At 37.9% G+C, this 72,089-nt stretch overlaps 1 pseudogene; it reads left to right on the forward strand.

Annotated features, from left to right (window-relative positions):
* The first annotated feature begins 983 nt into the window (after positions 1-983).
* LOC132369501 (flavin-containing monooxygenase 5-like) lies at positions 984-36,538 on the forward strand (annotated as a pseudogene).
* The last annotated feature ends 35,551 nt before the right edge of the window (positions 36,539-72,089 follow it).

The raw sequence follows: 72,089 nt of genomic DNA on the forward strand, positions 1-72,089 counted from the left end.
CCATATGATATAACTTATCTAAATATGGAATTTAGATAAGTGGAATCTAAAATATGACACAAATGAACTTATCTACAAGACAGAAACAGACTCACAGACACAGAGAACAGACTTCTAGTTGCCAAAAGCAGGGAGGGGATGGTTGGGTGGGGAGTTTGGGACTAGCAGACGCAAACTATTACATATAGAATGGATAAACAACAAGGTCCTACTGTATAGCACAGGGAACTATATTCAATATCATGCAATAAACCATAATGGAAAAAAAAAAGTCAGTTGGGCAAAATCTGCGTATAAAGAGGTTTTTCATGGTGTGTGTGTGTGCGTGCGCACGCACGTGTACGTAAACGTATTAGGTAGAAGGAAACTATCAAAAAAAGAAATGTAAAAATGTGAAGTCATATGACCAGGAAAATTTTAGGAGTCAACCCTTTTTCAAAAACAATCTCCTTCGTACTTAAAAATAAGAAAGCCGGGCTTCCCTGGTGGCACAGTGGTTGAGAATCTGCCTGCTAATGCAAGGCACACGGGTTCGCGCCCTGGTCTGGGAAGATCCCACATGCCGTGGAGCAGCTGGGCCCGTGAGCCACAATTACTGAGCCTGCGCGTCTGGAACCTGTGCTCCGCAACTAGAGAGGCCGCGATAATGAGAGGCCCGCGCACCGCGATGAAGAGTGGCCCCCGCTTGCCACAACTAGAGAAAGCCCTCGCACAGAAACGAAGACCCAGTACAGCCATAAATAAATAAAAATAAATTAATTAAAAAAAATAAATTAATTAAAAAAAATAAGAAAGCCCACGTGAGCTAGGATTTTCTGTCATTCGACATGCCTTTGAAAGGCATAACAGCTTTGAGTAGGATATTCCTTAAATGCATTAACTAGCAATTTTAGAAAAAAAAAACTAATCTTGCGTGATAGAAAAAAATTACATGGCAATAAAAATCTGATTTTATACTAATATGTTTCCAGATACAAGACACAATGTCAAGAGAAAGAATTGCGGTGATTGGTGCTGGGTCAGTGGATTAAGCGCCATTAAGGTCTGCCTGGAGGAAGGACTGGAGCCCATCTGTTTTGAAGGAAGCAGTGACATTGGAGGGATGTGGAGATATAAGTTTGAATAGACTTATGCTTCTATATGTGTAATGACATTTTTTCTTATCTGGGAAATAAGAATGCAAGGATTACAGCACTGATTTATCCTTCAGCTACCAGCATAATAGTTGCTATCTTTATCAGTACCTACACATGTGCTTTGAATCCCAATCCTTCCTTCCTCCCAAGGATGATATTCAATTAATCTTTCTTCCTTTCAGGGTCTAGCTCCTTGAAGGAGAACTGTGTGCTTCCTCTTCCTTCATCTCCACCATCACTACATGATGGTCATCCCAGCACTTCCCCAAAACTGCTGTCACTGCCATTACCAATAAAAGTTGACAAATTGAATGGACTTTCTGCCAAGAATTTTATTGCCTTCTCAAGGGGATCCAATGATGTTAAAAACCGGCTCCTTTTTGAAACACTTGTCACTAGCTTCTGTGATTTCACTCTGTTTTCTTTCTGATTTTCCTTCTCAATATTTTTCTACTTGGCCTCTAAATGTTGCTGATTATAGTTCTATTCTCACTCTTCCAGTCTTTTAACGTTTTGCAGGTTCCTTAGGACACTTCCTTATCCCTCCTTGGCTTCAGGTATCAAGGTGTCCTTTATTTTCTTGGTAGGAGAAGACTGAAGGTGGCAGGCCCAGTGTCTATAAATCTGCCACCAGCAACACTTTGAAGTGATTATCCTTTCTCTGATCATTTTCCCAACTACTTGCACAATTCCAAAATCATGGAGTATCTCCAGATGTATGTCAAACCCTTTCACCTCTTGAAGCACATCCGGTTTCTGGTAAGTGGGGCAGAGACCACTCAACATGCATGGAACCCTCTTGTTAGAGCCAAGAGCCAGGCCAGAGCAAATTGCAGTAAAGCATCCGTTCAGTCTTGGAGGTGAGCTTTACATAAATCTCCAGAGAAGTCGGCGAGAGCTTCTCTCCTCACTTTCCTCAGGAAAAAAAGTATGGTGGATTGGCTGAAATGCCAGACTGTACACCCGGTGTTGGCTCACCCCTAACTACACTCAGGACTGCAGTTGGAACAAACTGAGATACATCTCTACTTAAAAATGCCTTGGTAGGGAGACCAGTTATAAATGAACTCTTTAATGAAAGCCCAGAGGAGAGTAGCTGTAACCAACCTTATTCATTGAGGCAAAGAGTTCTTGGGCAGGAGGGCAGCTGGGAAGAGTGGTCACAAGTCTGAGTTCGTCTCATTCCCAGTCGAAGCTGTGCAACGTGAGGAAGTGCTCTGACTTCTCTTGCACAGGACAGTGAGATGTTGTCGTCCAGACCGAAGGGAAGCAGGAATCCTATGTCTTTGATGGGATTATGGTGTGTAGTGGCCTTGAAACCGATCCCTTCATGCCACTCCATAACTTTCCAGGTATGTCCTACCGAATGCTAAGGCACTGGTGTTATGGGGTTTTATCATAGTGGCTATTGTTATTTTGGGAGAAAGTTTATAATTCTGAAAGGCATCTTAGTTTCAAAATAAATATGATATTTTCTGATTATAAAGAAATGCATGTTCTTTCAAGTTCCATTCAAATAATACATATTATAAAATTGAAAATAAAAATTACTAATACAACCACCAGTTCTGGGCTATTTTAAGAGGAAAGTGCTACATTTTACCACAGTTGGAAGGCAAAATGTGGGAATTGTTTTGTGTTGGTAATAGTTTGGAGTAAATAGTAAGATCAAAGATACAGAAATATATATTAATAATTAGCTTTATTCCTGAATGCGTATCTATATGCATAGCATGATGAATATAAATAGCTCTGTCCTAGTGTCACTATACATCTTAGAAAAGACTGCAGTGCTATTGTTTACTATTTGGAAGCTTAAGCACCCTGAATATAAGGAATGGTACAGGAATGATCTACCTGCACAAGATCTCCTTCTTTATCTCTAGAAGCAGGATATATACTTGGTCTTTTCAAAGAGGGCTGGACCTGAGACTCCTTTGGGGTCTAAGGAGATGCCAGACTCCCTCCACTTCCATTGCTCTGAATGTCTGTTTCCCAGTGCATGAGATGATAAAGTTAAAATTGGTCAAAAGAGGTCTATTAGTTAGTTAGTTATCAGCTTATTAGATGTTTAAATATTCCTGTATTCATTCATTCAGCATTCATTCAAGATATATCTACTGAGCACCAACTGTATACCAGAGACTTAGCAGAGAATAAAACGGAAAAAATCTCTGTCCCCAAGGAGTGTACATAGCAGTCGATGGAGAGAGACACAGAAAGAAATAAATACGTGGAAGGTGATGACTGTGAAGAGAAACAATTGCCAGGGGATGGCAAAGGGGTGGGTGGTTGGGGAGAAGGGCTTGTGATGCAAGATTAGATAAGATGGCCAGGCAAGACTTCAGTGAGAAAGGGGCATTTGAACAAACACCCCAAGGAGTTGAGGAAGTGATGCAGATATATGAGGAAAGCAGATCGTACAGAAGGAAGAAAAAAGTGCAAAGGACTTGAGGTGGGTGTGTACCTGACAGGTCCAGTGTGGCGGAAGTAGAAGAAAGAGCAGAAGGAGATGACGTCAGAGAGTGAATGTTACGCCAGATCAAGAAGGACCTTAAAGGCCATTGTTTGGACTGTGGCTTATGTTTGTTTGATTTGATTTGTTTGATTGATTTCAAGGTCTCCTCCCATATTGAGCCACAGGGCAAAGGGTTCATTTTGGAATAGAAGAGAAACATTTTATCTTGGGGAGAGGAGACAGAGGAAGAATAGATGAAAACATAGTAACTTTTAGGTGTTGAGGGACGCACCTCAGATTTTTATTGTTTCATAACAAAGGAGAAGAAAAGGTTATCTTCAGAGAGTGAGAGGAATTTCAGTAGGGCCAAGGGGAGGAGAAATAATTGAAAGAGCTGCAGTCAGAAATTGAATGGAAAATTGAACTTGACAATGATTGAGTTCAGAAACATTTAGATCTGTGCCAGGAGTTCACTAGGTGATCAAAGAACTGCTTCCAGGGGAAAGCTGAAGTTTGGGAGCATATTCTCTAGGGAAAAAGGAAAAGGGCAAGGAATGAACTACAATTAGGATGGAGTAGGGCTGTTCAATGTCACAGGAGGAGCAATGAAGGCCACATGTGCATGCCCCAATATTGTTTAAAAGATGAAAGGCTAAAAAATCAACCAGCTATTATGGCTTTGCCATATGAGGTTTTTGTTTAAGTCAGAGCATATTTTTAAACAAAAATAATAAGCTCTTATGTCCTCTCAGCTTCAGGGTCTGTGAGCACTTGTCCCTAGTAGGAGAGCAGAGTGAACACTGCTAGTGTTAGAAGGAAGGGTGTACTGGGCCTAGAAAGAGATGGAAACAAGCTAGACAGGGATGAAGCATGGTTTGGGAAAGCAAGACAGGGAATTGGGTCAGAGCAGTATTTGTAAATAACAAAGATGATGGATAAAGAAGATATATTACTTAATGAGGAGCCAAGCTCTTCTTTGAAGTCTTGGCAGGGTACAGGTAAGTAAAAAGGAGGCAGAAATAAAATATCTGAGTTTCTAGTAAACCTGAGATCATAAAATTTTTGGTCCAGAACAAAACTGTAGGAGAATTAATTCTGTCTGATAATGTTCGGCAAGCACAGTTCACAGACCAGGAACAGTAGACCAGAAAATGAGAGGTTTAAAGAGCATAGCATTTGAGTTTAGCAATAAGCTTTAGAATAGGCCAGCAGTTAAAAAATAAAATAAAATAATGGTCAATACTTGAGCAATTCAGGAATCACAAGTTTCAAAGGTCAGTGTGTCCACAGTTGGGAATACAAGAGTCCAGAGAAATTTCATGGCAAGAAAATCATTGTGATCGGCATTGGAAATTCTGGAGGTGATTTGGCGATTGAGCTCAGTCATGTAGCTGCACCGGTTTGGTGCCTAAATTCTCCTTCTTGAGATGCAACCTGCCTACTACCTTCTGAGACGTGATCATTGCATGAAATATGTGTAGTCATACACTGCTTCAATACTGATTAATTACCTTCTCACACCAGTTTCCTCAATAGACATCTTGTTAATCCATTCCAAAAAAAATAGAGAATGGAATACAAATAAATATTTCAAACTTTAGTGACTTCCATAATGTTTATTTTTAACAGAGTGTGGAGGCTTTACCAGCTCAGCTAAGAGTTACAAAAATGAACTTACCAGAAAACCATTTTTAAAATCCCTTAATATTTTTCATTGACATGACACTTGACACCGTCTTCCAACTCCAATTCCTTCAATAGGGATACAGATTAACTAAGTGTTCTAGATACTACAATGCAGTAATTAACAGATGGATGGGATCTTTTGTGTCAATTTGTTGATCTCTAGTCTTTTTGCATCATTGTGTTTTTCCAGAATTTGGAATTTAAGAGATTGCAGGCATCAAAGACTGCCTTGGAGAAGGTTCAAAAGGGATAGTGGGTGAGGTCCAGAGGAAAGCTTGATGAGATCTCTGGAGCTATAAGCAACAAGTTAGGTGTTTCCATATGTGGGAATGTGTGTGACTATCTATTGGTCTTCCTGTCTTGAGAAAGAAGAACTCTTCAAGCTAAAATGACAAGAGAGTTCTTATCCATTTCTTCTCATGAGCCAATGAGACATATCTGAAGAAGTGAGAAAATGATCCTATGAAAGTAAACTGTTATATTGGGAAGCATCTATTGTGCATTTATTTGCATTCTCTCCTAGGTATTTCTCAGCACAAGGCGTGGTGCATGGATTTGGAACTGGGTCTGGGATTATGGGATGCCCATGGACACTGTTCTCTTCACTCATTTTAACTCTGTTGTCAACCAAGTTTACCCTACATTCTTAATCAACAGATGGGCAGAGAATAAATTAAATGCTCGCTTTAACCATGACATTTATGGTTTGCTGCCTCAACACAGGTATGTTCTAGGATTTTTTTAAGAATAGTTTTGCTCCTGCCTTTTGGAGTCAGCAGGTCAAACTTGGAACATAAGGAAGATTTAGAGTTCAGTTTTACCACCTTGAAAATAAACTTCAACTATCTTAGGAGAATGTTAATCATTTCTTTTCTCATGTTTCTTTGGACCTTTCTATTTACTAACCTTAGAAGAAAAAAATTGAATTTCAGGACATGGTAGCAGCTTCATCTGTCCCCACCCTTCATGTTTTCAGGCTAATATGCACGTCTTTAGGCTCTGAGACCTTAGATGGTGGACAAGCAAATGGTATATTATGTCATAAAAATTAACTCCATTTTTCCAAGCCAAAAGAAAGAATCAGGAATCTGGTAAGATTCCAGCAATAAGATGGGAGACTTTGGGGAGAGTCCTTTGAAATTCAACACATTCTTTCTTTGTCTTGAATAGAACTCTGAATCCAGACAGCTGTGGTTTGGATCCTGGCTTCACCACTTTCTAGCTGTGTGATATTGATCAGATTTAGTTAACTATTTGTGCCTCACCTTCCTTATATACAAAATGGCAATAACATTAGCACCAATTCAGAGGGTTGTTCTGCACATTAAAGAGCAAAATACATGTATAATTTATACTAGTCCCCAGCACATAGTAAATGTTCAACAATTTTCTGTTGTTTTATTATATTATTAATTTTCTAACTATATTAAAATTATACTCATGGGATTTTCGGTTTTGGAGGTGATTGAGTGACAACACGGAGAGGTCAATGTCATTGAATGAAGAATGTATTACTTACATTTCCTAAGAGAAAGAGACATGCCAGACCACGCAGGGCCACATGGGAGCACTGGGTTTGTTCAGACAGAAACAGGAACAAGAGAAAAGCTGAGGCCAGAGCCTTTATTGGGGTTTCTGTGGGACAAGCAAAGCAGGGCATGGTAAACAGTTTAGGATTGGCTAGTTTGAATAATTCCCATGGGCTTTAATCTATAGAGATCTGCCTGGTTCCTAGCCCTGGGATGATTTAGGGCAGGAGAAATATTGGGTTGGGGTATGAGAGTTAGATAAGTAGTTGGTTGGGGCTACAGACTTGGGAGAATTGTTTGGGCCTATAGACTTGGGCTTGGCTGGTTCGCATATGAAAGACATGCTCCTGGCAGAGCTCTTTGCTATCTTTAAAACAGGCTAGCCCTCTCCCTGGCCAACAAGCTTTTAAAGATGTCAAAACATCATAAAATACAGAAAATAAAAGCACTATTATACGCTGACATCCAGTTTCTAGCTTGAATGATTGAGTAGAGAGTGTACCATCCTACAAAGGTAAGTAATTCAGGAGGAAAGCAACTTTGGAAGATCTTAGGAGGCTTGCTGATGACTTAAGGTTTAGAAAACTGTTTGGGATACTTGTGAGGTATCCCAACAGAGATACATGGCAAGCATTAGGATAGATGATTCTGAAAATCAAAGTAGAGATTAGGCTTGGAGTCATCAGCCCTGAAGATGTATATCAGAGTCTCAGTGATGGAGTATGTGATTGTCAGGATTAGGAAGAAGGAGACTGGCAAAGTTTGAACAGGTACTTCTGTTATTCTCCTTTGCGTGCACGTGCACACATGCCCTTCTTCTCATGCTGCCTTAAGAAACAATAATCTGGATTGAGTGTGGTTCTGGGGGAGAGGTTCTAGGCCAGAAGCTAAGGAATCCCAAATATTAAAGAGGAATCTGAAGAAAAGTAGCCATTAAAAGCACTGAGAAAGAAATTACAAGTGAAGAAGTAGGAGAATCAGTAGTAAGGACAGGAAATAAGAAGGGGAAAATTTCAAGAAGAGAATGGTCAACAGTGTCAAGAGTAATGAGTCAACAAATATTTTCTGAGCCCCTTCTGTGTGTTCATTATTATATAGGTATGTGAATTAAAAGAGTGGAACTATCAACTCCCAGGAATAAGTCATGCTCATTCCTGCCTTTGGACTTGGTATTTCTTCTGCCTGGAATGTTATTCTCTCAAGTTCAAAATATAAAAAAGACAAGCAGAGTCACAGAATTATGAACTGTGAATTATGAAAATTGTGGCAGAGTCATAAAGTAACTGGAATAGCACTACAGCACAATTAAAAGAGCAAGAGCTTTGTAATCAAATGAACTCGGGATTAAAACCCAGTTCCTCCATGTACTGACTGCATGGCCTTGACATATTACTTGACCCCACAATTCCCTCACTTATAAAAATGGGAATACTTATATGCACTTTGCAGAGTGATAAGAACTAACAATTAAGCACCTGACTTTTGTAGGCATTCAATAAATATTGATTGAATGAATGAAGATTAGCCATTGTGGTTGAAATTCTTTATTATTATTCTTTATTATATCATTAATTCTAAGGCTGAGAATAAAGTGATGAAGACAGATTCAAACCTACCTTAATGAAATGATGTCAATCACGTTATAATAATTCTGCTCATTTGTTTGCTTCTCCTTTAAAACGTTTCACATATTTTCCTAGAATATTCTGTTTCTCAAAATGTAGGATGTCATCCATCAAAGAAATGAAGATATAGGAAAGTGTCTTCCATGAGTTATGATGGAAAATTAAGAAGAAATCTCTATCCAATGAAAACAATCAGGAGATACTGAGTCACCATTAGTAGCTATAATACAATATGTATTAGAAAACTAAGGGATAACATAACTGAACAAGTGTAACTCACTATTTAAAGGAGAGCTAGAGTGAATACTCTGGTAATGGGACTACACACACATTATCTTGTGTCTTGTCATGGGATGCAACTCCCTTCAGTCCATCCTTCTTCGTGAGCTTTGAGGTCTGCTAGTGAACTCATTAAACACACGTCTTTGCATCTGTAAGGCACGTGCACCTGATAAAACAATGGATGGAGGACATTGCAAAGCAACTCCTGAATCCATCTCCCCCACTCCTGTGTTACCTCACTCATGATGTTCTCTACCAAATTGACTCTCATAGTACCCATTTCTTCCTGAAACCACGTCTTTTCAAGAAGAAAACCATGTTCACATTTGAAATTTCTTTCCTAGGATTGAACAAATTATCCTCAGGGAGTGGCATGATGGCTGACATAAGAAAGAAGAGAAAAAAAATTTGAAAAAGAGTAAGAAGCTGGCTTCTTGATGAAAGTCAATTGGAAGTGTTTAGGTGGAGCTGTTTGTCTTTCAAGTATTCGTTATATTTTTCTCATGATAGAATCTGAGTCTATTTGCCTGGATGAGATCTCAAATTATCAACTTTTTAATTTCCTCTTAACCAAGCATAAATATCATATATGGAATATTTATGGAATGGAATGGATAGAGAATGGTCTAACCTGGAAAATTCAGAATTTTGTTTAAAGTTCATGGAACACTAAATACATACAATTATAAATTTATGCCTTACCATAGCCTTAGAGATGTAAAGCATGTGAATATATGTGTGATGAAATGGAAGGATTGTTTCACCCTTTTAAGGTGTTGAGAAGATAAACCAATGTGAGAAATGAGAGAGCAAATCATTACAGAATCCAATTAAAATTCTGATGTGAGGTCAGAAGCTTGTGGGTTGCACCAAATCTTCTTAATGGAAAATTCTTCTCAACCACTGAGGCTGGGAATGTAATTTATTTCTAGCATATATCTATTGAGAATCTACAATGTGAAGGTCACAGCGTGTTCTCTATGAGCCAAAGCCTTTATCTTAAGAACAGTCAATTATCCAGTAACTTTGGTGTCAGAAGCTGGGCCAAGAATTGCATTTCATTAATATTTAAAATCAAATTAATGTCATACATATCTAAATAACTTGCCTGTACAATTCACATAGCATATTCCTCACCACTGATTTACCAAAATGAGACTAGATCCTAATTGAGAATTAATTTCATGGCCAAAGTACAGGATTTAGGAAAAGACAAAAATCTTCCAAAACCCACCTATTACTATCCAAGATCCTTGGAAGGATTTAATGGGGAAAAATACACTGCATGAATATTTTGTTAGAAACCACTGAGACCATAGTCAATGAAAACAAGAAAACTCATTTTATCTCTCAGTTTTTGGAGAAATCATCAACCAATGCTTAGAGGAAATTGTGCTTGGAGAGATGGAAGTTCTGATACTTTCCCCTTCTGATTTCAGATTCCTGAATAATCCCTGTGATACACGCAGAGTGCAGTGTAAGGATTACGTGGATGAAATTGCCTCTGAAATAGGAGTGAAACCCAACCTGTTCTCACTTTTCCTGTGGGATCCAAAGCTGGCTCTGGAAATTTTCTTTGGGCCATGCACACCTTACCAGTACCACCTACAAGGGCCAGGGAAGCGGGCTGGGGCCCGGGGAGCCATCCTGACTCAGAGAGAGTGGATCATCAAGCCCCTGAGGACTCGCATCCTCACCGGGGACCAGGCTCCGTACTCTGTGCCATTTTGGCTTAAAAGTGTCTGTGTAGCCCTTCGCCTCTTTGTTCTCACTTTAGTCATTATTAAAGGATAATCCTCCTACAATCATTACGATATTAGAGATTAACAGTGACACACACTAATTAAGAAACTGGGCATGTGCAAGTGTTTATCCCTCAGTTCAGATTAGATCAGTGCAGTGAATTGTCTAATAATTCCAAAATTACTCATGTATGAGTATTTGGCAAAATTGGAAATTTCAGAAGTCCAAAGGGACAGAGTAACAACTTGAGCTAAAGCCGACCTGAAAATTGGCGATTTCTAATGAAATGGTTTATATGAAATCTTGCCCTGGAAAAGTATATTTAATTTCCATAATATGACAAATGTTCTAAGTTACCAAGTTCTCCTAGCCTCCTTTTATATGAATTGGCAAATTCTTTGTTTTATATGTAAAACACAGGCTAGGAAAAAGTATCTCTTCAATGATTTAGAAAAGTTAACAATGAACAAACGTCTTCACCAGAAACTCTTTCCACTAGGGTCACATTCATAGAATCATGGATATTGAGGTAGCAGGTTATTTCAGGTATTATCGAGGGTATTTTCAGGATATGGGGTGTGCCAAGAGAGAAAAAGAGGGACTAATGGAAGTCAGGGAAAGAAGAAACAGGGAGAAAGAGCAACTATTTACAACATTTACAGAAACTTTTACAATTAATCAAAGAGATGAAATATTTTAGTCTCTGGGTCAGTCACTTATATTACAGGCTATGTCTGAGCTTAGTCCTGATATTCTGTAAAACAGATTTCTCCCCCAAATTTCTTAAGATATGATTGATAATAAAAAATTCTATATTTTTAAAGTGTACAATGTGGTGTTTTGATATACATACACAAAGAGAAATTATTACCACAATGAAGCTAATTAACATATTAATTACCTCATAGTTACCTTTGTGTGTGTGTGTGGTGAGAATACTTAAGATCTGTCCTCCTGGCAAATATCGAGTATACAATACAGTACTATTAATTATAGTCACCACACTGTACATTAGGTCCCCAGAAATTATTCATCTTATAACTGAATGTCTGTTCCTTTTGACCAACATCTCTCTATTTCCCCACCAGACCCTGGTAACAACTCTTCTGCTCTCAGTTAATAAGAGTTAAACTTTGCAAAATTCCACATATAAGTTAAACCATGCAGTATTTGCCTTTTCATGTTTGGCTTATTTCACTTAGCATAATGTCCTCCAGTTTCATCCATTATACTCAAATGGCAGAATATCCTTCTAAGACTGAATAAAATTCCATTGTGTATATGTATCACATTTTCTTTATCTCTTCATCCTCTGATGGACACTTAGGTTGCTTCCATAACTTGTGATTAACACTGCATTGAACATGAGAGTGTAGATATCTCTTCCAGATCCTGTTCTCATTTTCTTTGAATATATACCCAGAAGTGGGATTGCTGGACTATATGGTAGCTCTATTTTTCATTTTTTGAGGAACCACCATACTATTTACCTGAGTGGCTGTACCAGTTTACATTTCCACCAACAGTGTACAAGTACTCCATTTTCTCCACATCTTCACCAATACTTATCTGTTAACTTTTTTATAATAGGCATCTTAACATGTGTGAGGGGATACCTCATTTTACATTTGCATTTCCCTAATGATTAGTGTTGTTGAACATCTTTTCATGTACCTGTTGGCCATTTATGTCTTCTTTGGATAAATGTCTAATCAAGCCCTTTGCCCAATTTTAAATTGTTTTCTTTTCCATTGAGTATGACTTCCTGATATATTTTGGACATTAATCACTAACTGAATATATGGTTTGCATATATTTTCTCCCATTCCATAGATTGCCTCTTAATTTTGTTGATTGTGTCATTTGCTGCATAGAAAATTTTTAGTTTGATATAGTCCCACCTGTTTATTTTTGCTTTTATTGCCTGTGTTTTTTGTGTCATATGCAAAAAACAATTGCCAATACCGATGTCAAGGAGCTTTATCCCTATGTTTTCTTCTAGGACTATTATGGTTTCAGATCTCACATTTAAGTCTTTAACTCACTCGAGTTGATTTTTGCATATAGCATAGGATAACAGTCCAATTTCATCCTTTTGCATTGGGACATCCAGTTTTCTCAGTATCATTTATTGAAAAGGTTATCTTTTCCCTGTTATGTATCCTTGGTATCTTTGTCAAAGATTAGTTGACTGTATATGGTTGAGTTTATTTCTACGCTATATATTCTGTTCCATTGGTATATGTGTTTGTTTTTATGCCAGTACCATACCATTTTGATTATGATAGCTTTGCAGTATATTTTGAAATCAAGGAGTACAATGTCTCCAGTTTTGTTCTTCTAGCTTGAGATTGCTTTATCTACTCAAGGTCTTTTGTGGTTCCATACAAATTTTAGGGTTGTTTTTCTATTTCTCTAAAAAATACCATTGGAATTTTGATAAGAATTGCATTGAATATGTAGATTGCTTTAGGTATCATGGATATTTTAGCAATATTAATTATTCCAATCCATGAACACAGGATATCTTTCCATTTATGTGTGTCTTCTTCAATTTCTTTCATCAAAGATTTGTGAGTTTTAGTGTACAGATATTTTACTTCCTTGGCTAAATTTATTCCTCACTCTTTTATTCTTTTTGATGTTATTGTAATGAGATTTTGTTTTCTTAATTTCTTTTCAGATGGTTTGTTGATAGTATATAGAAATGAAACTGATTTTGTGTGTTGATTTTGAATCTACAACTTTACTGAATTCATTTATTAGCTCTAACAGTTTTTGGTGTAGTCTTTAGGGTTTTCTGTATATAATATCAAATCATCTGCAAACAGAGACTTTTACTTTTTCCTTTCTGATTTGGATGACTTTTATTTCTATTTCTTATCTAATTGCTCTAGCTAGGACTTTTAGTACTATGTTGAATAGAAGTGGTAAGAGTGGGTATCCTTATATTGTTCCTGAACATATGTGAACTTAATTATGTTGAGATATTGTCCCTCTACACCCAGTTTGTTGGGAATTTTTATCATGAAAGGCTATTGAATTATGTCAGATGCTTTTTCTGTGTGTATTGAGATGATCATATGATTTTTATCTGTCATTCTGTTAATACGGTGTATCACTTTGGTTCATTTGTGTATATTGAACCATTCTTGCACCCAAAGGATAAATATAACTTTATCATGGTGTATGATCCTTTTAATGTGCTGTTTAATTCAGTTTGCTGGACTTTTGTTGAAGAATTTTACATCTGTGTTCATCAAGGTTATAGGCCTGTAATTTTCTTTTCTTAGAGTGTCCTTGTCTGGCCTTGGTATCAGGTTAATGCTGGTCTTGTAAAATGAGTTTGAAAGTATCCCATCCTCTTCAATTTTTGGAAGAGTTTGAGAAAGATTCGTATTAATTCTTCTTTAAATGTTTCGTTGAATTCACCAGTGAAGTCATCTGGTCTGGATTTTCTTTGTTGGCATGTAATTGTTAGTAGTCTCTTGTGATCCTTTGCATTTCTGTGGTATCAGTTGTAATGTCTCCTCTTTCATTTCTGATTTATTTTTTGAGTATTCTCCCTTTTTTCTTAGTCTAGAGAGGTTTGTCAATTTTTTTGATCTTTTTAAATAACTCAGTTTTGATGATCTTTTCTATTGTCTTTATCGTTTCTATTTCATTTATTTTTGCTCAGATCTTTGTTAATTCCTTCCTTCTGCTAACTTTGGGCTTTGCTTGTTCTTCTCTTTGCTTTCTCTTCCCTTTATACCTTGAGGTATAAAGTTAGGTTGTTTATTTGAGATTTTTTCCCCCTTAATGCAGGCATTTATCATTTTATTTTTTTAACATCTTTATTGGAGTATAATTGCTTTACAATGTTGTATTAGTTTCTGCTGTATAACAAAGTGAATCAGCTATATGTATACATATATCCCCATATCCCCTCCCCTCTTGCATTTCCCTCCCACCCTCCTTATCCCACCCCTCTAGGTGGTCACAAGGCACTGAGCTGATTTCCCTGTGCTATGCAGCTGCTTCCCACTAGCTATCTATTTTACATTTGGTAGTGTATATATGTCAATGCTACTCTCTCACTTAGTCACAACTTACCCTTCCCCCTCCCCGTGTCCTCAAGTTCATTCTCTATGTCTGTATCTTTATTCCTGTCCTGCCCCTAGGTTCATCAGAACCATTTTTTTCTTTTCTTTTTTTTTTAGATTTTAAACTTCCCTCTTTGTACTGTTTGGGCCCATCAATGGCAACAGATCCCCCAACTCTATCAGCGTCTATACACAAAACACCTCCCACAGAGCTCTCATCAGTGGAACTCACAATAAATACTTATACCGGAATTATCAAGTTCCATTGAACCCAAATATGCTGGCAGGATTCAGGGCAAGTGGAAAGTAGTTTTGAAATTTGTTTCTTGCTATATACTTATCCTGGACCTTCGATGGTGTCTTTTTCAAAGAAACAATAATTGCATGTATATTATAATTTTTTTTTTTTTTAAATCTAAGTTCTTCTGGATCTCAATGTAGGAAACACTCTGGGAGTTTATTTTATTTTTTTAATTAATTAACTAATTTATTTATGGCTGTGTTGGGTCTTCGTTTCTGTGCGAGGGCTTTTCTCTAGTTGCGGCAAGCGGGGGCCACTCTTCATCGCGGTGCGCGGGCTTCCCACCATCGCGGCCTCTCCCGTTGCGGAGCACAGGCTCCAGACGCACAGGCTCAGTAGTTGTGGCACACGGGCATAGTTGCTCTGTGGCATGTGGGATCCTCCCAGACCAGGGCTCGAACCCGTGTCCCCTGCATTGGCAGGCAGATTCTCAACCACTGCGCCACCAGGGAAGCCCTATTATAATTTTTGACATCAGATAATACTTTGTACAAAATCCTTCAGAGCTCAGAAAGTGTTAATATCCTTTCCTCCTCCAGAAATGAAGCATATATGTTAAGCTGTGTGGCCTAAGGCTGCACACTGAGTCACTGCAGGGTGTGGAGATTAAATACCCAGGAAATCTTAAGCGCTACATGTTGTGCCTGAAGCAATACAGCTGCCCAGTCACAGTTCCTTCACTTTTCTTGAAGAAATTACTAAATTACTAAATGAATTGAAGAAAATTAAGAGCTCAAAAATAGAGAAATCAGGGGCTAGAGAAATCACCGCAACTAGAGAAAGCCCTCACACAGAAACGAAGACCCAACACAGCCAAAAATAAAATAAATAAATAAATAAGTTGCCATTAAAAAAAAAATAGAGAAATCATAAGACTGGAATTTTTCTCTGAAGCCAACTAAACATAGAAATATCTAATAATTATTTCAATTCTGAGTACAATACTGAACACAAATGCCAATGTTATTTTCTGGGGAAAAAAAGTTACATAATGACCCTGGTTTTTAAAAATAACAAGGAAACCTGGTCTAAAAATCTCAAATTATGTCAAGACAAGTTGGGATGGAGATGAAAGGAGACTAAACTTGTGGTAAACTCCCAGTCTTAATAAGGGGTATTGCAAATATGCCATTTACTTGTGACCGCACTGTGGTAATTCTGAGATACCACTGGGCATGGGTAATGTTTCTGATTTGGTTCTGATTCCACTTTCTGGAAGTTTGGTGTTCTGTGCCCCTAGCTCCACCCCCTGGCAGTTCTGTTTGTTCAGTTATCCTCCGTGGCCACACCTGAAATGTGCTTTAGGGACTCTGCCCTCCCTCCTGACTAAGCGGTTTTTCCTGTGTATTGTCTACATCCATTGATGTTTGGGAGCCCAAGGATCACTTTCAGTCTAAACTTTTACAGTCTATTTTAGTCTAGACAGATGGTTCTTCTGGCAGTACGACTCTATCAAAAATTTAGCTTCCTGTCTGTTCAGTTCCAGTCAGCTCCAAGTATCAATAGCCATGACCACAGCCTTCTCTGTATGTACTTTCTATACTGCTGTATTTCCTTGCCTTCTCCCAGCTATACTTCTTCCCCTGCCCCACCCACACCCATACATACTCCCACCTCTTCTGTTCCTCTCCTTCTCTTTCTTCCCCACCCCTGTCTTGAGTGAATTACAAATTCCTTGGCCCTGCAGATATCAATGGGAGAGCAACACCCTGAGCTTTTTTGCTCAACTGAATGGATTTCCTGGGCACTAGTGCCCTGGCTGGACTTTGATACCTTAATCCACTCAGAGGCTATAACAGTGGGTGGGATGGCTGCACCTTTAATTTGATGCTGATTCCGAGGCTGAGTTTTAATCAATGTTTGTCATTCAAAGATCTTCCCAGTTTTATATATTTTTTAATTGGATTAAGAATCAGTTGCCTCTTCCAATTCTGTAAGCCCCCAAATTTTGGATTCTCTTTATTCCTTTTTCTAGATTTTTGGCAGCATCCCACTTCAAGGTATCAGTTTCTCCGTCACTCAGGATAAGGTAGATTTTGCTGTGGTTCAAACAGCCCTCAGGCCTCATCACTCAGAATCACAAATGTTTATTTCTACTTGTGGCAGGTCAGCAGGAGGTCTCCACACGTCATAGTCAATCAGGGACCTGGGCAGAAGCTGCATCTCTACTCATGTTTCCAAAATTGTTGAGACATGAAAAAGCAAACATGGTAAATTGTGTACTCACTCTTCAGTCACCTCCTGAAAGTGACACATGTCACCACCATTCACATATTATTGGCCAAAGTACATCATGTAACTTCATTCACATATTATTGGCCAAAGTAAGCCACACCTAACTTCAAAGAAGAAGAGAAGTACAATCCTACCACCATTAGATAAAATGTTTTCGCAGGAAAACCAAGAACTGGAACATTTTTGAACAGCCCTGATGTCTAGGACACAGAGTGAGAGTGAGTGAGATATAGAGACAGAGAGAGGGAGAAAGGGAAAGAAAGAGAGAAATCTGTTGTAAGGCATTGCCTCTGTGATTGTGAAGGCTAGCAATTCTGAAATCTGCAGGACAAGCCAGCAGACTGGAGACCAAGGGAAGAGTTAATGTTGCAGCCTTGAGTCTGGAGGCAGAATTCCTTCCTTCTCAGGGGATCTTAGTCTTTTCTCATAACGCTTATCAACTGATTGGATGAGGCCCATTCACACAATGAAGAGTAATCTGATTTATTCAAAGTCTACTGATTTAAATGTTAATCACATCTAAAAAATACCTTCATAGCAACATCTAGACTGGTGTTTGACCATGGACACCATAGCCTAACTAAACTGATGCATAAAATTAAGCATCACACCGACTGTGTGCCAGACACTGAAAATATAGAGGTGGATAAGGCTAAAAAACCCGTGATTTCAAGTAGCATGCAAACACAGGATTATAGAGCTAAACTGAATTAACACAAAACATATAGAGAAAAGAAGTATATCCAGATGTTTCATGTGGAAAGAGCAGAAAGACCTGGCAAGTGTAGTAAGGCAAACTTGGCCTCATGGTCACTGATGTGGAACAGATATGCTGTCCTGAGATTCATCTATGACACATTCTCCAGGAAGCCCATCACCGTAGGTCCCTGAAACATTCTTCTAGGGCCATCTTTATTGCATGCACTGCTCCCTCGGGTTACTGAGAGTTGTACTGTACATGCATATGGGGAAAAGGCTCAGCAGAGTGGCGGCTGTGTTTTTTCTGTCTCTACCGACTATGTCTCCACCTTCTTTCCAGTTTCATCTTTTTGCACGACTCCATGAGAAAACAGGACAAAATGCACACCTTTGTGGAAGTTTCATTCAACTTAGCCACCAAAACTTGGCCAACATTCCCTCTGGTGACAGGCGCAGTGAATTCCAATCATTGCCCTGAGTTGCATGTTGTCTATTTTGCTCCACTGGAGTCAGACGTGACATTTTTTTGCATGACTGCCATTCCATTTTGAAACAGGAGGGATGGAGGCAGGGCACAACCTTTGAAAGAATGATATAGCCTGAGGACATGACACAAACTGATATAGAACCAAATGGGTCCAAGATGGTGGATGAGTCAACTTCCACTAGACCTTCAGCCTCAGTATACACTCACATCAGCAAGCTAAATGACACACCCACAGGCACCATGACAGTTCTAAGACTGACCATAAGGATCAAAAAGTGGGCAGTGACCCAATTTCTGGAAATCCCCGCCCCTTCCTAAAATAGCTGGAATACTCCTCCCACTCATTAGCCTATGAAATTACACACTCCTATAAAAACTGACAACCCCATACCCTGGTGCCTTTCTCACCTTCTGAGATGGCCCACACTCCGTCTGTGGAATGTATTTCTCTCTAAATAAATCCATTTCTTACCGATCACTTTGTCTCTCACTGAATTCTTTGTGATACATATCAAGAACCCGAGCTTCATTAAGTCCTGAAACGAGGTGGGTGATCTCAGTTGGAAGACTGTGGGTTTTGGCCGGAGTCCCAGCCATGTGGGTTCAAGTCCCAGTCTGGGTTTTGGCTGGGTTCGAGTCCTGGCACATGGGTTTAAGTCCCAATCTGAGGTGCACAGTTGCACTTTTACCAAGCATATTAGTCTCATATGACCTGAAAGTGATCTTTGTAATTACATAATCTCCTCAACCCTTTCCCAGATATGTCATAATATGTTTATCATCTGGAAGGAGAGAGAAGTATTATGTTAACCAACAGTTGAGTGACAGATAACGAATTACTCAAGGGTCAAGAGGAACTTGCTACTGTGAGTTTTGAGAGAGAAAATGTAACCAAAAGTGGGGTCTGCGGCTTCCCTGGTGGCGCAGTGGTTGAGAATCTGCCTGCCAATGCAGGGGACACGGGTTCGAGCCCTGGTCTGGGAGGATCCCACGTGCCGCGGAGCAACTGGGCCCGTGAGCCACAATTGCTGAGCCTGCACGTCTGGAGCCTGTGCTCCGCAACGGGAGAGGCCGCGATGGTGAGAAGCCCGCGCACCGCGATGAAGAGTGGCCCCCGCTTGCCACAACTAGAGAAAGGCCTCGCACAGAAACGAAGACCCAACACAGCCATAAATAAATAAATAAATAAAATTTTAAAAATGAGGCAATAACACCTTCTGGGGTGGATCACTGTGAGGGTCAATGGATACATGTGTATAAAAGCAAAAAAAAGAAAAAAAAGTGGGGTCTGGCTGCTCACCACTCAAAGACCAATAAAGGGCTTCCCTGGTGGCGCAGTGGTTGAGACTCTGCCTGCCAATGCAGGGGACACAGGTTCGAGCCCTGGTCTGGGAAGATCCCACATGCCGCGGAGCGGCTGGGCCCGTGAGCCACAATTACTGAGCCTGCGCATCTGGAACCTGTGCTCCGCAACAAGAGAGACCGCGACAGTGAGAGGCACACGCACCGCGATGAAGAGTGGCCCCTGCTTGCCACAACTAGAGAAAGCCCTCGCACAGAAACGAAGACCCAACACAACCATAAATAAATAAATAAAAATTAAAAAAAAAAAAAGACCAATAAAGAAGGCAGGTTGATGGAAAGGAAAGTTTGCTTTATTTTGGATGCCGGCAACCGAGGGGGAGGGCAGACTCCTGTCCAAAGGCTGACTACCTCCCACTGACCATCAGTGGGCAAGAACTTTTATAGATGGAGGGAGGGAGCTACATGTAGAAACAGCACAGTCATCTTGAAATTGGTCATTGGTGGTCTGATCAGTGTCATCTGGATTGTTTTAAGTACAGTTAATCTTTAGTTCCAGGGTCGGTTTGTTCCCATTTCCTGAGGCCAGTTCTCGGAATTGTGGCAGCTTATGTCATGGCTACATTCTGATCATCATGTAGTTAACTTCTTCCTCCTGGTGGGGGTTTCAGTATCTATAAAACAGCCCACAGGATATGGCTCAGAATATTATCTATAGCCCTTGAGAAGGAACTAAAGGTCCTTGACTATGCTTAATGACTAAACTATTATTATTTGGTCTCCTTTGACTGTTTGCCTTTGTTTCTGCATTTTCTCACTTTTCTGATTAAAGGTATTCGTTGACTAAAGTTTTTCCACAGACAAAAGGCAGGCTGAGGACATGGAGGGTAGGGAGAAGGACCATAAGGTCCTACTCTGTTTCAAAAAGAGTTTGTCAGAATAATCTGATCTTGTCAAGACCCTGCAAGTTCCCTAGCGGGGAGATGATTCCACCAGGTGGGGTCAGCGGTCAGCTGTTTTAAGTCCAGGGCACTCTAATCTGGGATTTGCTTCTGTCTTTTTTTTTTTTTTTTTTTTTTTTTGGCTGTATTGGGTCTTCATTGCTGCATGGAGGCTTTTCTCTGGGTGCGGAGAGTGGAGGCCATTCTTCATTGCGGTACACAGGCTTCTCATTGTGGTGGCTTCTCTTATTGTGGAGCGTGGGCTCTAGGCGCGTGGGCTTCAGTAGTTGTGGCACACAGGCTTAGTTGCTCCGCTGCATGTGGGAACTTCCCAGACCAGGGCTTGAACCCATGTCCCTTGCATTGGCCACTTAACCACCAGGCAAACCCCTCTGTCTTCTTCTGTTCCTCTAGTGACCCTATATTTCTTCTCCTCCTAGTGTTAAGCTTCTGAGTTCTCATCCTTATTTCTTAACGACTTTGCCTGCTGCTCCTCAATTCCATCCTCTAGTCTCTCAACCTGGTAACTTCCTTCTGATTTCTTAATGGCTTTTTTGTTTCAATTTTCTGTTCCCCATGGACTGTATCTGACTTGCTTAAACCCAGTAATTCCACACAAAAAACCCAAGCTTTTACTCTAAACAAATATCTTTTAAGGACAAAAACTGAGCCTTGTACAAAAAGGGAAGAAATAAATATATTTTGTATTGATTATTAAATAAAGTATCCGATTCTGCTCCATATAATATGCATATTTTTATATTAGGTAAACACTAATTAAATTAAAAAATTGTTTTATATGCTTAATTCTGAAAACTTTTTCCCCCTTCATATAACCATTACCTTAAAATAGTTGATTAATATGATAATTTGACACCTCTGTAAATTTAGGCATTGCATATTATATTCAAGTAATAAAGCAATCAGAGTGAAAGTCAGCAGGGAGGAAAATTGTCTAGTAGTCCCTGAAGAGAACCTCATCACATTACAGGTGACTATGGTACAGGCACTCAACTAACGCATTATTCAATCTACAGAGGTGCTTCTAAAAGGATAAATGAAATATTATTGAGTTGAATGTAATGAAACTTGAGGACATTATACTAAGTGAAGTAAGTCAGACAGAGAAAGACAAATACCATGTGATCTCAGTTATACATGGAACCTATAAAAAATAAAAAATTTCTTTAAAATCCCATAGATTTTAAATTTTTATTTATTTATTTGTTTTCTTTCTTTTTTCCCTCCTGAGCCGTGTGGCTGACAGGGTCTTGGACAGCTTGGCCTGCTGTCAGGCTTGAGCCCCTGAGGTGGGAGAGCCAAGTTCAGGATATTGAACCACCAGAGACCTCCTGACCCCACGTAATATCAATAGGTGAGAGCTCTCCCAGAGATCTCTGTCTCAACGCTAAGACCCAGCTCCACCCAATGGCCAGCAAGCTCCAGTGCTGGACACCCTATGCCAAACAATTAGTAAGAGAGGAACACAACCCCACCCATTGGCAGAAAGGCTGCCTAAAATCATACTAAGTGCACAGACACCCCAAAACACACCACTGGACTTGGCCCTGCCAACCAGAAAGACAAGATCCAGCTCCAATCACCAGAACACAGGCACCAGTTCCCTCCACCAGAAAGCCTACACAAGTCACTGAAACAACTCACCCACTGGGGGCAGACACCAAAAACAACGGGAGTTATGAGCCTGCAGCCTGTGAAAAGGAGACCCCAAACACAGTAAGTTAAGCAAAATGAGGAGACAGAGAAACACACAGCTGGTGAAGGAGCAAGGCAAAAATGCACCAGACCAAGCAAATGAAGAGGAAATAGGCAGACTACCTGAAAAAGAATTCAGAATAATGATAGTAAAGTTGATCCAAAATCTTGGAAATACAATGGAGAAAATACAAGAAATGTTTAACAAGGACATAGAAGAACTAAAGAGCAAACAAACATTGATGAACAACAGAATAAATGAAATTTAAAATTCTCTAGAAGGAATCAATAGCAGAATAACTGAGGCAGAAGAACGGACAAGTGACCTGGGAGATAAAATAGTGGAAATAACTACCACAGGCAGAATAAAGAAAAAGGAATGAAAAGAATTGAGGACAGCCTCAGAGACCTCTGGGACAACATTAAATGCACCAACATTCGAATTATAGGGGTCCCAGAAGAAAAAGACAAAAAGAAAGGGTCTGAGAAAATATTTGAAGAGATTATAGTTGAAAACTTCCCTAACATGGGAAAAGAAATAGTCAATCAAGTCCAGGAAGCACAGAGAGTCCCAAACAGGATAAATCCAAGGAGAAACACGCCAAGACACATATTAATCAAAATATCAAAAAATAAATACAAAGAAAAAATGTTAAAAGTAGCAAGGGAAAAGCAACAAACAACATACAAGGGAATCCCCATGAGGTTAACAGCTGATCTTTCAGCAGAAACTCTGCAAGCCAGAATGGAGTGGCGGGACATATTTAAAGTGATGAAAGGGAAAAACTTACAACCAAGATTTCTCTACCCAGCAAGGATCTCATTCAGATTCAATGGAGAAATTAAAACCTTTACAGACAAGCCAAAGCTAAGAGAATTCAGCACCACCAAATCAGCTTTACAGCAGATGCTAATGGAACTTCTCTAGGCAAGAAACACAAGACAAGGAAAAGACCTACAAAAACAAACCCAAAACAATTAAGAAAATGGTAATAGGAACAAACATATTGATAATTACCTTAAATGTAAATGGATCAAATGCTCCAAGCAAAAGACGCAGACTGCCTGAATGGATACAAAAAGAAGGTCCATATATATGCTGTCTACAAGAGACCCACTTCAGACCTAGAGACACATACAGACTGAAAGTGTGGGGATGGAAAAATATATTCCATGCAACTGGAAATCAGAAGAAAGCTGGAGTAGCAATTCTCATGTCAGACAAAATAGACTTTAAAATAAAGACTATGAGAAGAGACAAAGAAGGACACACATAATGATCAAGGGATCAATCCAAGAAGAAGATATAAGAATTGTAAATATTTATGCACCTAACATAGGAGCACCTCAATACATAAGGCAAATGCTAACAGCCATAAAAGGGAAATCGACAGTAACACAATACCAGTAGAGGACTTTAACACACCACTTTCACCAATGGACAGATCATCCAAGATGAAAATAAATAAGGAAACACAAGCTTTAAATGATGCATTAAACAGGATGGACTTAATTGATATTTATAAGACATTCCATCCAAAAACAACAGAATACACTTTCTTCTCAAGTGCTCATGGAACATTCTCCAGGATAGATCATATCTTGGGTCACAAATCAAGCCTTGGTAAATTTAAGAAAATTGAAATCATATCAAGTATCTTTTCCAACCACAATGCTATTAGACTAGATACCAATTACAGGGAAAAAACTGTAAAAAATTCAAACACATGGAGGCTAAATAATATGCTGCTAAATAACCAAGAGATCACTGAGGAAATCAAAAAATACCTAGAAATAAATAGCAATGAAAACATGACCACCTAAAACCGATGGGATGCAGCAAAAGCATTTCTAAGAGGGAACTTTATAGCAAAACAATCCTACCTCAAGAAACAAGAAACATCTCAAACAAACAACCTAACCTTACACCTAAAGCAATTGGAGAAAGAAGAACAAAAAAACCCCCAAAGTTAGCAGAAGGAAAGAAATCATAAAGATCATATCAGAAATAAATGAAAAAGGAATGAAGGAAACAATAGCAAAGATCAATAAAAGTAAAAGCTGGCTCTTTGAGAAGATAAACAAAATTGATAAACCATTAGCCAAACTTATGAAGAAAAAAGGGAGAAGACTCAAATCAACAGAATTAGAAATGAAAAAGGAGAAGTAACAACTGACACTGCAGAAATACAAAGGATCATGAGAGATTACTATAAGCAACTATATTCCAATAAAATGTACAAACTGGAAGAAATGGACAAATTCTTAGAAAAGCACAAGCTTCCTAGACTGAACCAGAAAGAAATAGAAAATATAAACAGACAAACCACAAGGACTAAAAATGAAACTGTGATTAAAAATCTTCCAACAAACAAAAGCCCAGGACCAAATGGATTCACAAGTAAATTCTATCAAATATTTAGAGAAGTGCTAACACCTATCCTTCTCAAAATCTTCCAAAATATAGCAGAGGGAGGAACACTCCCAAACTCATTCTACGAGGCCACCATCACCCTGATACCAACACCAGACAAAGATGTCACATAAAAATAAAACTAAAGGCCAATATCACTGACGAACATAGATGCAAAAATCCTCAACAAAATCCTAGCAAACAGAATCCAACAGCACATTAAAACGATCATACACCACGATCTAGTGGGGTTTATCCCAGGAATGCAAGGATTCTTCGATATACAAACATCAATCAATGTGATAAACCATATTAACAAATTGAAGGAGAAAAACCAAATGATCACCTCAATAGATGCATAAAAAGCTTTTGACAAAATCCAACACCCATTTATGATAAAAACCCTCCAGAAAGTGGGCAGAGAGGGAACTTACCTCAACATAATAAAGGCCATGTATGACAAACCCACAGCCAACATCATTCTCAATGGTGAAAAACTGAAACCATTTCCTCTAAGAGCAGGAACAAGACAAGGTTGTCCACTCTCACCAATATTATTCAACATAGCTTTGGAAGTTTTAGCCACAGCAATCAGAGAAGGAAAAGAAATAAAAGGAATCCAAATCGAAAAAGAAGAAGTAAAGCTGTCACTGTTTGCAGATGACATGATACTATACATAGAGAATCCTAAAGATGTTACCAGAAAACTACTAGAGCTAATCAATGAATTTGGTAAAGTAGCAGGATACAAAATTAATGAACAGAAATCTCTTGCTTTCCTATACAATAAGATGAAAAATCTGAAAGAGAAATTAAGGAATCACTCTCATTTACTATTTCAAGAAAAAGAATTAAATACCTAGGAATAAACCTACCTAAGGAGACAAAAGACCTGTATGCAGAAAACTGTAAGACACTGATGAAAGAAATTAAAGATGATTCAAACAGGTGGAGAGATATACCATGTTCTTGGGTTAGAAGAATCAATATTGTGAAAATGACTCCGCTACCCAAAGCAATCTACAGATTCACTGCAATCCCTATCAAACTACCACTGGCATTTTTCACAGAACTAGAGCAAAAAATTTCACAATTTGTATGGAAAAACAAAAGACCCCGAATAGCCAAAGCAATCTTGAGAATGAAAAACAGAGCTGGAGGAATCAGGCTCCCAGACTTCAGAGTATACTACAAAGCTACAGTAATCAAGACAGTATGGTACTGGCACAAAAACAGAAATATAGATCAATGGAAAAGGATAGAAAGCCCAGAGATTAACCCAAACACATATGGTCACCTTATTTTTGATAAAGGAGGCAAGAATATACAATGCAGAAAAGACAGCCCCTTCAATAAGTGGTACTGGGAAAACTGGACAGCTACATGTAAAAGAATGAAATTAGAACACTCCTTAACACCATACACAAAAATAAACTCAAAATGCATTAAAGACCTAAATGTAAGGCCAGACACTATAAACCTCTTAGAGTAAAACGTAGGCAGAACACTCTATGACATAAATCACAGCAAGATCCTTTTGACCCACCTCCTAGAGAAAAGGAAATAAAAACAAAAATAAACAAATGGGACTTAATGAAACTTAAAAGCTTTTGCACAACAAAGGAAACCATAAACAAGACAAAAAGACAACCCTCAGAATGGGAGAAAATATTTGCAAATGAAGCAACTGACAGAGGATTAATCTCCAACATTTACAAGCATCTCCTGCGGCTCAATATCAAAAAAACAAACAACCCAATCCAAAAATAGGCAGAAGACCTAAATAGAAATTTCTCCAAAAAAGATATACCGATTGCCAACAAACATACAAAAGGATGTTCAACATCACTAATCATTAGAGAAATGCAAGTCAAAACTACAATGAGGTATCACCTCACACCAGTCAGAATAGCCATCATCAAAAAATCTACAAACAATAAGTGCTGGAGAGGGTGTGGAGAAAAGGGAACCCTCTTGCACTGTTGGTGGGAATGTAAATTGATACAGCCGCTATGGAGAACAGTGTGGAGGTTCCTTAAAAAACTAAAAATAGAACTGCCACATGACCCAGCAATCCCACTATTGGACATATACCCTGAGAAAACCAAAATTCAAAAGGAGTCATGTACCACAATATTCATTGCAGCTCTATTTACAATAGCCAGGACATGGAAGCAACCTAAGTGTCAATCGACAGATGAATGGATGAAGAAGATGTGTCACATATATACTATGGAATATTAGCCATAAAAAGAAATGAAATTGAGTTATTTGTAGTGAGGTGGATAGACCTAGAGTCTGTCATACAGAGTGAAGTAAGTCAGAAGGAGAAAAACAAATACCATATGCTGACACATATACATGGAATCTAAAAAAAAAAAAAAATTGTTCTAATGAACTTAGGGGCAGGACAAGAATAAAGATGCAGGCGTAGAGAATGGACTTGAGGACATGAGGAGGGGTAAGGGTAAGCTGGGACAAAGTGAGAGAGTAGCATTGACATATATACAGTACCAAATGTGAAATAGATAGCTACTGGGAAGCAGCTGCATGGCACAGGGAGATCAGCTCGGTGCTTTGTGACCAACTAGATGGGTGTGACAGGGAATGTGGGAGGGAGACACAAGAGGGAGGAGATATGAGGATATATGTATACATACAGCTGAATCACTTTGTTATACAGCAGAAACTAACACAACAGTGTAAAACAATTATACTCCAATACAGATGTTAAAAAAATGCTCACAGATACAGAGAACAGATTGCTGCTGGCCAGAGGCAGGGGATAGGAGGTGAGTGAAATGGGTGCAGGGGACGAAAAGGTACAAAATTCCATTTATAAAATAATTAAGTCCTGTGGATATAGTGTAGAGCATGGTGACTATAGTTAATAATACTGCATGGCATATTTGAACGTTAAGAGAGTAGATCTTAAATGTCTTCATCACAAGAAAAATATTTTATAACTATGTATGGTGACAGTTGTTAACTAGACATTGTGGTGATCATTTTGCAATATATACAAATATTTAACCATTACATTGTACACCTGAAATTAATATAATGTTATATGTCAATTATGATGCAATTTTTAACAAAGAGTTAAATCTAAAAAAACTGGTTACAATAATTAGTTTTTTCCAAGGATCATGCTAGTGAAAGATCTTTTTAGAGGATAGTCCCAGTACATTTTTTTCCTTGGCAAGATAAATAGAATTTATTTATACTTCTTAATGAAGGAAATAAAAATTTAAAGAAAGATTGCTGGAACAGAAATGCTGGGAGAACCTACTTTTATGAGTATTTCTTCCCCAATGCAAATTCTTCAAACACTGGGATTATATCTTCTGCTTTTATTTTCTTTCTTGTTCTTTTATTTTCTTCATTTGTTATTGTATCCTTTTTGGTACTTAGCAGATTGTCATACTTAGAAGGCACTCCGTAAGCTTGAACGAAGGGGTTTCAGAAACAAGGAGAGAGAGGTACTCTGAGGAGAAAACAAAGCTGAGTGGAACAAACCTTTCCAGCTTCACTGGACAGATGACTGGATACAGGTGACTGTGGCGATGTCAACTTCACCTGTTTCCATGTTTACCAGTGAGAGCAGAATGACTCCTAAAGAATGGTCTTAAACATATCGTACATATAACTAAAATCAAGCAAATAGTGAGAAGCAGAAGAGTAGCTTAGCTGGTAGGTCAGCTATTATTATTGATATGATGCTTCAACAGGATGTTGTGAAAAACATTACTTATTTCCATTTAATCTTACTGGAAAACTATTGACCTGTGCCCAGGGTCCAACTTAGAGGATATGTGCATTATCTGCCAAGGAGTTTCCTCAAGCATCTTTACAATTGAGTTTCCATTTCTGGAAGTAAGTGTTCCAAGGAGTAGAATATTTTATCTGTATTTCTTCTTTTTTCCCAGCAACTCAGAGGAACACATAAGTCTTATAGTCCAATAATTCATTTTGTGTTCTATCCCATAACTTGATTCAGAAAATACTTAAAGTAAATTATTGGTCCTGTATTTTCAAAAGAAGTTTGGAGGGGAAAATGATAATAAATTACTAAGTTTAGGGAAACAAATTAAAGAATAAGGCACTCCTACCCCCTATTCCACCAGCTATATTCTCAATCCTCTCTACCTTTTCTTTTTCCATAACACTTATCATCTTCCAACATGCTCTATATTTTACTTATTTATCATGTTGATTGATTTTTGGCAGTCTACCCCCACAAGAATGTAACTTCCACAAGAGCAGGCACCTTCGTTTTCTTCACTGATGTATTCCAAGCAACTAGAACAATGTCTGCCACTTACTCATGAAATTAATTTCATGTAATAATCCTGAATGCAAGTTTTAAAATATTTATATTGAGATTTTTATTTTACATATCATATGAGTTCTACAATCTGTGTATACAATCCAAAAGGTGTCAAACTTTTTCTACAAAGAACCAGATAATAAATATTTTAGGCTTTGCAAGTCATATAGTCTCTGTTGCAACTATTCAACTCTGCTGTTGTAGTGCAAAAGCAGCCATAGATAATAGGTAAAATGATAATAATAACAATAATAATAATAAGCGTGGTTGTTTATTTTATCTGTGGATAAAACACAACACAACTTTATCTATGGATATTGAAATTTGAATTTCATATAATTTTCACATCTCATAAAATATTCTTTTTTCCCCCAACTATTTAAAATGTAAAGACCGTTCTGTGGGCTGGATTTGGCCCATGGGCCATAGTTTGACAATCCCTGTTATAAATCACCCTTCACAAATCAAATCATATTGTAAATGAAAAAGGAGAGTCACTAACGGATTTTAGGAGAAGTCTGTTAATGGTAGGGAATTCTAGTACATGGTACTCGAGTGCTTTTCTACACTGACCTAACAAAAGATGTTGACAAATCTGATGGTGTCATCATTATTTTTTACCTCTAATGGAGTAGATAAAGAGCTCATACTTGGAATAAAAGAAGTGTCAGCTCAGACTTTCTTGTTAATTGATTATTAACAATTATTATTACATTAATAACATTATTAATATTATCTTCAATCAAGGTTTCTTGGCAGTAACCCTTTTTAAGCCACATGTTCTTTTGCAGAGGTTAGTTTGGTTGAACTTGATTGATATAATCTATAAACCCACATAACCCAGCTCAGGCCACAAGACACTGAGAGCAAAAGACCAAGTGGGGGCACCATTGCCATCCCCTCTGCGTCCCTCAGGGTCACCGCAGATGGCATGTGCCTCCACCTTTTAACGCAGATATATGTCAGCATCAACACATATGTTAAATACAATAAGGCTTAATGTAGTGCTTATATTTAGAACAAAAATACCGTAAAAGTCTAATATTTTCTTCTTGCTCCCCATTGGATGGTTTCACTCACTGACTTCTCTTTGAAGATCACTAAACTGGCATATGATTTGCTAACCAAGCCTACATAAAATCACACTATACATATATGTGTTAATATATGACATTTGTTTTTCTCTTTCTGGAAAAATGGTATAGATGATCTTATTTGCAAAGCAGAAATAGAGACACAGATATAGAGAACAAATGCATGGATACCAAAGGGGAAAGGGAGGGTTGGGAGGAATTAGGAGCTTGGGATTGACACATATACACTATTGATACTATGTATAAAATAGACAACTAATGAGAACATACCATATAGGACAGGGATCTCTACTTAATGCACGGCGGTGACCTAAATGGTCATTTAGGAAATCCTAAAAAGAGGGGATATATGTCTATGTATAGCTGATTCTTTTTGCTGTATAGTAGAAACTAATACAACATTGTAAAGCAACTATACTCCAATAAAAATTAATTTTGAAAAAATCTCATAAAGCCAGAGACAATTCTCCATTTCAAACTACCCTAATTACTTGAACATGCAATTTCCTGCCTCTTGTCTCCCTGTTCAGTGGTAGTCATTAAAAACCTTCATCTCATTGTGCAGCCTTTCCCAGGTCCTCAGTCAACCTTGACAGGACGAAGTGCATTAAGCCCAAGTGCCATCGGTAGGTGGTGTCTGGAATGTTTTGTTTGTGCATCTTGAACTGAGTTGAACTTCAGACGTCTGCAGGCTTCCCAGTCCCATTTATACCCATAGGCTACCTAAGACAAATTATCTCATAAACACTTTTACACCCTTGCATCCTGCTCTCCTGCAACATCTGTAACTCCAATCATTCCAGAGCACAGTTTTAAATCCATATATCTCACTGCTTGCTTTCCCCAACTGCCAAAGCTACTGCTCTCCATGATCCCTCCCTCTCTGCAGGGCACCTTCCTATACCCTTATCACAGCATATTATTTGTTTGTAAATCTGTATTTGCCACTAATAGCAAGATGCTTGAAAGTAAGGAGTGTTGTTTTATTCATGATTCTACCCCAAGTCTAATTCAATGCCTGCCTAACCCAATCAATTTATGCCTCAAAACTGACTACCAAACTGAATGCAATGAGGATGCCTTGACTTTCTGCTCAGTGCCCCGTAAGAGGTAGAAGCTCATCTAAATTTCATTCCACCTTACTGGAGTCAACATTCTGTCTCAGCACAATGCCAGGGGCTGGTGTCTTTTCTCTCTACTTCAGTGTTGTTCCAAATGCATGTTTTTTCATCTAGAGCTATTTTATCACATCCCATCAGAATTTGAATCTTGGCAGTCTAGAACCGTTAATTTTATGCCCTACTCATTGGACATAATGAATATAGAATATAAGTGTGACTTTTATTATTAAATGTATTTTGCCTTTTTCTGACTAAATATTTGCTTGAAACCAGAAAACAATAATATTTTGAATCCATAGGAGACTTCTTTAAGAAAACTTATAAGTGTAAGCTAGTCTTTATTGATTTGACCACCTGTATGTTAGTAGGCAAAACTGGCCACTGTAAGGTGGTTTTATTTTGAGACCCAGAAAAGCTCACAGAGAATTTAATTTCTGTTGAGACCTCTTGTTTTTTAATGACCCATTTGTACAAATATTTGGATTAGCACAAAACAAGTTGTGATACCCTGATACTACATACTGGTATGCAAAGTATGGGTAATTAACATAAGAAAGATGTCTGTTCTATTTTATGTCTTACTATCTTCAATTTCCCAAATTGCTTTCCTAAAAGTCATAACTTATTAAGATGTCTTTAGTTATTATGTTATATATGATAATTATGAAGATTAACAAATTACTCTTAAAAATCTGAAACAAATCCTGAACATCTCATAGTATTGTGTATTAATGATTCTTACTAAAGCCCCAACTTTCAACAAAAGCTCTTTTAGGAAAAGAAATGTAGGAATTCATCCATGGTTCTGCACTATACTTTCATCTGTTATATGGAATACTATGCACTGAGAACAACATCTTATGAAGAGCCTTAACAAACTGGAGCAAGTCAAGAAGTAAACAACTAGGATGGTAATCTGATTTAAAATCATTAAAAAGAGGAATATTTCACCAAAAAATTGATAATGGTTTTTTTCAAATATTTGAGAATCGTTATATAAAGAACATGCACTCATTCTATGTCACCTGAGAAGGCAAAACTAGAATTAATGAATAGACACTAAAGAGAAATAGATTTCAGCTCAAAGTAAAGAAGATTGTTCTAATAACCAGAGCTGTTTGAAAATGAACAGGCTAACTTGGGCAGTGACACAATCCCCATTTCTAGAAACGTTTAAGGAAAGAATGGGTGTTCCTTACTCAAGGATGTGATAGTAGACGGTAAGATATGTGATGAGAGCTGATTGATGACATGAACAGACATGAAATTCTATGATTCTCTAACAAAAAGAGATTTCAGAGCCTTCATAAGGGTTAATTATCTCATTTTCCCCAGAGTCTGGATTGTCTGTGATCTCCAAGAAATCAGTCTGATCTTATGCACAACAGCCAAGAAGCAGCTCAGACTTGATCAATGAAATAGGTAACACAGATGCTGTCCATGTAGTGAGCCAACACACACACACATTATTTCATGGGATTGAATTTTTAATAAAATCAGGTATATTCACGTGTTACTACATATATGAATACATCTGAATTTATATGTATATATAATATGAATATATATGAATATACCTGATATATATCTTAATTAATAGTGCATAATAAAAGAGGATTCTGTAGAAATTATCAAAATTCTCTGGGTTCTAAGATTAACAGGATTGAGAGACTTCTGGTTCTAACAATCTGGTAGCTTGAGCTAACATTGACAACTATTCACCTCTTCCCACTACAGGTAAATATAACAATAATGATATAAAGTAGATTCAAAATAAGCAATAGGAAATTCTTGGACTCAGAAATGAAAAGGGAACTTAAAGCCAGAGCAGTACGTACATGAGCTGATATCAAGATAGCCAGAGGAAATATTGGGCTAAAGAGACCCTATGAGTTATGGGCTAGAATTTTAAAACCCAACTAAGCATAGGGAACACATGACATGTAGATTTCAAAGTATGACTCCTGCATATAGTAGGGAGCTTAGAGAGCTACCCTCTGAATGAAATGGAGTCTAGAAAAACTTTTACCTTTATCACAGGAAAACATTAAGATTTATTTTGTATGGGTTTCTGGACTGGGAAAATAGATTCCCATGAGAAATAGAAACTTCAGGCCTAAGACATACACAGGTGTGGTGTCCAAATGTACAAGATGTCTAAATTCCTAAAGCAAGAAATTGATAGATCATAATATAGCTAGAGTACACAGCAAAAGCAATTGTGGAATTGCTCTTACGTCAAGCTGCAAGGAAGTCCCAGAAGAAAAAAAATCTCTACTGAAGGTGAGATCAAAAATTTCAAATGACGTAAGTCAGAATTGCCCAAGATGATACAGTATCAACACACAAAAATAGTATAATTCGTTCCTGAAATATTTAAGATAATAGGACATTTGAGATAAGACAATTTCAAATGGAAGACAATAGAGCAATCTCAGAACAATAGCACAATGTCAAAAATATATGAGTTTTAAATTATTAAGGAAACAAAAGAATGAATATAATTCATAAAAAGGGTTTCTTCTTACCACTAGTTCTCTTCTTTCAACACTTGGAAACCTGACAGACTCTGAATTGTCTAATTCTAGGACTAGGCCAATTACCCTCGGTGAAGAACATGATGGCAGATATTGCCCAGAGGGAAAGAGCTATGGAAAAACGGTAAATAAATAATTAGTAACAACTAGTTGGGAACCATCATAGGGATCATGGAATCCCTAATCTGGGATCAAAATCCATGCTCATCTCACTCAATTCTGTGGGGTTTTTCCTCCATATCCTAAGTAATTATGCAACACAAAATGAAGTATGAATCTTAGTCCCCTAACTCAGTTCTGCAACAAATAATCATATTTATTCTCTTTAAGTCATATTAAATCTGAATTTCAGTCTTTAAACTCAGTCATTATTGGTTATTTCTTCCAGGGTCTCACCAGAATCCAGGAAACATATGTGATTCCCCAAAACATGGGCATAGTCTCTGATTTTCACCACATCACATTCCTTACTGGCATCCTCATTGCTTAGGTCTAAAGTACACTTTTAAAGTGTGGAGGCTTTTGACTTTCCTGCCATAATTAGGGTAAAGGGATCTTTGCTGAGGATGGGGTCTCCAGCTGAGATGGGCTCAGAGTCCAGTCTCCCCAGGGACCCAACACAGCTATTCCCTCTGAAATCTTTCCATGGGTTCCTAGACTATTTCACACCACTCTTCTATTTCACACACTGTGTGAAATCTCCCCCTCTCCCTTCTTGTTGCCTTCAAAGATATTACATTTTCTTCCTGAGCCTAGTATTTAAGCAAACAAAAGCTAGAAGTGGAAATATTCTGCAAGGAAGCTATCTCTTTGACCATGTAACAAAAAATGTCTGAGGGGCTTCCCTGGTGGCGCAGTGGTTGAGAATCAGCCTGCCAATGCAGGGGACACGGGTTCGAGCCCTGGTCTGGGAAGATCCCACATGCCGTGGAGCAACTAGGCCCGTGAGCCACAATTACTGAGCCTGCGCGTCTGGAGCCTGTGCTCCGCAACAAGAGAGGCCGCGATAGTGAGAGGCCCACGCACCGCGATGAAGAGTGGCCCCCGCTCGCCACAACTAGAGAAAGCCCTCGCACAGAAACGAAGACCCAACACAAACAAAAATTAAAAAAAATAATAAATAAATAGTAATTAAAAAAAAAATGTCTGAGAAAAGGAAATACAAAAAGCTCAACTACTTTGATACAATGGTGGAGAACAGTAATATACACAGAAAATATACATATTAATATCTTAATTACTTTGCCACATCATTTTAGGATTTTAAAGACTGTAATGTGGATGTATGTGTCTCCATATAAAGAAACAAAATTCATTCTCATTAACCCACTCCACTTTATACTCAGTTTTACAAAAGTTGCAACACAAAGAACACCATTGGTTGAAGTATTCAAGTACCATTCTTATCAATATTTGGGAGAAGTGGTGAAATGTCTCTAATTCATTCAAAGAAAATCTATTTTGTGCATATTACAGCAGGCATATTGCTAAGCATTTCCGATATGACAATGGAGAGTGGTGTAAAATGGAGACACTGTGGTTTCTTCTTATGTAACGGTACCTAAAACAAGTCTTCTGTTCTCAGACGTGAAGGCCACAAACTTTATGCTATGGTGAAGGTCCCACACCATGGAACAAATGTTCAGTTCATGCAAGAGAGGTACCAACTCTCACACATCTTTAAGATGAGGCTTTATGTGTTCTTGCACCAGGAAGTATACTGTACCCTTGCCCCACATTGTACAGGTGTGCACAGGGCCGCTGATATTCCATAAAACACATTTATACATATTAGAAAAGATCACTCCTTCCTCAAGACTCTTTACTTCTAGATGTGAGAAGTAAAACTGTATAATGAAAATCAAACCTGCCATATGAGGGGGCCTCTAGTGTTTTGCAGTCCTTGGATATGCATCATGCTGGATCAAGCAGCTGCATCAAGGCAGAGCCGCAAAAACAGCTGCCATTTCCCAGCAGTGCTGCAGTCATTGTGCTCCGCAAAGCAGCTACAACCACTGCATCCCTATCCCATTGCAGCCACCAAGCACCTGGGGCCATGTTCTCAGTGACAGATTGACTATCCATCCCCTAGTTGATTGCACACACACAGGGGGCTATAAGTTAAGAGTTTTCCATCCCACCTACACAACACACAGGGAAGTACTTAACAGGATTGCAATCCTTCATTTACAAAATGAATATCTTAGAGGGTACGGATCCCTGCCAAAACTAATCTGCAGTGCAGTCTCCCTGGAGCAGTGAAAAATGAAGAGACAAGAGCATGGGAACTTGAGTTCTGTGAACACTCTGCCATTCAGTGGCTGAGGGGAGCAGGGTTTGTCTTTTAGCTTTCTAGTTCTCAGTTTTTCCACCTCTAAGGTGAGTAGAAGTAAACTGGTAGCTTTCAGATGATGCAAAGCTCTGTCCTCCCACTTGTTTCAGGTATGTGAAGACACCCCGCCACACCATCCAAGTGGATCACATTGAGTACATGGATGAGACCGCCGCCCGGGTGGGAATGAAGCCCAACCTGCTATTCCTGTTTCTCTCAGATCCAAAGCTGGCCATGGAGGTTCTCTTTGGCCCGTGCACACCATACCAGTACCGCCTCCAGGGGCCAGGGAAGTGGGCTGGGGCCCGGAGAGCCATCCTGACCCAGAGAGAGCGGATCATCAAGCCCCTGAGGACTCATATTACTAGTCAGGACAGTCATTCATCCTCACCGCTCTCTTGGATAAAGATGGCATCCTTTGGCCTTGCATTTCTGACTGCTGGCTTAGCATACTTTAGATATATTCATCATTGTAAATGGAAATAAATGAATGAACATTGAGTAGAAAAAGCATGTAATAGTTTCTACTCATCCTGGATCATTATGTTTAAGTCAGTAACACATGTACAATATTATTTAGTACTACTATAACTGCTCTAAAATATATTACCTAGATACACTTTACAAATAGATTTATCTCTTAAAAATAGGTATACATCATACTTCTAGAAGTAATATGAACGCCCAAAGAAAGTTTATCATTAAAAGGAATCCTATTTAAGCCTTAAGAATGTTTTGCAACATAAAGTGTACCCAAATTGGTTTCACAAACCTCAATTCCCCTTTTAGGAATTTATAAATAAAATTTTACTTTATCATTTTATTTTCAATGTTATTCTTTTCTTCCCTCCAAGTAAATTCTATCACATTCTCATTCAGAATGAAAGTTGAAACTTTTATTAAGCTTTTCTTTTACGCTTATGTTTACAGCATAGAAACTAAAAGTCAAAAGGAAAAATATTTTAGGTTTTAGTTTATTAGAAACTAAAAATACTTTTGAGTGCATTTGCAAAGAACCTTTTTATTTTGAAGAAACAACTACAGAAGAAAGTGCAATGTATTTCAGACATTTTCATAAATTACTCTAAACTTTCAGTATTTGGAAATAAGCAACTACATTGTATTAAGACAAAGGCTGTACCGATACCTAAGTACCAAACAAAACTACAAGCTGGCTGACCTCATCCTTTAGCTCAGTTTTCAGAGCAGCCCTCTCCATGTGTTGGGTAGGTGACTTCCTCACTGATGTCCTTTCGGGGGTGCCAGAAGGGTTCTCTGTCCACAAATGCTTTCTCCTCCTCCTGACTGACTGACCATGTGACATCTTCCCAAGACTCAACCTCTGTTATTTAGCTAAAGGGTACTCTACCTGTCTCCTTGTTAAAATCGAAAACCACCATGGAATAAGAGTATGAAAGTTGAGTGGGATGAGGGATGGGGATTGAGCAGCCTGTGTGACTGTAGACGTAAGAAGGAACATCCATATATATGCTAAAAGCATCACAAAGCAGTACAAATATTTACTAAAGTCTCTTAAAGACAAACTGAATTTTAATGACAGCAAAATTTAAGCTCTTCCTATATTTCTCACAGTAGCTTACATAGCATGGCTGCTCTTTTGTTCCACTATACATACACAACCACCTTAGAACACCACGAGTAGGACTAATCTCATAATTACAGACCACTGTTTAAAAAACGGATCCTCGGAGCCTGTGAATGTATTACCTCCCATGAAAAAAGGGACTGTGCATGTGTGGTTAAGATAAGGCTCTTAAGATGACAAGAGTGTCCTGGATCACCCAAGTGGTCCCAGTGTAATCAAAAGGGAAAGAGGGAGGCATGAGAATCAGAGGACTTGTGATGAGACAGCAGAGGTCAATAATGCAACGGCTGGCTTTGAAGAGGTAAGAGGGCAAGGAATGTAGGCAGCCTTTGGAAGCTGGAAAAAGCAAGGAAAAGGATTCTCCCCTAGAAACTGCAGAAAGGATACAGACCTGTCCACACCTTGGTTTTAGCCGAGTAAGACTTCTAACCTCCAGAGGCACAAGGTAACAAATCTGTATTAGTTAGGTAACCAAATCTGTGGTAATTTGTTACAGCAGTGATAGGAAACTAATACCTTCTAAGTATAGAAAGACATTAGTACCAATAAAAAAGAAAAAATATATTAAGGCAGTTGATTTTTTAAGTTATGTTTAAAGTTATTGTATTTTAGTGACTAAAGAATAAGCCTTAATTTAAAAAATAAAAAGCCTTAATTCTTTAGTTTTGTGGGTTTTCCTTTATCCTTTCTTAGCTACTTTTCTTTCCACTGGACTTTATAATCATCTCAGTGGTCAGTAAAGCTCATGTTAAAGTAATATGTGTAATAATTTTTCTCCAGAATTAAAAGTAGATAGCTGAGTTTAGTATAGCAAATTACAAAGCATTTTTAACTTGTTATCTGGCTTGATCATATAGTAAGAGGATAAAGAGTAGTTTTTTGGGGTTTTTTTTTTTTTTTTTTTTTTTTGGTCTTAATCTACCTTTTGAATAATCAAATGAACAACAACTTTGCAGGGAAAAGACAGAGGCTTAGAGATGGTTAGAAAGCATAGCTAAAGGTGGAAACTTGGACCTTCCCTGCTGAACCCTGTCTCTCCAGGTATGTTTCATCACACAGTACCCCCACCACACTGAACTGATATGATTTGGTACCTTCTGCAGGATTTTCATTTGTGTGTTCTCCCACAGTCTTTTAAGCAGCTCTGAAAATTTCATCCAAATTACTGAGTACTCTTATATTTTAATTTATAATTTTTTCATCGTAGCTTAGTTACTTTTTAATCGTTGCTTCCTTTACTGTACAAAACATGTGGTTTTATGCAATTCTCACTCAACAGTGCACATGTTTAAAGATAAGTTATACAAAAGCAACTTATGAATGTTGACCACTTTTATAAAGAGTATGTTTCAAGAACAAGGTGTAGTCAGAAGAATCTTGACGCATGAATGCTAATTTATTTTGTGATAGTACATGTGTTTCAAGAACGAGCTGTTTTCAGATGAATCCTAATTAATGAATTAATTTTTAATAGTATAAGCCCTATAAGAATAGGGTGTACCCTGATGAGTTCTCTCGGGTGAGTGAACCTTTTCCTCACACCCACCCATCTCCTAAAGATTGATGTTCCAAGGTTCCCTTGTTGACTCCTCTCTCTTATCACGCTACACCCCCTCCACAGAGGATGTCACTCAGGCTCGATCTTTAGCTACAACCTGGTGACTTCCAAATCTTTATCTTCCAGCGTAGCCTTCTCTCTTGGGATACAGTTTCATGTTTATACCTGCCTTCTGGACAGCTCCATAGGCACATCACACTCCCATTCCTATTTTTTTATTTTTATTTTTGTGGCTGCGTTGGGTCTTCATTGCTGCGTGTGGGCTTTCTCTAGTTACCGCGAGCTGGGGCTACTCTTCGTTGTGGTGCGTGAGCTTCTCATTGCAGTGGCTTCTCTTTGTTGTGGAGCTCGGGCTCTAGGTGGGCGGGCTTCAGTAGTTGTACCACGCAGGCTCAGTAGTTGTGGCTCGGGGCTTTAGAGTGCAGGCTCAGTACTTGTGGCGCACGGGCTTAGTTGCTCCGCGGCATGTGGGATCTTCCTGGACCAGGGTTCGAACCTGTGTCTCCTGCATTGGCAGACAGATTCTTAGCCACTGTGCCACCAGGGAAGTCCCCACACTCCCATTTCTAAAACTGAACTCAGTTTATTTCCATTAAAACAATTCCCCAAGTACTGTTTCCTGATCCTTACTTCCCTAACCCAAGCAGAATTAGGTACTTAGTATGAAATTTTGAAAAAGCAAAAATAAAAAAGATAAAAAGCCTTGCTATTTACTGTTGTATTTTGGGTAAATGAGAATGGGCTAAAAACAGTGATTCATTGTCTTACCTCTGGATAAAATAGACAATGAATTCCTTGAACCAGCAGCAACAGTCCCTCCAAATCTCTCTCATTCTGTTAATGGCTCTGTTCCCATTACTGCTATAATAAATTACCACAAACTTAGTGGCTTAAAACAATTTGAATTTATTATCTTACAGTTTGGGAGTTCAAAAGTTCAAAATCAATTGCACTGGGATAAAATCAATGGCAGCAGGGCTGCGTTCCTTCTGGAGACTCTAGGGGGCAATCTGTTCCTTGCCTTTTTCAGCTTCTAGAGACCTCTTACATTCCTTGGTTCATGACCCCTTCTACCATCTTCACAGACAGCAGCAAAGCATCTCTTTCCTCTCTGATCTTTGCTTCCATTCTCACATCTCTCTCTGATTCTAATCCTCTTGCCTCCTTCTTATAAGAACCCATGTGATTAGATTGAGCCCCACTGGATAATCCAGGCTATTCTCCCCATATCAATATCTTTAACTCAATCTCACCTACAAAGTCGTTTTTGCCATATAAGTTAATATATTCATAGGTTCTTATGATTGCCACATGGACATCTTTCTAGTTGAAAATTCTGTAATAAAAGATTCTCTGCTGATCTCAAAGGTTCAATAAGATTTCTGAACATGCCTATATAGAGTAGACCTTATACTTTTGTCAGTGTTTCCTGTGATCTTGCCATATACTGTAACTACAGCCTACATAGAATTGAAAACTGACGAGAATTTACTCCTTGGACTCATTTCTGCTATGCTATAGACCCCACTGTGATTAGTGAGAATTTGACAGAAGTGTTTTTATACACCAGAACAACTCATTAATGAGACCACTGTTTTAGAAGAGAACGTCCAAAGGAACGGAGAAGATAAATAAGAGCTAGTTCCATCTGCAGGACCAGCAGCCCAAAAGGAAAATCTTCTCTTATTCTTGGTGAAATACCCTACTGGAAAATTTCAAGATTATGCCCCACTTGGCTTTGGATTTCTCATTAATTTTTTTTCATGAACTAATACTAAAATAATTTAGTTTACCATGAGCTATTCCTTGGTTAATTACTGGTACTTAGTTTTATAGAATCTTCCCAGTTTCCAAATTGGGTCAGATTAGATTAGGAAAGAACTGCAAAGGGGAAGCACAATAACCTGTGTCAGCTCTTAGGTGATACTATATATCTTTCTCCACAGCTGGGTCCCATCTACTGGCTCTCCACAGTGTCCAGGAACAACTCTGACTGAAATTGGGAGATATCTAATATAGAGTAGAGTAGAGTTCTGTGTGCTATACAGCAGGCTCTCATTAGTTTTCCATTTTATACATAGTATCAATAGTGTATATATGTCAGTCTCAATCTCCCAATTCATCCCACCCCTTTCCCCCTTGGTATTACGTTTGTTCTCTATGTCTGTGTCTCTATTTCTGCTGTGTAAATAAGATATACCAATTTTTTTCAGATTCCACATATATGCATTAATACATGATATTTGTTTTTCTCTTTCTGACTTAATTTCACTCTGTATGACAGTTTCTAGGTCCATCCATGTCTCTACAAATGACCCAACTTCATTCCTTTTTATGGCTGAGTAATATTTCATTGTATATACGTACCACATCTTCTTTATCCATTCCTCTGTTGATGAACATTTAGGTTGTTTCCATGTCCTGGCTATTGTAAATAGTGCTGCAATGAACATTGGGGTGCATGTGTCTTTTTGAATTATCGTTTTCTCTGGGTATATGCTGGTTAGTGGGATTTCTGGGTCATATGGTATTTCTATTTTTAGTTTTTAAAGGAACCTCCATACTGCTCTCCATAGTGCCTGTATCAATTTACATTCCCACCAACAATGCATGAGTGTTCCCTTTTCTCCACACCCTCTCCAGCATTTATGGTTTGTAGATTTTTTTAATGATGGCCATTCTGACTGGTGTGAGGTGATACCTCATTGTAGTTTTGATTTGCATTTCACTAATAATTAGTGATGTTGAGCATTTTTCATGTGCCTCTTGGCCATCTGTAAGACAGTATGAGTTTTGTTTTATTCTAAGATTAATGACTTATGAACTCCCTTTTGAAATAAGGATAGAATTTTTACATTAAAAAAGAAAACTTCCTTGAAGGAAATTAATATATAACTGTTATGAATTTGGAGGTGCTAGCAATAGACAAATATATTTCTTCCTATTGGTTCTAAGTGAGTGAGAAAAAGACATAGAAGAAAAATGTGGATTAATATAGCATTGCCTTCCTCACCCAAAATACAAGGTCTTCCTGTTCAAGCTGGATTAGAAAATTTCGCTTAACCCACAATCAGAATCAGAATCCTATTTCTTCTCTCCCAGATATAGACTTTGGAAAGTGCCTTGGACAGTGGGTTCTTCAAAGAGCTCATCTCTAACCAGATGCATGGAGGACCACAGTCTGCTTCCCATCCTTGAAGAGCAGAAGAAACAGCCTAAGTAAGACAGGCAGGGCTCCAGGTCTTCTTCAGGTCAACCAAATGACAGTCTACCATCTCACCCATCAGAAAAGCCATTTCCCCTCCCACCAAGAGAAGTGAATGAGGATGCAGAGGGAGGAAAAATCAGAAGTAACACCCTGAAAATGCTCTCCTCCTGGGCGATAAATCAGGGCTTCCCCCATCAAGACAAGGTTGAGATACAAATGGCTTGACCTTAAGAGTATTGAACACATTTCTTCCTTCATGAGTCCCTATGTTGTCCTTCAGTTCTATGATGGGGACTCAAAGAGAATGGTCATGTACTATCCTCACAACCTCACTATCTAGTTGAAGGGGAATAAGAAACAGATGAAATAATGGGCAGTAACAGAAAACTAGAAAATTACATGGTTATGTCTTAAATTGTGTTTTACCAACTATAGGTATAGAAAAAAGGTCAAAGAGAATTAAAGTAGTCAAGAAAGACCTGAAAGGGGAGACAAAATCTGAGTTTTAATTACGTTTTTCTCAATTAACAGAACTGAGTCTTAATGAATAGATACAACTGGGTACATATAGAAAAGAGAAGACTTTTTGGACAAAAGGAATAAAAGTAATATTATATATTAAAATCAGAAGGTCACAATGTGCTGTGTAATGTAATGGTGACATGTAAGAACAAGGGCTGGTGTCAAAGCTGCAGCTTTTTTGTAGTCTCTGTTAAATAACTCAGGTAGAATTGTAAAACTTTTCTCAGAATGTATCCTTTATTTTTCATGGACTTTGTACTTAAATTTTCCATTTGTAAATATTTAAGATTTCTTAATGTAAATTTCCACATTCTATTTTTGTTGTTTTCCCAGACTTCATATCCAGTATACAAGCTGATAGTTCTCTAACAGTTTGAATTGTAGAATGACAGAGCTAGGAGAGAACTAACTTGTAGCTCCCAACATAATAACTTATTTGAGTTAATGTTTGTTTGTTTGTTTTTCAGATTCTGAGACCTAAACACACCTAACACAGCTATAGTAAACACTGAGATAGAAATAGGTCATGAGAAACAATAGGTAAATTCAAAACTTTAAGTGACAGGACCTGAGAAATAGATCAGACATTGTAGGTAAGGTGATGTGAGAAGTTAATCCCCTGCTCTTAACAATTTATAAAAAACACATCTAAGGCTCTGAGATAAGTAGGATAAGAAGTAAAATGATTTGGCATAACTCCTCTCTTATAGGTTTTGCTCAGCACAAGACAAGGTGCATGGATATGGAACTAGGTTTGGGATAATGGGAATCCCCTTGATACCATACTGTTTACCTGTTGTAATAAAACAGTCCAAAAATTCTCTCCCACGTTAATGATCAACACATAGGCAGAGAATACATTAAATGCAAGGTTTAACCTGACAATGATAGAAAGGAAAATACCTTTCTTTGGAATATTTGATAAAGGGCTTTGGTTATGAGTTCCATAAAGATATGATTTTTTTAATTTCTTAATTTCAGGTTTTTTACATATTTTTTCTTGTGATGAGAACTTTTAAGATCTACTTTCTTAGTGACTTTCAAATATACAATACAGTAGTATTAACTAAAGTCACTTCTGTACATTACATCCCTAGGATTTATTTATTTTATAACTGGATGTTTGTACCTTTTGATCACCTTCACTTATTCCCTTCAATCCTCGCCTCTTTTTAAATTCCACATACAAGTGAGATCGTTCAGTATTTGTCTTTCTCTCTATGAATTTCACTTAGAATAATGTCCTTGAGGTCCATTCATACTGTTGCAAATGGCAAGATTTCCTTCTTTTTGTGGCTGAATAATATTCCATTGTGTGTGTATGCCTTTTTGATTTCTTTATTAATCTAAAAATGTAATATTTTAGTTTTTAAATATATTATAGCAAAAAGCCATACAGAATATGGTATATCCTAAATAGCTTTCAACTGCCCTATCTCACACCTCATTGAATAAAATTTTAGTAGCATCATTCTTAACTCTTCTTGCACATTTAATTCCCAAAATTGTAAGCAGTGAAAGGGGTCTAGACACACACATCATGACTGAAAGGCTCAGGTTCCAAAGTCAGACTGACTCGGGTTCAAACGCCAGCCCTAACTCCTGTTACTATACAATATGGGGCAAGTTGCCTCACCCAACCAAGTTTCTGTGTCTTCATCTGTGACATGTGGATAATAGTTTCTACCTTACAGAAAAGTCATGATGATAAAATGAATGAAGCACGAGTGGTGCACCTTAGCATTGTGCCTTATAAGTATCAGATATTATTGTGATTACTATAATTTTCTGCTGCATTTCTATCCTCCTGAGGAGTTCAGAAATTCAAGTTAGATCTTGATCTTTGACAAATGGCACACACAAGGCTATTGAGACAGCGTGGACAACAGAAGCCCCCCCGCACTCATGTAATGTGCCTTAAAGTTTATCCAAGCCAAGTCTGGGAATTCCCCAAAGAAAATACTTTCAACCTCTTTAAACTCTTCATACTTCCACTTCTTAGAGGAACTACAAACATAGTTTTCTGAATCCAAGTGCTTCCCAATAGTTATAGTTCTTTACCACAATGCAGATGCCTATCAATAATGTTAATTTTGATGATAAGTTGTTTTATGAAAGTTAAAAAACAAAAATTCGTTGAACTGACCCTAGACATAAAAGTTTTATTGGAAATGAGGATGTGGATCAAAATCTTCAAAAACCTTTTTTTTTTTTTTAACATCTTTCTTGGAGTATAATTGCTTTACAATGGTGTGTTAGTTTCTGCTTTATAACAAAGTGAATCAGTTATACATATACATATATCCCCATATCTCTTCCCTCTTGCGTCTCCCTCCCTCCCACCCTCCCTATCCCACCCCTCTAGGTGGTCACAAAGCACCGAGCTGATCTCCCTGTGCTATGCGGCTGCTTCCCACTAGCTATCTATTTTACATTTGGTAGTGTATATATGTCCATGCCACTCTCTTACTTTGTCCCAGCTTACCCTTCTCCCTCCCCGTATCCTTTTCTGTTCCCAACATACTTGGGCATGGTGGCAGCAGCAATGTGAATGCAAGGACCAGCTAAGGAATATTCTGCTGTCCTTGGTTCTCTAGACTTCTCAGACTCTATAGGCTGAGGAGATTACCCAAGGTATTTGAAGAGTTGGGACTAGATATGAACTCCAGAACCTTTCCTTTCAGGGTGAATGAACTATCAGATCCATTAGGAAACCATGAACAAATACACATAATCAGAAATATGCGTTACTAAGAATGGTTCAGTCCACTTCAGAGAGACTCCTTCAAACAAATGGATCCTTCTGTAGGGCATGAAAAAGCCTCCACCCTCTCTCCCTTGTATCAGATAATACCCAACAAGGAACTGCATCCAGTGAAAGCTCAACAAACACTTCTGACTAAATAACTCCCACTGGGCAAGCCCATTCCCAAGGAGAGTAAATGAGTAAGAAGACATGTTATAAGCTTAGTATTTTTGACATGTAGTTTTCTCTGACTCTTTGAAGGAGTCTATTTCAAAATAATGATACTTATAAATGTGAAACAATTTGAAATATGAACTAATTACTTTACATAATGTTCTTTAGGTGCCAGGAAGCATTAATAGCCCTTCATGTTTGAAATGATGAAACAGATCTGTACAGTTGGCTGGCCTAAGGCACTGCAGTGAGTAGATTAAGAACCAGGAACGCCCAAAGTAGATCCTGTGGTTTAAATCACACAGCTGGCTGTCACTGTTTCCAAAGCCTTGAAGGAAATCCTAGCCAATTAGTAAATCAGCGACTCCAGTGCTGCAGGAGGTGGAGGCACCAGCTGCCTTGTACTGTACACCATAAGACAGCTTCACACTCCTGCAATGACACCTCGATGACAGGGAATCACAGGTCCCAGTTTTCCCGGCTTATTGGAATTCAAGTGAGTATCACAGTAGATGGCTCATAGCTTGGTGCCCCAGCTGGTTACAATTCAAAGCATGACTAGGTCCTTATATTCTCAGAAAATCCTTCCCTTAGCTGGCTTAAGCATCCTGTTTAATTAGCAGACAAAACCAGTTGAAGCATGATCCTACTCTGAACCTAAAGGAAGCACGATTGTTCTAACACTGTGCTAGCAGTATTTTCCATTTATGCAGTTTCATTCATTCATATTCAGTCATCCGTACAACAAACATTTCAGAGTTCCAGACGCTGTTCTAGGCACTAGGGATACAGCAGAAAACAAGAAAAACAAAGTCCCTTGGTAGTATGGAGCTACATAGTGTAGGAGGAGACAAATACTAAACAGATAGATAAGCTTAATGTCAAGGAGGGAAAAGGACCAGGAAGAAAAATAAAAATTTGTTATATAGAATGGTCTGGGAAGGACTCTCTGGGGAAGAACATTGCAGCAAAGACCTGAATGTAGTGAAAGAGGCAACTATTGTGAGCAACTTGGTATCTAGTCTTTCTCATTCTTTTTGATGTATATAAATATAAGTTTTTCTGCAAAAATTGAAACACACCTACTTTGTTTTAAACTTACATAATTTATTTCAGTAACCCACCAATTGTTGGAATTTAGTTTGTTTCAACATATTGGAATTTATAAAAATAATTGACTGAAAACTAATTATTAATTAATTATAAAATAGTGGATAATGAAGACTGTAAGTAACTAAAAGACTAAAGGCTGGAAAATGTGCCGATGGTATACCCAAAGATCATTTTCATGTTGACCAGTTTGCTCTTAGCCAATTACTGCACTTCACCCAGAACACTCCTTTACTATTTCACCATCACCTTCATAATCAATCATTACCCTGGAGAGCCTATGAGCCACTCCAACACACAAGTAATTCAAGAGCTACCATCCGTGGCATCGAGAACCAAGAAAGAACATCTGAGCAGGAAACATCATCTGGCTCCCCTCCTTAAACAGACAAGTCCCTTACTGATAACAAAATACACCTGGAACCTTCCTAATGCTGTGGAAATTCTACCTCAGCCTAACCTCTGCTTTCATGTGGATCTACCCCACTAGCCATCCACTCTCTGCCATACCCTGCACTGCTTCTCTGTACCCCAGCTTTGAAAACTTGAGGAGGTGACCTAGATACATGACATAAGAAGTACTGAATTCCCACAGGATGCAATCCATTCTGTCACTTAGTACAAGGGAGGGTATGAACTGAAAGAAGAGTCCTGGGAACCTAGCCACTGTTCCCCACTTAATAAGTTAGGTCTTTTCAAGGACCCTGGGGTCCTGCTGCACCTGTGATACAAAGCCTAAGGAAGAGGAGACTTCCTGTTCATCTCTTTAAGTGGGCCAACTCACTAGGCTGTCACCCGAACCCCTCCACCCTCATTTGTTCCCCACTTACCAGTCCTTACTACTGTACTTATTCCTTGGCCATTATTTATAGCCCCAGCCCATCTCTGTGGTTGCCTTTTATGCCCTCTTATCTGGGCAGCCTTCAAAATTCCCTTAGTTATTTTCCACCTTAGCTTTCTAGCAAAGTTTGATTTTATTCACTCCTCCCCCCATCAAAAAAAAAAAAAAGCAAAACCTCATAAAATATAGCTATCTGGAGTCTTTTTAGACAAAGATGGACAGCCCCAAGTTCAACTAAACATACAAACCTTTTCAAAGTTGAAAACAAATGTATAAATAATATAAACTAGAGTATAAATATTTGACTTAAAGTATCTGAGAAACTATCTCTGTAGGTGTGCTAAATATGAATTGTCACATTCAAGTAATTTGGATAGAAGCCTTTTCCCTTTCTACAGAATGGGGATGTCTGTGAATTGTGAAACTGCAGAATTTGTTCCAAATTGGAAAGAGAGTTGGAAAGAGAAAAATAGGGAGGCAGCAGGTGGGTGGTAGAAGCATTGTTGTACCAATCTTTCTGGAAACTTGTTTCCATTGCTAAGATGAGCACACCACTTCCACCTAGTTGGCAGGTGGAACTCACAGAGGCAGTTTTACAATATTACAAAGTGCCATTTGTAGCTGTATTTGCAAAATTAAGATTATGGAACATGCCCTATTAATGTCATCTAATTTGATCTTTCAAGACAAATCTAGGACAGATGCATAACAACAAAATATATGGACAAAAATTGGAACAACAGAGTGCAGACTTAGAACTTTGTGATATGATGGAATGTTATAAACACATTCTCCAGATTATGAACTTCTGCCTTTTCCGTTGTGTTCAGTTCAATGCAAAGGCAGACCTCTAAGGAAGCCCCAGTGGATGACCCAATGCAATATCAGGACTAAAGCAATGCGCCAGGCAAAGCAAATTTCCCTGTGGGTATTTCCAATAAAATCCTAGTGACAGCTGATTACATGGACTTTATTTAAATAAATAAATTACATAATTTCCAAGGAATGCCAATTAATGCTTACCAGCTATTCTTGGTCTCATGTTTCTGTATGAACAAACTGGACTCAGGAACTAGAGATTGACCAGATGGGACTTGGGCCAAGACCCCCTGCCAGGACTTGACTGGCTCAACACAAGTAACTTCTGGAGATCCTGCCAGGTCAAAATGGTGGTGTAGTATCAGATAGTGGGTTCCCCCACCTCAAGTTGGGGGTAACGTATAGGACTTGCAGAGAGCAACAGGTCTTTGTGCAAACAGGAGCTCTGTAAAGGACAAAGTCAGAGGCACAGAAGTCAGGCTGGGAGCCACGGGGGTCTGGAGGCCAATAGCATTGATACCTCTGGTTTTGCTGGTTGTCACAACCTGGTATTACTGTGATCAAAAAGCAATGTTGAGGAAAGTCCTTGCTCAAGGACATATTAAAGGGCTTACATGGGCACTGACATTATTCTCACCACACAATCCATTAGTCAGTGCTTCTCTAAAAGAATGTATGCTATTTCTCCAAAAGAATTTACAAGTTACTCTTTTTAAAATTAATATAACCATATTTGGGATCATCTGGATGACCGGTGACCAAAGTCGTTTATGTTCATGACTGCATTGGTGCCAAAAGGAACAAGTTTTTTTTTTTTTTTTTTTTTTTTAATTGATTGATTGATTGATTGCTATGTTGGGTCTTCGTTTCCGTGCTAGGGCTTTCCCTAGTTGCGGCAAGCGGGGGCCACTCTTCATCGCGGTGCGCGGGCCTCTCACTATCGTGGCCTCTCTTGTTGCGGAGCACATGCTCCAGACGCGCAGGCTCAGTAGTTGTGGCTCACGGGCCTAGTTGCTCCGCGGCATGTGGGATCCTCCCAGACCAGGGCTCGAACCCGTGTCCCCTGCATTAGCAGGCAGATTCTCAACCACTGCGCCACCAGGGAAGCCCAAAAGGAACAAGTTTTTAATTGTCTCAGAACAACTGAAGAGAATGTAATATGTAAATGATAAACAACTAAGTGAAGGCTAAGCAAGTTTTCTGTGGTAAAGAGAGAAAAGTAAAAAAAAAAATTTTAACATCTTTATTGGAGTATAATTGCTTTACAGTGGTGTGTTAGTTTCTGCTTTATAACAAAGTGAATCAGTTATACATATACATATGTCCCCATATCTCTTCCCTCTTGCATCTCCCTCCCTCCCACCCTCCCTATCCCACCCCTCTAGGTGGTCACAAAGCACCGAGCTGATCTCCCTGTGCTATGTGGCTGCTTCCCACTAGCTATCTATTTTACGTTTGGTAGTGTATATATGTCCATGCCACTCTCTCACTTTGTCACAGCTTACCCTTCCCCCTCCCTGTATCCTCAAGTCCATTCTCTAGTAGGTCTGTGTCTTTATTCCCATCTTGCCCCTAGGTTCTTCATGACCTTTTTTTATTTCTTCTTAGATTCCATATATATGTGGCATACGGCACAAAACAAGGGTTTGCATATGGTATTTGTTTATCTCTTTCTGACTTACTTCACTCTGTATGACAGACTCCAAGTCCATCCACCTCACTACAAATAACTCCATTTCGTTTCTTTTTATGGATGAGTAATATTCCATTGTATATATGTGCCACATCTTCTTTATCTATTCATCTGTTGATGGACACATAGGTTGCTTCCATATCCTGGCTATTGTAAATAGAGCTCCAGTGAACATTTTGGTGCATGACTCTTTTTGAATTATGGTTTTCTCAGGGTATATGCCCAGTAGTGGGATTGCTGGGTCGTATGGTAGTTCTATTTGTAGTTTTTTAAGGACCCTCCATACTGTTCTCCATAGTGGCTGTATCAATTTACATTCCCACCAACAGTGCAAGAGGGTTCCCTTTTCTCCACACCCTCTCCAGCATTTATTGTTTCTAGATTTTTTAATGATGGCCATTCTGACCGGTGTGAGATGATATCTCATTGTAGTTTTGATTTGCATTTCTCTAATGATTAGTGATGTTGAGCATTCTTTCATGTGTTTGTTGGCAATCTGTATATCTTCTTTGGAGAAATGTCTATTTAGGTCTTCTGCCCATTTTTGGATTGGGTTGTTTGTTTTTTTGATATTGAGCTGCATGAGCTGCTTGTAAATTTTGGAGATCAATCCTTTGTCAGTTGCTTCATTTGCAAATATTTTCTCCCATTCTGAGGGTTGTCTTTTGGTCTTGTTTATGGTTTCCTTCTAATTTCATTCTTTTACGTGTAGCTGTCCAGTTTTCCCAGCACCACTTATTGAAGAGGCTGTCTTTTCTCCACTGTATATTCTTGCCTCCTTTATCAAAGATAAGGTGACCATATGTGCGTGGGTTGATCTCTGGGCTTTCTATCCTGTTCCATTGATCTATATTTCTGTTTTTGTGCCAGTACCATACTGTCTTGATTACTGTAGCTTTGTAGTATACTCTGAAGTCTGGGAGCCTGATTCTTCCGGCTCTGTTTTTCATTCTTAAGATTGCTTTGGCTATTTGGGGTCTTTTGTGTTTCCATACAAATTGTGAAATATTTTGTTCTAGTTCTGTGAAAAATGCCAGTGGTAGTTTGATAGGGATTGCACTGAATCTGTAGATTGCTTTGGGTAGTAGAGTCATTTTCACAATCTTGATTCTTCCAATCCAAGAACATGGTATATCTCTCCATCTACTTGTATCATCTTTAATTTCTTTCTTCAGTGTCTTATAATTTTCTGCATACAGGTCTTTTGTTTCCTTATGTAGGTTTATTCCTAGGTATTTTATTCTTTTTGTTGCAATAGTAAATGGGAGTTTTTCCTTAATTTCTCTTTCAGATTTTTCATCATTAGTGTATAGGAATGCAAGAGATTTCTGTGCATTAATTTTGTATCCTGCTACTTTACCAAATTCATTGATTAGCTCTAGTAGTTTTCTGGTAACATCTTTAGGATTCTCTATGTATAGTATCATGTCATCTGCAAACAGTGACAGCTTTACTTCTTCTTTTCCAATTTGTATTCCTTTTATTTCTTTTTCTTCTCTGATTGCTGGGACTAAGTAAAAATTTTTAAAAAGAGAGAGAGAGGAAGAAGAACTCAACTTGTCTCATGGCACATAGTGATGTAGCCAAACCAATACCAGAAGAACTGCAATAGGTTATACCAGGTTCATACTGAAACCTTTGGAATAAGAACTAATTTGTGGTATACTGTACAGTTAAATCAATTATGAATGCCACACATTTCAGGTCCTCTGTAGTACAAGGCTAAATTAAGCAAAAGAGAGGACATTTTGATAAATGTGTAGGACTACCTATCATAGGACAGACACACATCCTGGCCTCAAGAAGAACTGGCTCCAGAAGCTGGAAAACTGCTCAAAACTCAGACAGGATCCTCTCTCTCAGGTCTCTGCTCTGACCACTGACTCCTTCTCCCCTCTCTCCACAGAGCATCTTCCTCTGCTCCCAGCCTGCAATGCAGAATATGGCTGTCCATAACTCCCCAGCTTGAGTCAACAGGCCCAGCAATATGAGGGGAATGTGTTTCTCAATTCCTGTTTTAAATTTCCAGCGAATAAGCTAGGTCAACTTGGGTCAAGTTCTCACACCTAAACCAAGCAACCATGGGCAGAGGGCAGAGTTATTTTATACCCACATGGCAGCTGGGAGCCGCCCCCAAACCCCATGTGCATGAATTGAGAGGGGCCAGTTAAGAAAGTCACTGAAAGCTGGACAGATCTCTCCAAAAATGTTAACAGTAAATAATATATAAGGGTGCTGATTTTTGTGCAGTCCACAAAGACAAAAACAGAGCAAAATCTTGGAAACACTACTTCTTTATGACAGGATTGCAGTAAATTCTCAGCCTGTTTTCATTTGCTCAAAGGCTAAGTGTGAGTCCTCTTTGATATATTTCTCTCTTCCTCTATAGTTTTTTGCTAGATCTCTGCCATGCAGTTCCTTAGGAATAGCTTCTCTCTTCACCGGAATGGTCCTGAAGCTACCCCTAGCTCCTCTGAGCTCTGTCTCCGGTACCTCTGTGTTCTCCAGAAGCCACTGTGTTCTCTCCTCTGCCCCTGGCTCCCAGGGTAGCTTCCTGACTGGATCTGGCCTGAAAGAGAGTCCAGTACACTTCCTCTGTAACACCTACACAATGTACAGTTAATCCACTCCTCACTCGGCAACCTGTGGGTACCACAGATGATGCAGATAGAGGAAGTCTTGATCTCATCTTCAAATCTGCTCAACCTCTTTCATATTGGATTGAGAGTAAACCCCATAAAGAACATGATGCTGGAAGCATGTTCTTTCTATGCCATAGATTAAAGAAACTTAAAAACTAGAAAAGGGGGCAGTGTGATGTTTTATACAGACAGCAGTTTCAGAATATTTTACTAAATTTTCCAGTGGGACTTGTGATAGAAGTTATTGGTTCTGCCCAAGTAGCAGTGATTGACTTTATATAAGATGACTAGATGGGCAATCTCCCCCACTTAGAACAGAGTAGAGGTAGTGCCCCTCAATTCTGCACTACCTTTGTATAATATTTCGCAGTGTCTTGTCAGGCTGTTTTCTGCTATCCAAAGAGAGGAGACCATGTCTTTTTCTCTTTTTATCCCCACCACCTAGAAAAGTAAGCAGCACATAGCAGATGCTGTATAAACATTTATGGGTTCATTCACAATACTCCGTGAATGAAAAAAAAAAAACAACAACTACAAAAGGGTTTTATTTGAAGCAGGATTACAATCACTAAACAGATGAAAGTAAAGTAAACTCCACTGAGTAAAGTCATGTTTGGGACACATTTTTTAAGATGCACACTCAGCCATGTATAATTTGTGAATTTTGAGTGCTCTCTGGCAGATAGGAAAGACCATGCAACTGCTTTGAATATAGATGTTTTTATAATGGGACAAGGATATTTCTTTTCACTGCTGACAACCATTTACATTTTTCCACTTGAGGTTAACCTAATCTTGTACCTTGTCATTTTCTGTCTCCTGCAGAAGTAAATCCTCTGTCTATAAATGTATACAACCGTAATCCTATGAGCTTCACAAAGACAGTTTGACAGTTTTGACTGGGTAACAATATTTAATAGCTCAAGGGGTAGCTGACAAAGAAGTAATTAAGAGAGAAAAGATTTTCACAAGCAGATAAAAATTCTTCCTGTAGCACAGTTTGCTAACTACAAAGGTAGGACTTAAATCCAGAGATAAATATTAGAGATAATTAGTTACTGGGTCCTTTCAAAAAAAGCTAAAAATAAATTTGAGTTTAAACCCACTGAATGTAATTAATGTCAGTTACACCTCAGTAGCCTTATTTCTATGTTTTTGTAATTTTTTTAAAAGTTGGCATTAAAAGATGATCAGAAAGGCTAGAGTATGTTTATCTTTATTTTATTTTTATTGCAGTGTAGTTGGTTTACAATGTTGTATTAGTTTCAGGTGTACAGCAAAGTGATTCCGTTTTACATATTATATATAAATAAATATATATATTCTTTTTCAGAATTTTTTCTTTATAAATTATTACAAGACATTGAGTATAGTTCCCTGTGCTATACAATAGGTCCTTGTTGGTTATTCTATTTTATATTTAGTAGTGTATATATGTTAATCCCAAACTCCCAGTTCATCCCTCCCCTCACTTTCCCCTTTGGTAACTGTAAGTCTGCCCTCTCTGTCTGTGAGTCTATTTCTGTTTTGTAAATAAGTTCATTTGTATCATTTTTTAGATTCTATATATAAGTGATACTGTATGATATTTGGCTTTCTCTGTATGGCTTACTTCACTTAGTATGATAATCTCAAGGTCCATCCATGTTTCTGCAAATGGAGTTATTTCATTCTGTTTTATGGCTGAGTAATATTCCGTTGTGTGTGTGTAGGATAGATAGATAGATAGATAGATAGATAGATAGATAGATAGTTAGATCTCACATTTTCTTTATCCATTCATCTGTTAATGGACATTTAGGTTGCTTCCATGTCTTGGTTGTTGTAAATAGTGCTACAGTGAACATTGGGGTGCATGTGTCTTTTTGAATTATAGTTTTCTCCAAATATATGCCCAGGAGTGGGATTTCTGAATCATATGGTAACTCTATTTTTAGTTTTTTAAGGAACCTCCATACTGTTTTCCATAGTGGCTACACCAATTTACATTCCCACCAACAGTGTAAGAGGGTTCCCCTTTCCTCCACACCCTCTCCAGCATTTATTATTTGTAGCCTTTTTGATCATGGCCATTCTGACTGGTGTGAAGGGGTTCCTCATTGTAGTTTTGATTTGCATTTCTCTAATAATTAACGATGTTGAGCATCTTTTGTTATTGAATGTATGAGTGGTTTGTATATTTTGAATTAATCCCTTGTTGGTAGCATTTGCAAATATTTTCTCCCATTCTGTGGGTTGTCTTTTCATTTTGTTTATGGTTTCCTTTGCTTTGCAAAAGCTTATAAGTTTGATTAGGTCTCATTTGTTTATTTTTGCTTTTATTTCTATTGCCTTGGGATACTGACTTATGAAAACATTGGTACGATTTAGGTCAGAGAATGTTTTGCCTATGTTCTCTTCTGGGAGTTGTATGGTATCATGTCTTATGTTGAAGTCTTTAATCCATTTTGAGTTTTTGTGTATGGTGTGAGGGAGTGTTCTAACTTCATTGATTTCCATGCAGCTGTCCAACTTTCCCAACACCACTTGCTGAAGGGACTGTCTTTTCTCCATTTTATATTCTTGCCTCCTTTGTTGAAGATTAATTGACCATAAGTGTGTGGGTTTATTTCTGGGCTCTCTATTCTGTTCCATTGATCCATATGTCTGTTTTTGTGCCAATACCATGCTGTTTTGATTACTGTAGCTTTGTAGTATTGTTTGAAGTCTGTGAGGGTTATGCCTCCAGCTTTGTTCTTTTTCCTCATATTTGCTTTGGCAATTCTTGGTCTTTTGTGATTGCATATAAATTTTAGGATTATTTGTTCTAGTTCTGTGAAAAATGTCATGGGTAATTTGATAGGGATCACATTAAATCTATAGATGCTTTGGATAGTATGGCCATTTTAACAATATTAATTCTTATAATCCAAGAGCATGGGATATATTTCCATTTCTTTGAATCATCTTCAATTTCCTTTATCAGTGTTTTATAGTCCTCAGTGTATAAGTCTTTCACCTTCTTGGTTAGGTTTATTCCTAAGTATTTTTTTTAGATCGCATCTAACTTGGGATTTGGGGATTTTTTTTTTTTTTAAATCCTAGTTTGGGATTTTTTTTTTTTTAACTTTCCCTTTCTGATATTTCATGGTTAGTGTAAAAAAAAAATGCAGCATATTTCTGTATGTTGATCATGTATCCTGCTACCTTGCTGAGTGTCATCCACATATAATGAAGAATGTCTCGTCTCTAATGAAGAATGTCTTGTCTTTTTAAGTATGGAAGTTAAATTTTGCGTCATAAATGTTTTAGTATTTTATGGTTTCACAGTACTGAAGAAAGAATAAAAACTTCCTGACATCTATAATTATTACTCAATGACCAGCAAGGACAATGACAAAGGTATCTGGACCACTGGAAAAGGGGCCCTGAAAGCTCCAGTTTTAGCTGCTACTCACTTTAATAAATCTACAACTTGAACTCCAGAGTTTTACACTTCAGTTGCGAACAATTTGACAAATTCAAACTGCCTGCGATACCCTACAGTGTGAATATTTACAATGAGAAACTGTTTAATTCCGTCTCAATTTCTGCAACAATTATGATCAGTGAAAGTATTCATGTTAATCTAAAATTTCTTTAGATGAGAAGAGAGGCTTATTTTTGTACTAAAGACAATCCATCTTAGAATTTCCTTCTTTATAATCATCTAAGTTCAAGTTTCTGCCTTTGGGAATTTGGTAATGGATGTTCTATATCTATTTGACTTCTTTTTTAATTTAGAAGATTACTTTTTTTCCCCTAGCCTTGATTTGTCTTGTTGTGTGGTTATTTGCTATTAATATTTAAACATATCCTTAACAGGTGATCCCTAATGAGTAACACTTTTACAAAACAAATTATCCTTTAGCTATTTTTTGCATAAGGAAAATTTAAATTGTGTAAATTATCTAGAATGATGTGAAAAATCTGAACCTTTAGCCATCTAGAAAATGACAATATTTCCACCCTTTTCTCAATAATGTTAGCAGTTCTCAACCCCCTTTATATCCTTAAAACCATTGAAAACTCCAAAAGAATTATTTGTGTGAGTTACATCTATTGATATTTACCATATTAGAAATTAAAACTGAGACATTTAAAAAATATTTACCTGTTTATTTAAGACTGACAATAATAAACCCAATGCCTTTTAAAATAGACATATTTAATGAAAAATAACTCTTTTTCAGAAGAAAGGAATTTAAGTGTAAAGAGTGGCATTATTTTTTCATTTTGCAAAGCTCTTCAATGTCTGACTTGACAGAAGACAGCTAGATTCTAATATCTGCTTCTGTGTTCAATCTCTTCTAATATGTTGTTTTCATTGAAGGTTATGAAGGAAAGTCAGCCTAATTCAGATATAGTTGGGAAAAGGAAGCATATTTTACTAGCCTTTGCACATAATTGAGGCTATTCCTCTTAGACATTAAAACAAAATTCTACAAGTGATAGCTTCTTACAGATTATTTGCAGTATGAAATCTGAAACTGCCTCAATGAACTGTTTGTAGTCTTATTACATTAAAATCCTTTGGTCTATCTTGCACTTTGAACACATCTTTTAACCATGCATAATTTTGTATCATCATACTTTGGTTATTAGAAAATACTGGTTTCCTGAGTTGTGCAGATTTTCCAAATGTTGACATTATGTCATACAATATCAAAGAATCACATTTCTCATCAGAAAATCCTTTAAGTATTAGGAAGCTATCAAGCTTATAGTAGCAAATAAAAGTTTCCCAATATTTGAATCTTTGCTTGAATTCTCTAATTTTATCATTGACAACAAACGCTGTCAGTTGTTTTCCTTGAAGTGACAGGTTTACTTCATCCATTTTATTTTTAGAAAATGTCTGCCAAATACCCAAGTCAAAACAACCATAGTTTATATGTCAATTATTTTTTCAAATAAAAATGGTGTTTCATGAGAAAAGTCAGTAGTTCAGCTCACAACTTAAACAACTGCAAAGTTTTTTTCCCCCAGAAATAACCATCATATTTTAGAATGCAGCAGAAATGTTTTATGCATTTCCCATTCTATTACACAGAACGTTACAAACACTCGAGGATTGATATTTAATAAAATTCATAATTCACCAAGGACGTTGTTAGGTGAAACTGGCTTTTTTGTTTTTAACTGCAAATGTATGGCAAGGAAGAATGCAATGACTACTACTATGGTTTGGTGCCACTGCTTTGGTTTGTTCTGAGGTACCAGCCCTTTTACTCTTCATTGCTTTTGTGTCATCAGTGCAAATGTCAACACAGTGATAAAGGTAAATAAAGTCGATATAATTATGAAGTTTCCCCAGCCCCAAAGACTCTGAAAGGATCTCAGGGACGTGCAGGGGTCGAGGGACTAGACTTTGAGAACTGCTACTCTACGTAATGTTCAGTTTAGTCTTCACTTCTAAAGCTCAGGTTTGAAAAGTGCTAAAACTTCAGCAACATGGTCTAGTGAAGATAGAGAAGCCAAAACTGGGTTAAAAGGGACAAGAAGAATTGCCCCAATTGGAGGACTATCCCTTCAAATAAGTGAATTCCAGTGCCAAGTGAAATTCAAAGTCAGACTGGTGGTAAGAGTGGCAGCACTGTCATATGAAGAATCAACCTGTTTATTTGTAAAAGAATCACAGCCACTAGTTATAGAGCTAGAAGTGATTTCCCCCAGAGATGCCATCTGACAAGATTTAAGCAGGATATTAAGTCTCTGACTAGGTAGGTTGAAGTCAAACACAGTGTTCACTCCTAGCAGTAGATGAATAATGTGCTGGTTAGTAAACTGAGGCAGATACCTAGCCATTACAGATAGAACCAACTGAGGAGAGAGGTTAATTCAAGGGAAGAGAGAAGAGGGTAAGCAAATGCAAATCCTATAGTATATAGATTCCAAAGGCACACAACCAAGCTCATCAGGTCTTAGGTCTATACAAGCAGGATTAATCCTAGACCACACCAGCTGGCATCTGAGTGAGGTTAATAATAAACCTCATTCTTTGGTGAGTCTTGGTCCTGAAACTAGGAATGGTAGAGTTTACAGATTTAAAGCTTGAATGACTTCATCTACAGGGTTCTCAAGAAGGCAAAGATAGACATAATTTCCCAAACCAATTGAAATGATTTTATTTTAATGATCTTAACAATTTGACCAATTATTATTATTATTAGAATGGAGCTCTATGAAGAAATAATTTTAAACCATAATCTTCAGGGTCCCGGGACTCGGCGTGGGGGACTATCTTATGGTATTTATAGCATGTGTAGAAGTAAGATGTATGACAACAATAACACAAAATGTGGGAGGGAAATAAATGGCTTAAACTCTTGTAGGGTTATTGCGTTGTTCGGAAAGTGAAAAAGACCAATTTAAGGTAGACTGTAGTTAGTCAAGGGTGTATATTGTAATCTCTACTGTAATCACTAAAACAATAATGCAAAACTGTTTAGCCAAAATGTAGTAGAGGAGATAAAATGTTATATTTTTAAAATCTTGCTTAATGGAAAAAAGTCAGGAAAGTGAGGAAAAAAGAAAAAGTCAGGAGGAAAGAACAAACGAGACAAATGGAAAACAAATCACAAAATGCTAGAACATGTTACCTGAAAGAAAAGACAGAGATATGTTACAATAATAGCATTAATAATTATTGAGGTGCCAGGCCCGGTGCTACACACTTCATGTGAATATTTCATTATCCTCTCAACAATTCAGTAGACAGGTATTACTATCTCCATTTTATTACTGATAGGAAAACTGAGGCTTTTAGTAAGGAGCAGAGTCAGCATTACAATCAGAGTTGCCTGACCACAAAACCCAAGTTTTTAACAATTCTGCTAGTATGCTTCTCTTCAGGTTATAAAGAAGATCCAAGTCTCTAGACAGCCAGACCTGCAAAGTGATGAATTTATCTGTACTATGGTAACGTGTTAATAGTATGTTCAGCTTACTAGAATACAGTGAAAACTAAAGACTATGATATACATATATGTATTTATATATATACCTATAACTAAATATAAACTAGTTGTAAAAACACAATAAATATATACTAAATATAAATATAATAAAAATTATTATACGTGTTTGTACATAATATACATGTGGATATATATCTATTGATCCATATCCGTCTCTATCTAGCTACATTTTAGACCAGAGCGTGACATTGAACGGACCTTTATTTTGAAACAATTACATATATATAAATAGTATTGATTTTACTTGAATGATAACAGTTTATTTTTCAAGAGGTTTTGAAATCTAGTGACAGAAAACAATAAAATTGGTTCAATGTAAAATCAGTTAGTATGTATCCAGACATAAGACTTCTGGGAGTTTAGAAACTTTGAGGAAAATTTTTTGCAAAAGATAACAGAAGTTAAGGAGAAGTGTAGATATATATTATAATTACTGTATTGCTGTTCTTTAGGTTTAGGGATTTATAATGAATTCTGTATAGCTTAATCTGTTCATTATATTTTCATTTTTACTTGTCTGGATGTATATCCAGAGAATGCCATGTACACAATTGTCTGCCTCTTTTCTCTGCAAGTCAGAAGGAAGAGCATTCTTATTTACCCTCACTATCTGGAAAGCGCAAATACCTGTAGTGGTCAGTTAATTGTAAAACTGAGTGGTCCATCAAGTGAATATAGGAGTATCCAGGAGCAGTTTAAACATTCCTGACTCTAAGATCCTGAAGAAATATTTCATCGTCACGACCAACGGTCCATTAGGTGAAAAACTGATGAGATGAGGGAGAAAGGACATGAGAGTCAATGACACAAATATAAACAGCAGGTGATCCAAAACCTGATTATACTTCTTTATGTTCAGCTTTGGCAAATAAGAGAAATGGTTTGTACCACTTCTATGTGTCCATAACCACAGGCGCAATGGAGATTCTGGCTGAAAGAACAGACAACCTAGGATTAAAATTTAGTCAAGATGGCATATCCTAGAAAGGCATAGTCAAAGGCTGGCTGGGTATCTTCTAACAACAAATATTCAAACCAAATTCTTTAAATAAAACATTTTACAGAAGAGACATAAATTTTTCTGGCTGGTCTAAATTATTTCATGCAGACTCTGAGAGATAGTTTATTCTTTACAAAATGTTTATCAATATTATATGTTTCGATTAATATATGCTTGAAGGTCCTTGAAAAAAAATTCACCAAAGCCTGGGGTAAAGAATAATTAAAATTCAGAATAACTAGACTGAACTCTTGGCATGATCTTCTAAACTTCAAATCACTGGCAAATGCTCCTTCCGTGCGTTACCCTTAAAGAGCTGTTAGCCCTTTTTTGGTTCAAATCCCTAACCTAAATGTTTTGAGTCTTCCACGTGCCTAGCACTATGTTAGATTCATTAGGGGATGCAACGGAAGTCCATGACATAGCTCTGGTCCTAAGGAATTGATCCTTTCCTTAGGAAATCAAAATACCCACTCTGAAATGGAGAAAAAAACAGGATCATAAAATATTAAGACATGATCATTTTGACACAGAGACAGAGAGCTGTGTTTTAAGTGAATCTCAAAGGAAGGATAGAATTTTGAAAGGGAAGATTGAGGAAAGAACATTAATTTTTCCATTTGTTCCCATTTCATCACCATCTGAAGGTGAGAATGAGAAAACCATATTTGGAGTCAGTGAGAAGACTGGCTTGTCTAGAAGAGAGTTTGATATGAGGAATAAAGGGATGGGGAAGTACATTAATAAATGTTGAGTGCCCCTATCATGGCAGGGCAGTATTATTAGTAGACATGAATATGAATGTGGATATAGACAAAGTTATAGATATCGATTCACACTTAGGTCTTCAGCAGTCCTTGGTAGTAAAATTGGTATTGCCTACATTTTGCAAATAGGAAAATACAACTTGCCTGAAATCATGCAACTAATAAGTGGTGGGGGGGTTAAGAGTCAAATCCAGGTCCTTCTGACGGTAAAATTACCTGTTACATAAGGCTTAGATAGGTACCTAAGGCAAGACCAGACTGAGCCTTAGAAATTACAATTTTATCTCCGTCACAACTCCGGATCAGTGGGCAAGCAAAACCCCAGCTCCCTTTTTGATGTTCAGAGAGGCCTCTCATTTCCCATGAAGCACTCCTTGTGGTCAGAGGGATTCACAGAGCAGCTCAGGGTCCCCTGACCTTCGATATCTTGGCTAAAACAGAAGCCAACTAGAGATTAGCTTTTAGTCACAGATTGTTTAATTCAAGATGATGACATAAGAAAGAGCTGAGGTCTAATAACTATATAAACAAACTAGATTCTTGCACTAATCCACTTTACAGAAGAAAAGAAAAACAACCCAGAGCTTCTGATGACTGGAAACATTTGGCTTAATGGACTAGTTGTCTCCTTTGCCTAACAGCTGCTGGTAATATTGACTAGAATTGTTTGGCAAATAGAGAATCTGAATACGTTATGTCTAACTACACCATAATGTCACCACCTAGTGATTAAATATAAACTGACTTTCCATATTAATGTTATGAGGGAATAAGATAACATGTCCCTGATGTCCATCTCACCAAAACATTTTTTAGAAATTGAGATCAAATCAGTCTTTTCTCTGTGATGATCAGAAAATACCCCAGGATTTGTAGATGCTATACTGTAAGCTCCACAAAGGAGGAGTATATCTATGCACATATAACAAATATTTGTTGAGCCTTCTTTTTCTTCTCTGAACTTGCTCTTTTCTGAATCACCTTTAAAAGAGGTAGCTTCTCATATATGTAAAGTAATAATAGGAAAATATCTCCTGAGCGCATCTTCAAGGATCCTTGAGCTACCAGATAAAAACTGATGTGGCTAATGATTTTATCATAAAGAGGTTATCAACCCCTTAGTTAAGTATGCTGAGGAAGTAAGATGCTCTCAGCACTGTACTAAAAGATTTAAGGGAAATGTAATTCCTGGTTCCTATTCTCAAGCTTACCGGGAAGAAAAATAAACCTAAACCAAAGCATAACAAAAACTCTACACAACTAAGGAGAAAATTGTGAGTGGTATAGACAATAGATATCACAGAAAGACTAAAGAAGAGATCGTGATGGGCAGGATTGGTCAAAGAAGGCTTCAAGAATGTGGCAGATGGTATTTTACTCCCAACTCTCTGCTCCCTCTCTTGTAAGAGCATTATACAGCCCATCACTTGCCCTGTCTCTTCATGGGTAAAATATATTTCCACACCCCCTTGTCATATTTGGCCAGGTGACCATGGGGTGTAAGTGCATGTGTATACAACATGACTGACCAGAAATTCTAAATGCACATGCAGGGCTCTTTTGGTCTCTTGTGCTCCTGCCTTCTGCCATGAGGACAGTATGTCCTAGATAAGCTGCATAAGCTGTCCTTAATGAGCCAGGAATTACCAAATCCACTGAGTCATAAGATTAACAGAGAACAGAAACAAATCATTAGACAATGGAAATAAAATATTTGGGATCCAGCCTGAGCAGGTCAGGAGAGCAAAAATAAGTTGCATGAACAGATGGTCTAAAACCCGATGTCATCTATCCTGATACATGGACATCTTTCCTTCAATTTACTTCTGGGGTGAGCGGGGCCTACAACCAGCTGATGGAGGAAGAAAATCTCAGGGCTTGTACACAGATGGATTACCTCCCTATGTGGGTGAAAGCTGAAAGTGAATGATCTGGAAGGCAGCAGTGAAGCGAAATCCTCCCAGTGGGCAGAACTGTGAGCAGCGTGCTTATTTACCTTGAATGGAGGAAGAGATGGGTTGTACCTGGACTCCTGTGTAGTGACAATGGATTCACTGGTTGACCAGGGTCCTAGAAGAAGCAAAATTGGAAGACTGGAGACACATGGGGGCATGTGGATGGACCTGTTGGTGTGAGCACAAGCATGTAAATCTATATTTCTCACATTGATGCCCAGGAAAGAGGAGTCCCTCAATAACCTGGCAGAGGTCCTCACTCCTTGGTCAGGCTCTTTTCTCAGCCACTCCTGGGCTTGTGCAATGGATCCATAATGGTCATGGTATCAGGCCTTTTATGAAGAGGCCCCAAAACATGGGCTCCTTCTCACTAATGGTCCTGCCACTGATGAAAATTTGATATTCCAGTAACAGAGCCTAACACTGGGCTTGAAGAGGCCAGCCAGCCACTTGGTGGCAAGTTGATTGCATCAGACCTCTTTCACCATAGAAGGAGCATCAATTCATCCTTACTGAACTGAGACCTATTCTGGATGGGATTGGCTTTCCTTGCCCACAGTGCCTCTCACAGGCCTACAGGGTACCTGATGTACCAACATGGGGTCCTGCACAGTGTCACTGCAGGCGAAGGCAACCACTAACCAGCTGTAAGACCTCTGACAAGTTACCCTCTCTCTGAGCCTCAATTGCCTCATCTATAAAATGAGGAATTTAATAATAATTGTATTGGTTATAATGCATATAAAGGCATTAACATGTAAGTCCATAGTGACTTTTAGTTCTGTGTCCTATCCTCATGTTTTATTTGGTCTCCTTACCATGAGCTATTAGGGAAGGATAGTAGTAGAGGGCAGGGCCTGAAACCCAATAATTGTTATATTGGGGTGTAATGTTACAGGTGTGACTTCCATGAAGACTAAGACCAACCCAGCTTCATCTGCTGACTGATGTCTGGCATTCCACCATCAAGGGCTCTCTTCCTTCAGCTTGAGGCTAATGTGGGAGAGATCCACTTTGCTGAAAATGTTTGTTTTAATTGTTCATCCCCAAAAGAAAGTTACTGTTGTATATAAGATTATGTAATAACATAAAATAGCTTTCAAAGCTGTAACCTTTGATCAGAGAGGAAATAAATAAAACAGAGACAAAAAATGGAAAAGATAAATGAAACCAAGAGCTGTTTTTTTTTTTTTTTTGAAAAGATAAAGCTGATAAGCCTTCAGCTAGGCTCATCAAGAAAAAAAGAGAGAGGACCTAAATAAACAAAATAAGAAATGAAAGAGGAGAAATTACAACCAATATCACAGAGATTTTAAAAAATCAAAAGAGAATACTACAGTTATATACCAACAAATTGGACCGCCTAGAAGAAAGGGACAAATTTCTAGAAACATACAACTTGCCAAGACTGAATCAGGAAGAAATAGACAATCCAAACAGACTGATCATTAATAGTGAAATTGAATTAGTCATCAAAAAACTCCCAGCAAACAAAGTCCAGGACTGGACTGCTTCACAGGGAATTCTACCAAACATATAAAGAAGAGATAATACCTATTCTTCTCAAACTATTCCACAAAATTGAAGAGGAGGGAACACTCCTAAATTCATTCTACAAGACCACAATTACCTTGATACCAAAACAAGACAAAGACACTACAAAAAAAGAAAATTACAGGCCAATATCTCTGATGAATGTAGATGCAAAAATCTTCAACAAAAATATTAGCAGAACAAATTCAACAACGTATAAAAAGGATCAAACACCATGATCAAGTGGGATTTATTCCAGGGATGAAAGTAAGTTTCAGTACCCCCAAATTAATCAATGTGATACACCACATTAACAAAAGGAAAGATAAAAATCACAGGATCATCTCAACAGAAAAAGCATTTGACAAAATTCAAAGTTGTAACCTTTTAAGACAGGAAATCAACACGACATTCTGCTTAGTTTTCTCACTGAGGAGAGAAAAAGACGAGGGAAACCTCTGAGGATAGTCATTCAAAGGAGCTATGAAAAGCTGCTTCACTGTACATTTAAAATGGGTGTAGAGAAATGGGAACATATTGTATATGTATAACTGATTCACTTTGTTATAAAGCAGAAGCTAACACACCATTGTAAGGCAATTATACTTCAATAAAGATGTTTAAAAAAAATAAAATAAAATAAAATAAATAAATAAATAAAATAAAATGGGTGAATTTTATGGTATATAAATGACATCTCAATAAAGCTGTTTTTCAAAAAACCTATCCAGTAAACCTTGGAGTGGAGGGCAGGGAGAAAGGAGCTATGAAGACAATGGTAGATCTTAAGAAATATCTCTAGATTACCATTAACCTAACAATTATAATGGAATTAAATTACATAATTTACTCTTTCTTTCAATTTTGAACTACTAAATAATAGTCATATTTTTTCCTTTCCTAGCAAACCTATTCACATTGGACAACTCCAAAACCCATTTTTCATAAATATCCAGTACCTGATTGAGTTGTCTCCTGATGATGTGCTGGAGCTGGCTCGTACCAGCTCACAAGAGGCAACTGTTAAATTTTCAGGAATTTTGGTAAGCAGTTATTAAACACAGGCATTAAAAATTAAACTATCATTATATAAACTTGAAATTAAATAAAGTATATTAAAAACAAAAATTATAAATACTCCAAACTCACCCCATCCTAATTATTTTACTACTTTTATTTTCTGTGCTCTTAAGATTATTATTATTATTTTGTGGGGTTTTTTGGCTGCATGTGGGATCTTAGTTCCCCATCCAAGGATCAAACCCATGACCCCTGCAGTGAAAGTGCAGGGTCTTAACCACTGGACTGCCAGGGAAGTCCTATATTTCTATTAGACAGAAGAAAGCAGTCCTAAGATCAGGAACAAGACAAGGATGTCCACTCTCACCACTATTATTCAACATAGCTTTGGAAGTCCTAGCCATGGCAATCAGAGAAGAAAAAGAAATAAAAGGAATACAAATTGGAAAAGAAGAAGTAAAGCTGTCACTGTTTGCAGATGACATGATACTATACATAGAGAATCCTAAAGATGCCACCAGAAAACTACTAGAGCTAATCAATGAAAATGGTAAAGTTGCAGGATACAAAATTAATGCACAGAAATCTCTTGCATTCCTATACACTAATTATGAAAAATCTGAAAGAGAAATTAAGGAAACACTCCCATTTACTATTGCAACAAAAAGAATAAAATACCTAGGAATAAACCTACCTAGGGAGACAAAAGACCTGTCTGCAGAAAACTATAAGACACTGATGAAAGAAATTAAAGATGATACCAACAGATGGAAAGATATACCATGTTCTTGGATTGGAAGAATCAATACTGTGAAAATGACTATACTACCCAAAGCAATCTACAGATTCAATGCAATCCCTATCAAATTACCAATGACATTTTTTACAGAACTAGAGCAAAAAATCTTAACATTTGTGTGGAGACACAAAAGACCCCGAGTAGAAAAAGCAGTCTTGAAGGAAATAAACGGAGCTGGAGTAATCAGACTCCTTGACTTCAGACTATACTACAAAGCTACAGTAATCAAGACAATATGGTACTGGCACAAAAACAGAAACATAGATCAATGGAACAAGATAGAAATCCCAGAGATAAACCCACACACTTACGGTCAACTAATCTATGACAAAGGAGGCAAGGATATACAATGGAGAAAAGACAGTCTCTTCAATAAGTGGTGCTGGGAAAGCTGGACAGCTACATGTAAGAGAATGAAATTAGAACACTCCCTAACACCATACACAAAAATAAACTCAAAATGGATTAGAGACCTAAATGTAAGACCGGACACTATAAAACTCTTAGAGGAAAACATAGGAAGAACACTCTTTGACATAAATCACAGCAAGATCTTTTTTGATCCACCTCCTAGAGTAACGGAAACAAAAAACAAAAATAAACAAATGGGACCTAATGAAACTTCAAAGCTTTTGCACAGCAAAGGAAACCATAAACAAGACGAAAAGACACCCCTCAGAATGGGAGAAAATATTTGCAAATGAATCAATGGACAAAGGATTAATCTCCAAAATATATAAACAGCTCATGGAGCTCAATATTAAAAAACAAACAACGCAATCCAAAAATGGGCAGAAGACCTAAATAGACATTTCTCCAAAGAAGACATACAGATGGCCAAGAAGCACATGAAAGAATGTTCAACATCATTAATCATTAGAGAAATGCAAATCAAAACTACAATGAGATATCACCTCACACCAGTTAGAATGGGCATCATCAGAAAATCTACAAACAACAAATGCTGGAGAAGGTGTGGAGAAAAGGCAACCCTCTTGCACCGTTGGTGGGAATGTAAATTGATACAGCCACTATGGAGAACAGTATGGAGGTTCCTTAAAAAACTAAAAATAGAACTACCATACGACCCAGCAATCCCACTACTGGGCATATACCCAGAGAAAACCATAATTCAAAAAGACACATGCAAAAAAAAAAAAAAAAAAAGACACATGCACCCCAATGTTTATTGCAGCACTATTTACAATAGCCAGGTCATGGAAGCAACCTAAGTGCACATCGACAGACGAATGGATAAAGAAGATGTGGTACATGTATACAATGGAAAATAACTCAGCCATAAAAAAGGAACGAAACTGGGTCATTTGTAGAGACATGGATGGATCTAGAGACTGTCATACAGAGTGAAGTAAGTCAGAAAGAGAAAAACAAATATCTTATATTAATGCGTAGATGTGGAACCTAGAAAAATGGTAGACATGAACCGGTTTGCAGGGCAGAAATTGAGGCACAGATGTAGAGAACAAACGTATGGACACCAAGGGGGGAAAGCCGCGGGGGGGGTGGGGGGGTGATGAATTGGGCAAAAAAAAAAAAAAAAAAAAAAGAATGAGGTCATTTTGGTAACACAAACATTTGAAATATGGGTTTGAAGATCAGGTGATCAGCAAATCATCATAAAGTTGATGTTGTTTGTCATCAACACCAGGGCATTTTTTAATTTAATTAATTAGTTTATTTGTTAAAAAAAAAAAAAAAAAAAGAAGAAAGCAGTCCTGTGAAAGAGTCAAAAGAGTCCCAAGAGAAATAGGAAGAAGGGAGAAGCTGTCTGCCACTGTTAGCTCCTCAGCTAGAGGTTCAAAGATACTGAAGTCCAGTTCCAGAACACTGCGATAAAGCTACTCACACGAATTTTTGGGTTTCTCAGTGAATATTAAAGTTATGTTTTTACTATACTGTAGTCTATTAAGTGTGCAATAACATTATGTCTAAAAAAACAATGTGCATACCTTAGTTAAAAAATGCTTTGCTGCTAAAAAAAATGCTAACCATCATCTAACAACGCAGGGTTGCCACAAACCTTGAATTTATTTAAAAAAAAAATACTCAGCATCTGCAAGGTGCAATAAACAAGAGTGCCTGTAGTATTGCACCATTGTTGCTGTTATTGCTAATGGTGAACATATAGCCCCAGAGTCTGTATCCCATAGGTTAAACACTGGGTGTTAGCAGTTGGCACCCTTCTAAGAGTTCACCTTAAAAATTCTTGCACACGATGACCCAAGAAAGCCCAGTCACAAAAGGCTCAGAACACCCAGAAGATATGTTTCTATTCTGTAGTTTGGGCCTTATTTTTAATTTCCCTTTCCAAAGATTGAAAGAGCGTTATGCAGCCCATAAGAATCTGCTGGACTCCTCCATTGGGGATAGCAATTGTTTATCCATCAGCTGTTCTCTTCTCTATGCTGAGAGAGATTGAGCTCCAGTATAATCTACCCAACTTCCACTTGTTTCTTTTTACTAATCCAGTCATTCTAATGGATATAATAATGGATCACAGATTTGTGATATCATTGCTTAGCTATTTTTATTAGTTAACAATAAGTGTCTTTAAGTTTTCATCATATTGTAAATGTTCTGAAGTTTCCTTGAATTATAAATGTAATTATCATACCAAACGACCTCTTTCTCCAGGCTTCTCTTGAAACATCCTTTTGGTCTCTTCTGTATAACTTTCCCCTTTGGGGCCACTGGCCTTTGATCCCCTTCGTAAATCCCCAGGCTTTGAAGGATAGGCTGAGGTATATTGATTAATTTCTTCCCTTGTTTCTACCTATTTAACTCAACACTCAAGTTCGTATCCAACTCCACCTGTTCCAGGAAGCCTCCCCTAATCACCCAGCTCTGCCTTAAGCTATTCGTGGGAAGCAAGTGATAGTTTTTTGGTCTTTGGTTGGTTTGGTTTGAGCTCGTATCCCAGAAATGGAGACTTTTCCTCTTTTGTAGCAGAGTTGCCTTTACTCTTGGTGGCTATGGAATTGAGTAGGCAACTACTTTTAAGGACAAATCATTAATTTCCATAATTGATATGTGTCTAAAAAGATAAGAGAAGCAAAATTCCAGAATAGATATATAAAATAGTTAATGAAATAAAAATGTTATAGATTGAATACAGCTTTCCATTAAGGCAGTCTATCATTAAGAATTTTTAATGCCCACATGTCTATCTCTTCCCTATTTTCCTTTTTTATTTTTCCACTGAATGTCCATTGTGCGAGGCAGTTGGCAACATCGGCTATTTACTTTTCAAAGAAGGAGAAAGTGAGGCTAGAGAAGTGGAGGTAATTTCCCCAAAGTCAAAAAACTGATCAATAACAGAGTTAGGATTAGATTCTTGGTGTATCTGATTCCAAAGTCCAGGTTCCTTGTAATATGAATAATATATATATATATTTTTTTTTACAAATAAGATTATTTCTTCTAATAATTCCACCTGAATTTCCAAGATCTTCACATATTTTTTCTAGTGATACTACAAATAAGTAGGGAATATGAATTCTTTCAGACCTTGTTTCCTAGCTTATTGTTTGAATTTTGGAATTTTACCACAGTATCTCTTTCTGGGGGTAATTTAGGGACTGTGACCCTTCACTGGGACCCCGAGCTTTTGTGCAGAGCCTCCCCTACCCGGAATGGACAGCACAGCGAGCTGTTAGCCCTCCCTCACTGCAAGGCTGGTGGCTACAAGTTGCATGCTGCCCTTCTTTCCAGTTTCAAAAGCACATACCTCAAAAAGAATATTTAAGGAGACAGGGAGGGAGAAGGAGGTGGAAGAGAATACTTGGACGCTCCAGAGAGAAAAGTGCTGTGATCACTGGGGCTTGGTGTGGGGAGCAGAGAAGCAGCATGTGGGAAAACAACAGTGTCTGCAAAGGTGGCAGTGGGATGTGCAGTGGGGATGGCTCCAGACAGGATGCCTATTTTAGTCACATCTGCCTCTTACTCCCGAAGTTATTGTGGAAAAAGATGCTAAATCTACCTGAACCTCCGTTTTCTCATCTGTAAGACAGCAATAATATCTGCCCTCCCAATTTCATAGAATTGTTGCAAGGATAAAATAAGATATTTAGTGGGTGCAAAGGGCATGCAAAACCGGTAATGAAGGTAATATCTGGCATACACTGAGTGCTTACCCTGTGCCAGATAAGAGCTTTACATGTACGAACACACCTAAGATAATAACACGAGGTCCAGAGACACGGAGGATTTATGGACCATCTGCTCTGCCAAGTCACCCAGATGAAAGCAGTGATGTACCATTTTTAGTAAAAGAAAGAAGTAAAAATAACTGACTTTGGAGATGGTCCTGCCATTAACTGCATGGATCTGTTACTTCATATTTCTAAGTCTTACTTTCCTTTCAGTAAAACGGGAGTAACAATACCTACTGTGATTCACAGATTATGAGAAGTAATCTAATTCCTTCCTCATTTTTCCACATCTTCTTTTGGCTCCCAGTAGTTTCTTACACACTTGTTGATAGAACTGAGAACACAACTCCAGTCTCTGGAGTGCAGCCTCAGGCACTACAATCTCATCCTAGGGGGGACCACGGCCAGCCACTGATCCACAGTTCCTTGTGGGGTGTAACAGTTAGCACTAATTCCTCAGCATGTTCATTTCCCTGCTTACATGAATCCCCAAGCATTGCATGCACTCCAAACAAAAAACTTCTTAACCAAGAAATTGTTTTAAAAGAAAAACTAATGATTTAGATTCAAAAGTCTATATCCTTACACGGAGCATCATTCACAATTGTCTGAAAGTCTTGATTTCAAATAAGCTGCTTTACTGTTGATCCACTCTCATCTCCCAACTTGTCGTATTGGATGTTCTGATTTGGGGATTGAAAAATAAGGTCACACTATTTTTTTTATAATTGGGAATCCCTCCCTTTGAAAAATTCTAAATTAATAAGTAGAAATCACTTTAAGATTAATTCGGTCTATGTCACTGTTAAGAAAAATATAGCCAAAACTTGGAAATAAGGCAGAAGGAGAACTGTGTGCCCTTTCAGTGTCATAC

Source organism: Balaenoptera ricei, chromosome 1, assembly GCF_028023285.1.
Source record: "Balaenoptera ricei isolate mBalRic1 chromosome 1, mBalRic1.hap2, whole genome shotgun sequence".
Lineage (NCBI taxonomy): Eukaryota > Metazoa > Chordata > Mammalia > Artiodactyla > Balaenopteridae > Balaenoptera > Balaenoptera ricei.